Source organism: Pongo pygmaeus, chromosome 20 (assembly GCF_028885625.2).
Source record: "Pongo pygmaeus isolate AG05252 chromosome 20, NHGRI_mPonPyg2-v2.0_pri, whole genome shotgun sequence".
NCBI classification, from domain to species: domain Eukaryota; kingdom Metazoa; phylum Chordata; class Mammalia; order Primates; family Hominidae; genus Pongo; species Pongo pygmaeus.
In genome coordinates this window covers 62,257,730-62,329,818 of record NC_072393.2, presented here as the reverse complement: position 1 = coordinate 62,329,818, position 72,089 = coordinate 62,257,730, and the positions used below count along the sequence as shown (strand labels likewise).

Here is a 72,089-nt window from a genome sequence, read left to right as displayed (position 1 = left end):
ACACCAACATCTATCTTTTTAATTTTTTTTTTATCATGGCCATTCTTGCAGGAGTAAGGTGGGATTGCATTGTGGTTTTGATTTGCATTTCCCTGATCATTAGCAATGTTGAGCATTTTCTTCATATTCATTTTTTCAAGGACTATCAGATATTGGCCATTTGTGTATCTTCTTTTGAGAAGCATCTATTTGTGTCCTTAGTCCACTTGTTGATGGAATTGTTTAGCTTGGTGGTTTTGACACATGACTTTTCCATCCCCAAAGAACCAGTCTTCAGACCTGGAAATCACATGAGGACCAGGGATAGATTGGATATGGGTCATGTTCTGTTTTGTGGCTTTCTGATCCTACCTTTATTTTCTGTTATTATGCTAACCAGCTTATATGAAAGTAGCCAGCCAAAGGATTAGACTCAAAGAAAGTACTTAAGCTAGAGCAGATTTCCCAGCATAGAGCTCTGTCCTAGAACCATAAGACCCAGCTACAGAAAAGTAGGGTGCTCTGTGTAAAGATCATGGAGGGTTAACACCCGGGTACACTCCTATCATAAGACCCAGCTACAGAAATGTAGGGGGCTCTGTGTAAACATCATGGAGGGTTAACACCCGGGTACACTCCTACCATAAGACCCAGCTACAGAAATGTAGGGGGCTCTGTGTAAACATCATGGAGGGTTAACACCTGGGTACCCTCCTACCATAAGACCCAGCTACAGAAATGTAGGGGGCTCTGTGTAAAGATCATGGAGAGTTAACATTCTGGGTACACTCCTATGCAGGTCGTCATCATTGGCTCATTTAGTCCCTTCTGAACATCTCTAAAATAGATATAATCATGTATTCCAATTGAAAACCTGAATACCTGAGGGGTTAAGAGAACTTACCAAGATCATGAATACCACACTAAAATGGGATGTTGAAGTCTACAGCTATAATTGTATTAGAGTCTCTCTTACATAAAGCAATTATTAGAGCTAAACTGAGTACTCCAGTGTTGGGTGCATATATATTTACAATTGTTACATCCTCTTGCTAGATCAACCCTTTATCATTACATAATGACCTTCTTTGTCTCTTATTATAGTTTTTGTCATGGAATCTATTTTGTCTGATACAAGCATAGCTACTCCTCTTTTTTGGCTTCCAATGGCATGGAATATCTCCCTCTTGTTTTCAGTCTATGTGTCTTATAGGTGAACAGTAGATCTTTAGAATGAAGAAGTAGTTTGGTCCTCAAATTCCTCTAATATTGAAGATAACTTCTATAAAATATTAACTTGGTTAAACTCATATCTTCCTAATTAAATAGTATAGCATGTCTTTCACTCATCGTTGTGATTCACAGGCTTCTGGCCTTCCTTTGCTATTCTCCTCCTCCGACCCACGGCTTATATATACTTTATGGAGTCAAGGCTCATAACCTTGGCTTTTGATGGCAATCACAAGTATCTTTTTGTTGAGGCTTCTTTCTATATTTAAAGCTATACCTGGCTTATCGCATACCCCTGTCCCTGATGTGATGAATAATTCATTTCATTGCCTTAATTAACTGGACTTCATTGTTGCTTCCTCCATCTCTGCCTCCGAGAAGGATTCATGAGTGAATTCCTTAGTGAATTCCTTAATTTTATGTCTAAAACTCTTTGCATGTCTTTATACACAAATGAGAACTTTACTGGATGTAATATTCTCCAGCTACTCCTTTTTAATATTGTATAAATTCCTTCTATGTCTTCTGGCACTGAATATGTTTGGAGAAATGTTAACCTGTTAAGATTTGTTTTCCTTTTTCGTGTTTATTTATTGCTAAATTCTTTTTTTTTTTTGAGATGGAGTCTTGTTCCATTGTCCAGGCTGGAATGCAGTGGAACAATCTCGGCTCACTGCAACCTCCACCTCCTAGGTTCGAGTGATTCTCGTGACTTAGCCTCCTGAGTAGCTGGGATTACGGGTGCCCACCACCACGCCCGGCTCATTTTTGTGTTTTTAGTAGAGATGGGGTTTCACTATGTTGGCCAGGCTGGTCTTGAACTCCTGACCTCAGGTGATCCACCTGCCTCGGCCTCCCAAAGTGCTGGGATTACAGGCATGAGCCACCGTGCCCAGCCTCTTGCTAAATTCTTGAATAATTTCTTTATCCTTAAAGTTCAAAAGCTTAATAGGGGTGCATATGAATGTTCTTTTTTTTCCTCTTTTAAAACATTTGTCACCCATATTTACATACTCCATAATTACAAGGATTTTTTTTCTGTAACCTGAATTTGATCTTTCTGTCTATATTCTCTATTTTGAGGCCATACATTTTTCTTAGACCTTTTCCTTCCATACCTACATGCTTCTGGCTTTATTGTGATGTAATTGACAAATAAAAATTATATATACTTAAGGTGTACAACTTGATGTTTTGATATACACTGTAAAATAACGATCCATGGGAACTCTTGCTCACTCACCATCTCCCTGTGGTCAGGAGCCTTCCTGGGCTGTGCGCCAGTCCTGGGCTGGTGGCTGTCCTGTCTCACTCTTCTGTTCTCCGTGGGTTGTGTGGCTTCCTTGACGAATCCCATGTGTCCTAGATAATCCAGTTGAAGAACTGGTGTTGCCACTCTGTTCTCTCTCCATGACAGCGGTGCACACTACCAGCTTCTGGTCTACCATCTTCTCTAACCATGCCTCACTTTATATTTTAGATATTTTAAAAATTACACTCTAAGTACCTCGACATGGTGGTAAACTTGTTTTCCTTCCTTGAGTGTTTTCTTCCAGAATTAGTAATTTTTTTTTTTTTAGTTGCGTGGTTATCCTGTCATTCACTTCTTTTCTTATCTAGCTCAAGCTTATGGACAACTGTGTCCAAAATGTATAGCTTGTCCTGGTATAGTGTAAAGCAGTGGTCCCCCACATTTTTGGCACCAGTTTCACAGAAGACAATTTTTCCATGGACTAGAAGGGGGGTGGAGATGGATGGTTTGGGGATAATTCAAATGTATTACATTTATTGTGTACTTTATTTCTATTACATTGTAATATAATGAAATAATTCTACAACTCACCATGATGTAGAATCACTGGGAGCCCTGAGCTCATTTTCCTGCAACTAGACAGTCCCATTTGGGGGTGATGGGAGGCAGTGACAGATCATCAGGCATTAGATTCTCATAAGGAGGGTACAACCTAGATCCCTCCTATGTGCAGTTCACCATAGGGTTCACGCTCCTGTGAGAATCCAGTGCTCCCACTGATCTGACAGGAGGTAGAGCCCAGGCGATAATGTGAGCGATGGAGAGCAGCTGTAAATAGAGGAGTGCTCAGTCACCCACCACTCACCGTCGGCTGTGGGGCCCAGTCCCTAACAGGCCACAGACTGATCAGTCTGGCGTAAAGTCTACTGAACATGCCTCCTAGGCCATGTTGTAATCTCTTATTACCCTTTACATTTTTACCACTATCTACTGAGGGTGTCAATGAGGGGGAAGTGAACCCAAGTTTGAGAGAAGTCTTTCCTGGAGACCATGGCTGTGTCCTCCATGGTGACCCTTTAAATGTCGGTAGCAGGGCTGAGTCCACTCAGTGAGTTTCTCACTTCCATGGACATTGCAATGTCTTTCCCCTCCCTCTCTGCCCAGGGCCCTGAGAAAATAGAAATCCTTCCTGCTTCTCTTGATCATCTTATTCTGAAGACTGTTGTGCTGTCCCTTCCTCATGTGAGAGGTACATGCTCACCTGCTCTGTTTACTTCTCTCCAAATTGCAGATATTTAAGAGAATATCAGACATGGTTTCTTTTCTTCACTTTCTTCACCCAGTACCTCTTCTGGGATGGCTTGACATATCGCAGTAGTAATTGCAAAAGGTCTTAGTACTTACATAGACTGCTCCCAGTGGGAAAAAAAACTCAAATGGAGCTTTGGAATTTGGGACAGGAAATTGATAGATGCCTGATGGGCCTTGAAATTTTCAATGGGGAAAGAAACTACAAGTCAAGTAATTAAAGGGTAGAGGAAACTACAGGTCAAGAAACTACTTGACCTGTAGCTTTTCTCTGCTTTTTAAAATTTTTTCTCCCAGGCTGGAGTGCAGCGGTACAATCTTGGCTCACTGCAACCTCTGCCTCCTGGGTTCAAGTGATTCTCCTGTCTCAGCCTCCCGAGTAGCTGGGATTACAGGCACACGCCACCACGCCGGGCTAATTTTTGTATTTTTAGTAGAGATGGGGTTTTTCCACGTTGGCCAGGCTGGTCTCAAACTGACCTCAGGTGATCCGCCGGCCTTCGCCTCCCAAAGTGCTGGGATTACAGGTGCGAGCCACTGCGCCAGGCCATCCTCTACCATTTTAATAAGTTTTTGACATGCCTTTGACCTTCAGTGGACTTTATCAGGTGGGAACCTTAACTGGTGGAAAGTTTAGCAAGGTTGTTCCCTGAAATAACACTGGAAAGTTTAGTAAGGTTGTTCCCTGAAATAACAGTGGAAAGTTTAGCAAGGTTGTTCCCTGAAATAACAGTGGAAAATGCATATTATTAACTTGAAGATAAGGAGATTTAGGGGGACAATAAAGATGCAGCCTGGTGGTGGCGGTTTTGCTCATGATAAAAGGTGACAAGGGAGAAATGGACTGAAGAATAAACTTAAGGTTTTGAACTAAGTTTATAGAAAATAAAAAGGTCTTGACAGACTTTTCTGACCACAAAGGATTCTCAAGAAAGAGATTCAGGGTCATAGGGTAGTTCTATTTTTCATTTTTTGAGGAACCTCCACATCATTTTTTGTAATGACTCCTCTAATTGACAGCCCCACACACCGTGCACAAGGCTTCCCTTTTCTCCACATCTTCACCCACACTTATCTTTTGTCTTCTTGATAATATCCATTCTAACAGGTGTGAAGGGAATATCTCATCGTGATTTTTATTTGCATTTCTGATTCGTGATGTTGAATACCTTTTCATCCCCTCTCCTTTTGGGACTGTAATTACACGTATTTTATACTGGTCCTTTGATATTGTATCACAGTTCCCTGATGGTCTGATTGTTTTTCCTCTGTGCTTGTTAGGCCAGTTCTATTGATCTGTGCTGGTGCCCCCCGTCCTTTCTTCTGTGTGTGCCATCTGCCATTCAGCCATTCCAATGAATTCTTTGTTTTGCACAGTGTATATTTTAAGTTACAGAGCATCCACCTGATTCTTATACTCTATATACCTAATATATGGGGATATATACATAATATGAAACTTATTATAAAATCACCTCCTAATTCCAAAAGCTGGGTTATATGTACAAATGCTTCTATTCAGTTTTAATTTTACTTTTGACAAATAGTTATGCATACTTATATGGGACAATGTGATCTTTTGATATGCTTCCATTGTGGAATGTTGACATGAAGCTAACAAATCTATTGTCTCACGTACTTATTCACTTATGTGCGTGTGTGTGCATGTGTGTATGTGTGAAACTGGAAAGCTTCTGAATGGCAAAGGAAATGAGTGAAGAGACTCCTGGATTGGGAGAATATATTTGTAAAATATGTATGATACGCAACTAATATCCAAAATATATAAGGAACTGCATAACAAAACAGATAACCCAATCAATAAATTGGCAAAAAGAAAAACACCTAAATAGACATCTTCCAAAGATTTTTTTTTCTTGATTAGGAATCATGGTTTATAATCACGAACCATACTCATAATCATCATCATGGCTCTCTGCTTCTTTGAATCTCAATTTTTTTATTGTATGCTAAACATCATATATAAAAACAGTAAGGAGAAAGTCCTGTCTCTGCCAGGCTGTTGAGATGTGCTAAGTCGGAACGAGGCAGCCCTGGTAGTCTTGAGGGTGGGATCAGGCCCGTTTATCCATCAGGCTCATCTCCACTCGGGGGAGCCAGTGTGCCACATTCCTGTACATTCAAGTCCACCACACCAGCCCTGCTGCAGCTGTTAATCATTGGCTTTTATTTATCCCATCAAAGTTCTTCCACGCTGCCAGGCTCCCTGTTTTGCCTGCCCTTACCCAGGGATAAAAACATTTTCAAATATCTGCTCACTAAGGAAGGAGTCATCCCCCTCGAGGAATTCACTTATTTCGATCATTTCTGTATCATACCTCTATGACAGCTTTATACTTATGTCTTAACATTTTTGTTTTTTGCAGTGGGAGTGCAATCTTGTGTATTCTCAAGAAATAAGACTCCCTTCACGATAAATTTTACCTTTATTCCATACAATTTCATTTATCTTAAGTAGTTCATTAAATGATCAGGATTTCAGTAATGATATTCATAAACAAAAAAACAGAAGGAAAGATGAACGTGTAACTCATGACTGATGGGCCAAGATGTAATAGATACTTTGAGCTGAATACATACCAGGAAACAGTCCCTGAACTCGAGTTATTGCCTCAAAGGAAAAACTGGGTGTGAAATGAAACATAATTGAAGGCTACCTAAAATGCTAAGGAACCCCCAAAAATGAAAGAAATGTGTTCTTGATGCCAAGATATGAGAGGGAAGCCCTTGAAGGATAAAGAACAAAGCTAAAACAGATCTGTCGACTCCATTGTATGAGTGAATAGGTTTTATTCAACCTTTTTCCTTTAAAGCAATATGGGCCAGGCGCAGTGGCTCACGCCTGTAATCCCAGCACATTGGGAAGCCAAGGCAGGTGGATCACCTGAGGCCAGGAGTTTGAAACCAGCCTGGCTAACATGGCGAAACCCTGTCTCTACTAAAAATACAAAAAATTAGCCAGGCGTGGTGGTGCACGCCTGTAATCCTAGCTACTTGGGAGGCTGAGGCAGGAGAATCACTTGAACCTGGGAGGTGGAGGCTGTAGTGAGCCCAGTTCGTGCCACTGCATTCCAGCCTGTGCAATAAGAGCAAAACTCCATCTCAAAAACAAAGCAACATGATGGTAAATATCTTTGTACCTATATCTTTGTGATAAGCAGTAGTAAGTAAAAATTTCTACTGTATTTTTACTGTAAACATAAAAAGAAGCTAAAACTGTTTTTACATCTTGAACTTTCATCTTTGTTCTGTATTTTCTGCCCTGTACTCGCTGGATTAGGCAATCAGGAGGCATGCAAAGCTGTCTTGAGGAGAAAATTCATACTGCAATGGGAACGTCACACTTTTGGAAAATTTCATTATAAATTTTTTTGTGACATTACGTCAGATGTGTTCTACATACTTCAATTAGCCTATGATTCTACCAGCTGTTATTCAGCAAACGATCTCAATGTGTTCCTGATGGGAGATAGAGCATCTGGAAAAACTATGGTTGTAAATCTGGCTGTGTTGAGGTGGATCAATGGTGAGATATGGCAGAACATGATCTCGTACGTCGTTCACCTCACTTCTCAAGAAATAAACCAAATGACCGACAGCAGCTTGGCTGAGCTAATCGCCAAGGACTGGCCTGACCGCCAGGCTCCCATTGCAGACATCCTGTCTGATCCCAAGAAACTCCTTTTCATCCTCGAGGACTTGGACAACATAAGATTCGAGTTAAATGTCAATGACAGTGCTTTGTGTAGTAACAGCACCCAGAAAGTTCCCATTCCAATTCTCCTGGTCAGTTTGCTGAAGAGAAAAATGGCTCCGGGCTGCTGGTTCCTCATCTCCTCAAGGCCCACACGTGGGAATAATATAAAAATGTTCTTGAAAGAGGCAGATTGCTACACGACCTTGCAGCTGTCGAATGAGAAGAGGGAGATATATTTTAACTCTTTCTTTAAAGACCGCCAGAGAGCATCGGCAGCCCTCAGGCATGTACATGAGGATGAAATACTCGTGGGTCTGTGCCGAGTCACCATCTTATGCTGGATCACGTGTACTGTCCTGAATCGGCAGATGGACAAGGGGCGTGACTTCCAACTCTGCTGCCAAACACCCACTGATCTACACGCCCACTTTCTTGCTGATGCATTGACATCAGAGGCTGGACTTACTGCCAATCAGTATCACCTAGGTCTCCTAAAACGTCTGTGTTTGCTGGCTGCAGGAGGACTGTTTCTGAGCACCCTGAATTTCAGTGGTGAAGACCTCAGATGTGTTGGGTTTACTGAGGCTGATGTCTCTGTGTTGCAGGCCGCGAATATTCTTTTGCCGAGCAGCACTCATAAAGACCGTTACAAGTTCATACACTTGAACGTCCAGGAGTTTTGTGCAGCCATTGCATTTCTGATGGCAGTACCCAACTGTCTGATCCCCTCAGGCAGCAGAGCGTATAAAGAGAAGAGAGAACAATACTCTGACTTTAATCAAGTGTTTACTTTCATTTTTGGTCTTCTAAATGCAAACAGGAGAAAGATTCTTGAGACATCCTTTGGCTGCCAGCTACCGATGGTAGACAGCTTCAAGTGGTACTCGGTGGGATACATGAAACTTTCGGGCCCAGACCGGGAAAAGTTGAGGCACCATATGCCTTTGTTTTACTGTCTCTATGAGAATCGGGAAGAAGAATTTGTGAAGAAGATTGTGGACGCTCTCGAGGAGGTTACAGTTTACCTTCAATCAGACAAGGATATGATGGTCTCATTATACTGTCTGGAGTACTGCTGTCACCTGAGGACACTTAAGTTGAGTGTTCAGCGCATCTTTCAAAACAAAGAGCCACTTGTAAGGCCAACTGCTAGGTGAGTCTTTAAAAAATAAATCCTCTTTCCTGTCTTCCTAAGACCTGCCCGTAATTCTAGAGCTTGTTGACCAGAACAAGACAAACTCGGGGCCATGAAGAACTTGACTTCCAATCTAGCTTCTTATTAGACCAGTGACTTAAAACTCTCTGCTTCTGTTTAAAATCAAAGTTTGAGTTAAACCTCAGCACTGTTGACATTGTGGGCCAGCTATTCTTTGTGGTGGGGGTCTATCTTGCACATTGTAAGAGGTTTAGCAGTATCTCTGGTCTCTCCTGTGGCCAGTAGGGTCCCGTTTTCCCTAGTTGTGACAGCAACAAAAATCTTATACATCACCAGATGTCTGCTTAGCGGCAGAATTGCCTCATTGCAAACCAATGGTTTAACCTAATTTCTTCAGATCTGTTGTATAGATTAAAAAGAAATAAACCTTGTATTGTTACATTATAGGAGTATTCATGATAGCACAAAACATGCAACACTGATTTTTAATATTGAAGTTTAAAAATATTTAATAATCTTGCATTTAAAGGCCCTGCACTCAGATGTATCTTATCAGAATATGGAATCACCAGCTACTTTAGTGGATCGGAATGTTGTTCATTCATGCTTGACCCTACTTTATTTCTTGCTGCATGGTATTAAATCTGAGTCAGACAACAGGCACTTTCAAAACATACTTTAATTTACATGTTTTACAAATTGCTGGAGTTGAATCGGTTCCATTGGAAAACTCAATTTTTCTTCTGTGTAGTCAAATGAAGAGCCTTGTCTACTGGAGAGAGATCTGCTCTCTTTTTTATACAATGGAGACCCTCCGGGAACTGCATATCTTTGACAATGACCTTAATGATATTTCAGAAAGGATTCTGTCTAAAGCCCTGAAGCATTCTAGCTGTAAACTTCGCACACTCAAGTAAGTACTGTATCAACCTCTGCCTTAGAGGTTCCCCTAGGAATAATGGTGATCTTTTTCTTTCTCTGGGAGAAGACAATATACAAAACATACTTTCAGGTCAGGCTTATCAGGGCCTAGGCTCCTTCTGTACTTCTCAACCATCTTTAGTGTGTCTATGATAAAGATGACCTTAGGCCACAATGGCGTCTGAGGTCCTAGCCATCATGGCTGCCTTCAAGGCAGGAAGCAACAGAAGGGAGAAGGAAAGGTTTATCTAGAAGCTTCAGGAGCTTCCTTGATGGAGCCTTTTCAAAACTTTCTTGTATCACTTCTGCTTGCATCTCATTGGCCTGTTTACCTTGTCTTCATATGGCTTCATATAACTACAAAGGGGGACTGGGAAAGTAGTCTCTTGGAATCAGGAAGAAATAGTAACAAGTGGATTTATCCTGAGGAAGAAAGCAAAAATGGGTCAGGGTAGGAGTCTAACAGTTTCTTTCCTACGGGATGCGTTAGAATCAGGTGAAAAGCAGCTGTACTTGCCTAAATAGTCATTGGGAAAATTAGTATTTATCTGAGTTTATAATAGCTCTATAGGAAATGTCACTAAAATATTCAGTACACATCAACATATATGATCTTAGGATTCTGGAAGCCCAGGAGTTAGCTTTATTTTCATTCAAGAAGAATGCCTACTTTGTTTGAGGTGCTAGTCTAAGCACTAGGATATATCGATGGGGGAAAAAAGACAAATTTCCTTGCTTGCTATCTGATGAGACAGAATATAGGCAGACATAATAAGTACATGCATTTTAAAGTATTTTAGGATAATGGTGTTATGGGGGGAAAAGAATGGCAAGGTCAGGGTGCATAAGTGGGTATTTGGGGGTGTGGGAGGGTACAGGCTGTAGTAATAAGTTCCACAGAGAAAGTGAGATTTGAGCAAAGACTTGAATGAGGTGAAAGAATGAGCCAGATAAACTGTTGGTCATCCCTTGGGATGGGAGGGATCCATGAAACAAAGGCTTTGTGTTCAGAGATCTACGTGGTTAGACCAGTATGAGGCAGGAAGGGTATTACGGAGATGGCTCACAAGTATGTATGGCATGATCATGGTGTTGTAAACCAGTCTCAGGACTGGGTTTTCTGGAGTGAGGTGAGGCGTTTTGAGGGGTTTTGAGCAGAGATGCTATAATTTAGCTTGCATTTTAAGAAGCTCATTCTGGATACCGCATTTAAAAATGGTGAGTCGGGGAGCGTAGGGCAGAATCTGAAAGCTCAGAGGAGGCTTTTTCTTGGTGTTTGCCAGGTGAGAATCAATGGTGCCTCTGAGGGTATGAATAGTAGAGGTTGGTGAGGTGCAAACTCCGGGGCATATGTTGACAAAGGATGATTCCTTGATTAAATCTAGACTAGGAGAGAGAATTGCCCCAAGATCTTTGTTTTGAAAACTGCCATGTGAGAGTTGCCACTGAGATGGGAAATGATGGCGAGAGCCAGAATTTGAGGAAGGTCAGTCTAAAGTTGTTTGAGCTAAAGTTGTAATGTCTATTAGGTGTCCAGAGAGCAGTGTGGAATGTTTCTGAACTGAAGGTAAAATGTGGGTGTCATTCGTATATACATATGTATAACACAAATGTATATTTAAAGCCAAGGACTGAGTTCACCAAGGATAGGAAAGTTGCTCAGGAAGCAAAACAATCCAAAGACTGATGCCCAGAGTTCTCCAACATAAAGTGGTTGGGGAGAAAAGCAGAAACTACCGAAGGCCTTTGAGGGAGTAGTCATTAGGCTAGAAGGTAAAGTAAAGGGTGAGGTATCCTCGGATCCCAGTGAGGCAAGTTTACCAACGAATGAAAGGTCAACTGTGTCAGATGGCAGTCTTTATTCAAGGAGACTGAAGACTGAGAATTGGCCAATGACATTAGCAAGGTAGAAGTCATTGTTGGCCAAGAAGAGTTCTGGAAGGGTAGTGAGAGCAGAAATGCCTAAATGAAAATGATGAAAGGAAAACTGAAGACTTTTAGGGTGGGTGCAGTGGCTCATGCCTGTAATCCCAGCACTTTGAGAGGCTGAGGTGGGTGGATCACTTGAGGTTGGGAGTTCAAGACCAGCCTGGCTAACATGGTAAAACCCCATCTCTACTAAAAACACAAAAATTAGCCGGGTGTGGCGGCACGCAACTATAATCCCAGCTACTTGGGAGGCTGAGGCAGGAGAATCGCTTAAACCCGGAGGCGCAGGCTGCAGTGAGCTGAGATTGTGCCACTGTACTCCAGCCTGGGTGACAGAGTGAGACTCCATTATGTGTATTTGAAGAAAAAGAAAAAAAAAAAAAAACCTTAAACAGTTTTGTTGCAGCACGGGGCAAAGACATGGGAGAGAAGTTGTTTGTGTAAAATGGGGATCAGGAGAATCGCTAGGTAAAGGAGTCTGGAAATACAGCAACACGGAAAACATCCAGTCTCCCACCGAGTCACCACGTAGGCTGGGAAGTAAATTAAAAGGGCTTCCCGTGTGTTCTATGTCTGGATTTGCCATAGGATCCTCAATCCTCCAAGGGTTGGCCAGCTTCCACATTTCCCTTCCTGTCTCTTTCCTTTAATGTTGAGTTGGAGATTCCTAACTCTTCTCTAGGTGGCCCTTAGAGACAATGACCAAAGCTGTTGCCCCGATGTCCTGCTGCAACTCCAAGGGAGTAATGAGAAACGTTCTTCCGGGGTTGGGGGTGAGGGCCAGTGGTGGTGGTGGGATTCTAGGACAACTTTTCTTTCCTCAATGAAATTGTGAATTATTTGTTATTTTTTGAGTCAGAGTCTTGCTGTGTCACCCAGGCTAGAGTGCAGTGGCGTGATCTCGGCTCACTGCAACCTCCACCTGCTGGGTTCAAGCGATTCTTCTGTCTCAGCCTCCTGAGTAGCTGGGACTAGAGGTGCACGCTACCATGCCTGGCTAATTTTTGTATTTTTAATAGAAACAGGGTTTCACTAAGTTAGCCAGGATGGTCTCGATTTCTTGACCTCGTGATCCACCTGTCTCGGCCTCCCAAAGTGCTGAGATTACAGGGATGAGCCACTGCATCCAGCCGTGGATTGTTATTTTTTTAACTTCAGGTTCAGTGGTACATGTGCAAGTTTGTTTATGTAGGTAAACTTGTGTCACAGGTTTGACATACATATTTTGTATATGGACTATAAGACTGTATGCCCAGGTACTAAGCCTAGTACTCATTTATTTTTTCCTGATCCTCTCCCTCCTCCCCTCAAGTAGACCCCAGTGTCGGTTGTTCCCCTCTTCAGGTCCATGAGCTCATCATTTAGCTCCTTCTTACAAGTGAGAACATGCGGTATTTGGTTCTGTTCCTGTGATAGTTTGCTAAGGATAATGGCCTCCAACTCCATATTCCTGTGCACCCCCTCCCCCCAAAAAAAGATCTCTTTTTTATGGCTGCATAGTATTCCATGGTATATATGTATCACATTTATCCAATCTTGTTGACAGGCATTAGGTTGATTGCATGTCTTTGCTATTGTGAATAGTGCTGCATTGAACATTCGTGTGCATGTATCTTTTTGGTAGAATAACTTGTATTCCTTTGGGTATATACCCAGTAATGGGATTGCTGGGTCAAATGGTAGTTCTGCTTTTAGCTTTTTGAGGAATCAATACACTGCTTTCCACAATGGTTGAATTTACACTCCCACCAACAGTGGGAACGTCCTTGCCAGCATCTGTTTTATTTATACACACACACACACACACACTCTCACATATATATATATATATTTATATTTATATATATTTATATATATTTATATATATTTATATATATTTATATTTATATATATATTTATATATATACACACACACACACACACATACATAATTTGTTTTTTGAGGTGGAATCTTGCTCTGTCACCCAGGCTAGGGTGCCAGTGGCACGATCTCGGCTCACTGCAACCTCCACCTCCCAGGTTCAAGTGATTTTTCTGCCTCAGCCTCCTGAGTAGCTGGGATTACAGATGTGCACCACCGCGCTGGCTAATTTTTTGTATTTTTGGTAGAGATGGGGTTTCACCATGTTGGCCAGGCTGGTTTCAAACTCCTGACCTCAAGTGATCCGCCCACCTTGGCCTCCCAAAGTGCTAGGATTACAGGCATGAGCCTCCACGCCCAGCCTGTTATTTTTTGATTCTTAAATAGTAGCCATTCTGACTGGTGTAAGATGGTATCTTGTGGTTTTGATTTGCTTTTCTCTAATGATCAGTGATACTGAGCTTTTTTTCATATGCCTGTTGTCTGCATGTATGTCACCTTCTGAAAACTGTTATACTCTTTGCCCACTTTTTAATGAGGTTATCTTTTTCTTGTAAATTTAAGTTCCTTATAGATGTGGGTATTAGACGTTTGTCAGATGCATTGTTTGCAAAGGTTTTCTCCCATTTGCAGGTTGACTGTTTACTCTGATAGTTTCTTTTGCTGTACAGAAGCACTTCTGTTTAATTACATCCCATTTGTCATTTTTTGCTTTTGTTGCAATTGTTCTTGGTATCTTCATGATGAAATCTTTGCCCATTCCTATGTCCGGAATGGTATTGCCTAGTTTTTGTTTTGTTTTGTTTGTTTTTGTTTTTATAATGGAATCTTGCTCTGTTCCCCAGTACAGTGGCATGATCTCGGCTCACTGCAACCTCTGCCTCCCAGGTTCAAGTGATTTTCCTGCCTCAGCCTCCCAAGTGGTTGGGACTACAGGCACCCACCACCACGCCCAGCTAATTTTTGTATTTTTAGTAGAGACACGGTTTCACTATGTTGGCCAGGCTGGCCTTGAACTCCTGACCTTGTGATCTGCCCATCTGAGTCTCCCAAAGTGCTGAGATTACAAGCATGAGTCACCGTGCCTAGCACCTCCAAGGTTTTAATAGTTTTACATTTCATTTTGTCTGTAATCTGTCTTGAGTTGGTTTTTCTATGTGGTGTGAAGAAGGCATTCAGTTTCAGTCTTCTGCATATGACTAGCCAGTTATCCCAGCACCATTTATTGAAAAGGGAGTCTTTTCTCCATTGCTTGTCTTTGTCAGCTTTGTTGAAGATCAGACGGTTGTAGTTGTGTGGCCTCATTTCTGGGCTCTCTATTCTGTTCTGTTGGTCTATGTGTCTGTTTTTGTACCAGTACCATGCTGTTTTGGTTATCATAGCCCTATAGTATAGTTGGAAATCAGGTAGCATGATGCCTCCAGCTTTGTTCTTTTTGCTTAGAATTGATTGTCTTGGGTATTGGGGCTCTGTTTTTGTTCTATATGAACTTTAAATCTTCTAGTTTCTGTGAAGAATGCCATTGGTAATTTGATAGGAATAGCATTGAATCTGTAAATTGCTTTGGGCAGTATGGCCATTTTAACAATATTGATTCTTCTCTCCATGAGCATGGAATGTTTTTTCTGTTTGTTTGTCATCTGATCTCTTTGAGCAGTGTTTTGTAATTCTCCTTTTGATCTTTCACCTCTCTGGTTAGCTGTATTTCTAGGTATTCTTTGTGAGCAATTGTGGATAGAATTACATTTCCGATTTGGCTCTCAGCTTGGCTGTCATTGGTGTATAGGAGTGCTAGTGATTTTTGTACATTGATTTTATTTTTCTCTTTTTGTATCCTGAAACTTTTGCAGTTTATCAGCTGAAGATTTGGGGCCGAGACTATGGGGTTTTCTGGATATTGAATCATGTCATCTGCAAACAGGGATAGTTTGACTTCTTCTCTTCCTATTTGGATGCCATTTATTTCTTCCTCTTGCCTGATTGCTCTGGCTAGGACTGCTGAAACGGAATAATTTACATGTGGTTGATCCTGTGGCTATTATCAGCCATCAGCATATTTTGTCTTTTGCTCTCAGTGTAGAAAAACATGGTTAAACTTGTGCATGTGGATGTATCTTAATATCTTTGTGCATGTAGATGTATTCTTAGTATCCCACTTGTGCGTCCCGCTTAAGAAAGGTCATGAGGTGAACACACCATAAAGACCCAAGGGATTACTTCAAAGTCAACAGGTTGACCTTGGAATTAGCAATAGTCTTCTGACCTGACTAGAAATTTAAGATTGAGAGCCATGTGTGAGGACATAATCCACTGAGAATCTTTGTTACAGGATGAAGTGAGGCAGGCAGGAGAAATTGTGGAGAAGATGTTCGGACCTTCACTAGCGCTTTCCTGCTACTATGTCTTCCACAGGTTGTCCTATGTCTCGACTGCTTCTGGTTTTGAAGACTTACTCAAGGCTTTGGCTCGTAACCGGAGCCTGACATACCTGAGTCTCAACTGTACGTCCATTTCCCTAAATATGTTTTCACTTCTGCATGACATCCTGGACGAGCCCACATGCCAAATAAGTCATCTGGGGTGAGTTGTTGCTCGGCTGAAAGCTCAGTGCATGTGAGGGGAATGCCTGGGTGTTGGTGGATAGAGGTGCCCCTTCAATAACACTACCTGCTCCTACCTTTTGATGTCACTCATTCCTTAATTTTTTTAGCATGTGGTTTCTCTTTCACCAACATTATTCCTGCCTTTTGATTTCAATTTCTACATTGATATTTCATATAACATGGCTTCTCCCTCCCTTGACTGATATTTCTCTAATGATCTAATTCCTCTGGTCATTCTGAAGTAGACTACTGGTCAAACCCTAAAACACTGTCCAATGGAAATTATTCAAGCCACAAACTGAAATTTTCCAGTAGCCACATTAAAAAGTAAAAGGAAGCTAGTGAAACTAATTTTTTTTTTTTTTTTTTTTGAGATGGAGTTTCATCCTTGTTGCCCAGGCTAGAGTGCAATGACATGGTCTCAGCTCACTGCAACCTCTGACTTCCAGGTTCAAGTGATTCTTCTGCCTCAGCCTCCCAAGTAGCTGGGATTACAGGTATGCGCCACCACGCCCAGCTAATTTTGTATATTTTTAGTAGAGACAGGGTTTCTCCATGTTGGTCAGGCTGGTCTCGAACTTCCAACCTCAGGTGATCCACAGGCCTCAGCCTCCCAAAGTGCTGAGATTACAGGCGTGAGCCACCGTGCCCAGCCTTGAAACTAATTTTAACAGTATTTAACCCAGCATATCAAATTATATCCATATGTCATTAATGCAAAAAGCTATTGATGTGATTTTATATTCCCTTTTTTGTATAAAGGCTGCAGAACGCAGTATTTCACAGAGAACATCACCGCTCGGGCACATTTTCATCAGAAATGTTTGACCTCCATATTGATTTCATAAAACTTACAATTGAGAGAACTAATTCACATGCCCGTGTCCTAAACATACTTAAATCTTCCAATAATTTGGAATCAACCTTTAAATTTAAACTAGCCAAGCCTGGTAGCTCATGCCTGTAATCCCAGCACTTTGGGAGGCAGAGGATGTGGATCACTTGAGGTCAGGAATTCGAGAGTTCGAGACCAGCCTGGCCAACATAGTGAAACTCCACCTCTACTAAAAATACAAAAATTAGCCAGGCATGGTGGCAGGTGCCTGTAATCCCAGCTACGTGAGAGGGTGAGGCAAGAGAATCGCTTGAACCCAGGAGGCAGAGGTTGCAGTGAGCTGAGATGGCGCCACTGCATTCCAGCCTGGGCAACATAGAGCAAAACTCCATCTCAATAAAGAAATAAATAAATAAATAAATAAATAAATAAATAAATAATTCCAATGTAAATGTAGTAAAACTAACAATCCATTGCCTCAGTCATGCTAGCCATGCTTTGAGTGGTCAGTAGCTCTATTTGCTAGTGACTCAATATTGGATAATGCCACTTGCTAGACTTCATCTCCAATAAGTGCATTTTGCTTGTACTCTCAATTTCAAGTACCTCACGCTCTAACAGCACCTCCTGTATTCTCAAGCTACTTTGTCTTGTAAGCAAATCTTCCTACCCGTTAATCCTACTGCGTCCTTCAGCCATTTGAGCAGCAGCTTCCCACCCTTTTACCCCCTTCATCCCTTTCTTTTTGTTTTTTGTTTTGTTTTGTTTTTGTTTTCATTTTTGTTTTGAGATAGAGTTTAACTCTTTTTGCCCTGGCTAGAGTGCAGTGGTGTGATCTCAGCTCACTGCAACCTCCGCCTCCCGGGTTTAAGAGATTCTCCTGCCTCAGCCGCCCGAGTAGCTGGCATTACAAGAGCTTGCCACCACATATGGCTAATTTTTGTGTTTTTAGTAGAGATGGGGTTTCACCATGTTGGCCAGGCTGGTCTCCCACCCACCTCAGCCTCCCAAAGTACTGGAAGCCACTGCACTCAGCCCCTCACTTTCTTTCTGACATAGTTCAAATTCCGTGGTTCTTGAGTCATTGCCTTCCACCTTACTCAGCATCCTTTCTCCCTATCACTTTCTCCCAGCTAAATCCCAACTCTGTTGCCACTTTGTAGTTAGCCTCTCCCCTACGTCAATGCCGCCCCTCCCCAAACTCCTTTCATCTTGGAACACATTTTCCTCTTGGCCTTTGGTTTTTCCCAAACCTTGGTTGTTCCTCCTCAGTTGTCTTTACTTGTTTTTCATCTTCCTGGACTCTTATCTTTGGGATATTTCCAAGTGGTTCTAAATGTCTTCTCTATACCCCTTCTATGAGTTCTTATTCATGGCATTAAGTAGCCTCTATGTGATGAAGACTCTTAGGTACTTATTTATAAACATTTCTCCTGGTTTCAGACTCAGTGAAGTATTTGTAGAGATATCAACTTTGATATTTATTTATGAGACGAAGTCTTGCTGTCACCTAGGCTGGAGTGCAGTGGGGTGATCTTGGCTCACTTCAACCTCCGCCTCCCGGGTTGAAGCAATTTTCATGCCTCACCCTCCCAAGTAGCTGGGACCACAGGGGTGTACCACCACACCCAGCTAACTTTTATATTTTTGGTAGAGACAGGGTTTTGCCACATCAGCCAGGCTGGTCTCAAACTCCTGACCTCACGTGATCTGCCCACCTCAGCCTCTTACTTTGATATTTAAATAGGCATTTCACATACAGATTTTCTTGTGGCTTGGCTTAGACAAATTTTCTAGGTCTGTTGTTAGAGTGGATCCATCTGACTCCTTCCTGCCTCCTTGACTGCTAAGCATGATAGACCAACCCATCTACCACCTATCTGCAGTAGTTCAGCATCTTCCTACCTGTCCACACCTTTGCTTGCTACATGGGAAAGAGTGTAGAAGGGCAACTTTCATCTAGTTTGGATTGTTTTGTTTTCCGGGGTGTGTGTGTGTGTGTGAAGCAAAACATAGCTTTATTTTTTGATATATCAGTTTTACTACAAGGGTAGACTTAACTCTTTTTAGTTTATTTTACTTTTAGCTTCAGGGATACATGTTCAGGTTTGTTACATAGGTAAATTTGTGTCATGGGAGTTTGTGCAGATTATTTCATCACCCACGTACTAAGCCTAGGACCTCATAGATATTTTTATTTTTTCTGATCCTCTCCTCTGAATCTCAGCCCTCAAGTCGGCCCCAGTGTGTATTGTTCCCCTCTATGTGTCCATGTGTTCTCATCATTTAGCTCCCATCTATAAGTGAGAACATGTGGTATCTGGTTTTCTGTCTTTATGTTAGTTTGCTAAGGATAATGGCAATCTAAGTCAGATCTTGTGACTCTGTCCTCTAATCTTCAGACCCTCAATGGCTTTCACTTTCATTCCAAATAGAATACACAGGCCAACGCGATGGCTTATGCCTGGACTCCCAAAACTTTGGGAGGCCAAGGCGGGCAGATCACCTGAGGTCAGGAGTTCGAGACCAGCCTTACCAACATGGCGAAACCTCGTCTCTACTAAAAATGCAAAATTATCCAAGCATGGTGGTGCATGCCTATAATCCCAGCTACTTGGGAGGCTCAGGCAGGAGAATCACTTGAACCTGGGAGGCGGAGGTTGCCGTGAGCCGAGATCACACCATTGCACTCCAGCCTGGGAGACAAGGGCAAAACTCCATCTCAAAAAAAAAATAATAATAATAATAGTAATATAGTATACACCATTTCACGCTGTATGAGTGGCCCTGGCGAACCCTCTCCCCATTTCCTGTTTATGTACCATGCCATGGCTGCACTGTTTGTTGTGGATGTTTAAAACACCAAACCTACTCCTGCTTCAGACTCTTTCCACTCATTTCCTCTGACAGAAATTCCCTTGTCCTAGAGATTCAGAGCTTGCCCTCTTCTCTCAAGTTTCTGCTAAAATTCTGCCTTATTTAAGTCAGATCTTCTGACTCTTCTGTCCTCTAATCTTCAAACCCTCAAGGGCTTCCATTTCATTCAAAATAGAATACACAGGCCAAGTACGACGGCTCAGTGAGAGAGACTTCTCTCAGTGGCTGCCCCGTAAGGAAGTAGAATACATCCTTTTCTTTCTCTATGACCTACTCTGATTTACTTTCTGTAAAGAACTGATCATCTACTAGGCACATGATACATTCAGCCCTGTCTTTACAATGCTAGAATTCCATTGTATTTCTTCCAGTTCTCTGCTGTATCCCAGGAACTTCATACAATGCCTGAAAATAACAATATTTGTTAGTTGAAAGATGGTTAGCAAAATCCTCATTGAAGAAGAGAATATTGAGTGACAAGTTGAAGGGAGTGAGATAGCAAACCATGCAGCTATCTGGGGAAAGATCACTTATTTTTATTTTACTTATTATTATTTTTTTAGAGATGGGTTTTGCTCTGTTGTCCAGGCTGAAGTACATTGGTATGATCATAGCTTACTGCAGCCTCGAACTCCCAAGTTCAAGTGATCCTCCCACCTCAGTCTCCCAAGTAGCTGGGACTACAGTCATGCACCACCACTCCTGGATAATTTAAGGAAAAAAAAAAATTTTCTTTTTTTAAATAGGGTCCCACGGGGAAAATCACTAGGTAGAGATAAGGGTACTAGACACTAAAGCAAAAATGTGCTTGTGGACTTGAGGGAGAGTGAGGAGATCAGGGAGGATGGTACAGAATGAGTAATGAATAGAAAGTTAGACCAGACGCAATGGCTCACGCCTGTAATCGCAGCACTTTGGGAGGCCGAGGCGGGTGGATCCCCTGAGGCCGGGAGTTCAAGACCAGCCTGGCCAACATGGTGAAACCTGGTCTCTACTAAAAATACAAAAATTAGCCGGGCGTGGTAACACATGCCTGTAATCCTGGCTACTCAGGAGGCTGAGGCACGAGAATCACTTAAACCTGGGAGGCAGAGGTTGCAGTGTGCCAAGATCACGCCATTGCACTCCAGCCTGGGCGACAGAGCAAGACTCCATCTCAAAAAAAAAAAAAAAAAAAAAAAAAGAGATAGTTGAGAGCCAGAGCATGTGGGGCACCCAAGGCTATGCAGAAAAAACAGCAGAAGTCCTTGTAAATGTGATGGTAAGTTGAGGGTCTTGATCAGATTTATAAATGTGATCGTACCCACATCCCGTGGTCAGGTGGGCTGCTTGATACCTGACTTACTGTTCTGAACCATCACCCTGGAAGCCACATGGAGATGAATGCAGAAGAGGAAGGAACTGCCTGCTCACAGTCCTTCTTGAATCTGTAACCTTGCCCAAATTTGAACTCTGAGAAGTGGCGCAGGGAGAGAAAGGTTAGAAGTAGAGGGATCTATTTTTCCAAGTAGATATCATCTCACTTGGTTGGGTCTGATTTTTTTTTTTTAATTTAAAAGAGGGGATAGCTTAAATGGGGGAGCCTCTTTTCATTTCTGAATTCCTCTTACAGCTTGATGAAATGTGATTTGCAAGCCAGCGAATGTGAAGAAATCGCCTCTCTCCTCATCAACGGTGGGAGTCTGAGAAAACTGACCTTATCCAACAATCCGCTGAGGAGCGACGGGGTGAACATACTGTGCGATGCCTTGCTTCATCCCAACTGCACTCTTATATCACTGGTGTAAGTTGGCTTAGACGAGCTCACCACGTAGAAGCTCAGACTGACTTGAATATCTAAGCACATGATCAAAGAGCAGTGGTGGGGAAAGGGACAGCAAAGCAAAGCAGCCAAAAGCAGTTTTTGGAGTTCAGTAGGTCTGGGTTAATACTCTGGGTTGATAGCTGATTTGCGAAACGTTGGCAAAAATGTTTCTGGATTTTTTTTCAACTTGTATTTCTCAATCTGGACAGTGGAGTCATAACATGACCAAACATACATCTTTGGAGATAAGAGTTAAAAATGGTGGTCACGGCCGGGTGCAGTGGCTCACGCCTGTAATTCCAGTACTTTGGGAGGCCGAGGCGGGCAAATCACAAGGTCAGGAGTTCAAGACCAGCCGGGCCAACACAGTGAAACCCCGTCTCTACTAAAAATACAAAAATTAGCCGGGCGTGGTGGCGGGTGCCTGTAGTCCCAGCTACTTGAGAGGCTGAGTCAAGAGACGTGCTTGAACCTGGGAGGTGGAGGTTGCAGTGAACCGAGATTGTGCCGCTGCACTCCAGCCTGGGTGACAGAGCGAGACTCTGTCTCCAAAAAAAAAAAAAAAAAAAAAAAATGGTGGTCACAACATTCTAAACACAGCACCTAGGCCACAGCAACTGACTTTCTAAGAGCAGGGAACCTATATTGTTCTTACAGTGAACACGTGAACTGGGTGTCGTGTAGGATGAGATGTAACTGAGAACACCAAGATGAAAGCAAAGGAAAGGTTTGGTGCTAGATTGCCTTGAAATAGGATTTTTTCCCCTGAGTCTCCTTTCAAGAAGGTGGAAAATGGGCTCTCCCTGTATGTAACCTACTGTGGGTTACTCACAGGTAAGCTCTGTGTGCTCTGGGAAAGTGGCTAGAAAGGCAGACTTCCAGAAGGTTGGGGCGTGGCAAACACGATGAAAGACGACAAAAAAGTGGCAAAAGTGAGGCATAAAGGTACAAAAATGAAGGGCAGAGATCTATAAAACATGGTCAGAAAACAAAACAGTAAGTAGTTTGGTGTATTTAATGACACGATTCCCCGTTCACAATTCCAAATTCCAAAAAGACAAAAGAATGCCGTAGGTCATCTTGTTTTTTTGTTTCGCCCTTTTTTGGCCCCCTTTTTTTGGCCCCTTTTAGCCCCTTTTACCCCCTTTTTAGGACTTGCTAGATTCCAAAACATAATACAAACTGATATTCTTTATATTCTTTATATTTTCTGTAAAAAATACTTGTTTGATTACAGGGTAATACCACAAACTCCTGTTCACATTATATAATATCGCATTATGTATGTTTTTATTTATTTTTTTGAGACTGAGTCTCGCTCTGTCGCCCAGCCTGGAGTGCAGTGGCGTGGTCTCAGCTCACTGCAACCTCCACCTCCCGGGTTCACGCCATTCTCCTGCCTCAGCCTCCCAAGTAGCTGGGAACACAGGCACCCGCCACCACGCCTGGCTAATTTTTTGTATTTTTAGTAGAGACGGGGTTTCACCGCGTCAGCCAGGATGGTCTCGATCTCCTGACCTCATGATCCACCCGCTTCGGCCTCCCAAGGTGCTGGGATTACAGGCGTGAGCCACTGTGTCCAGCCATGTTTTTAAAATCTCAAATTGTTCTAGGATCTATCTGGCCCCAGATAAATCCAGTAAGTAATTGTCAATATGAGCTAATTTTGTTGTAAAAGAAGGTCTCATGAAAAAAGGGACAGACCATTGGCTCAATAATCAGACTCCAAATAGGTATTTTTTTCATCTCATACCTACAAGTTTTTTGATTCCTGCTAGATTTTTGCTTTTCTTTTCCCCCACTGGTTCCAGGTATAACTTACATATCAGAAAATTCATCCACTTAAGGTGCACATTTGATGTTTTTTATGCATATTTAGAGTTGTACAACACTACAATATAATTTTAGAACATTTTTATCACCTTAGATTGTTGGCATAGTTTTTCATAGTTCATACCTATATTTAAAATAATCCAGATATACTAAGCAAAAAATGTTTGTTTTGGTAACTTAAGTAGGCAAGGAATTTCTAAGCCTAAGAACATGAAAGAAATCACAGTAGTCTGAGGAAAACACCTGTAAAAGGCCAAATTTATGGTCGTGACCAAATCTGACAGCTGGAAAATAGTATGCAAATGAGTTGATAGTGCTGGTTTCTACGAGGACAACAGAGAACCTCTCTAGCTCATTCTTAGTCTTAACTTTTACTTGTACATATCATCTAAAATAAGCACGCATTAGTATACAAAGGAAAACATAGCCCATTTCACTTGTCAAACCCAAATTAAAATAACTACATATACGTTTTCTGATCATTTTAAAGCACAAAAACCATTCTAAGCTTGCAGCTGTGCAAAAGCAGGAAGGGGCCAGGTTTGGTCTGCTGCCAACCTCTGGTCTAGTCTACCCTTTTCCCATACCAGAGCCAAGATTCAGTATTTCCAACCAATAAATTGGTTATTTGCAACTTTTTTTTTCTTTTTGGAGACAGTCACCCAGGCTGGAGTGCAGTAGTGCAATCTCGGCTCACTTCAACCTCTGCCTCTCCAGTTCAGGCAGTTCTCCTGACTCAGCCTCCCAAGTAGTTGGGACTACAGGTGCACGCCACCATGCTGGCTCACTTTTATATTTTTAGCAGAGACAGGGTTTCACCATGTTGACCAGGCTAGTCTCAAAGTCCTGAACTCAGGTGATCTCCCGTCTCCCCCTCCCAAGGTACCAGGATTACAGGCGTGAACCACCGTGCCCAGCCTATTTCCAACTTTTTAACCCATTCCCTGTTTAGGAAAAAAGTGCAGCTCACTGCCAGTGCAGTATTCTCAGGGAAAACAGAAAACGGGTTAAAAAAAAATAGAGGTTTGGCCGGATGTGGTGGCTCACGCCTATAATTCCAGCACTTTGGGAGGCCAAGGCAGGTGGATCACTTGAGCCCAGGAGTTCAAGACCAGCCTGGGCAACACAGTGAGACCCCCATCTGTATTTTAAAAATTATTTAAAAATAAATAATGGAAAAAAAATAGAGGCTGGAAATCCAGATTAGGAATGAGTAAACTTCCACATATTGGCAACGAGCTAAACCTGGACAGACAAAACGGGATACCACAAAATGGGCTGACAGGGCTTCTGGTGTGCCGTCTGTCTTCACTTTTTCCCAGTTTAAAAAATCTTCAACAGTTCCTATATTCACTTATAAATAACAAAGTAACTCTTTCAAAGTGAGTTTTTAAACTGAAAATCTTAGGATTCAATTTAGCCAAATATACTTTATCAAACGATGGGAGAAACCAAGTTCCAGAAGTAACGTCTATAAGATTATTCCGTTAGTGGAAGTTGGAGTTAGATTTTTCTCATGCCCTGTTCTGCATCATCCATTCTATATTTCACCCTCTGCACTATTTGGGGTACTTCTAATCTCCTTTTCCAAATAAGAAAGTTATTGGTAGAGATTTGGGGCAATAGCAGTAGAAGGCATCAAGGCGCCCGTGGGTGGTCTCAGGTGCTCCCCTCTCTGGTGCTCACACTGTTACTGACTCACTCTTCTCTGTGTGCAGGTTAGTCTTGTGCTGTCTCACTGAAAATTGCTGCAGCGCCCTTGGAAGAGTGCTTCTGTTCAGCCCAAATCTAAAACAACTAGACCTGTGTGTGAATCACTTAAAAAATTACGGAGTGTTGCATGTGACATTTCCCTTGATATTTCCAACCTGTCAGTTGGAGGAGCTGCAGTAAGTCTCCCACAGTTGTCCTGGATGACTGTGTTTCTACTGCATAAGGGCTCGGGTGGTGGGGTTGGTGGGAGGGATAAGATTCCAGTAATGGCATCATGGGTGATAGGGGTACGGGAGCATGGGCTCCCCAGAATAGGCGACATGAAAGCACGGTAAGATTTGTTGGCAAAACCTTTTAGCTCAGAAGGAGCAGAGTTCACAAAATCCCTCAGATCCTTATCACGTGGAGAAGGGTGCCTGGGCCGGACCCCTCCCCCTGCCCCCGGGTGGACATAGCATGGGAAAATGCCTCAGGAGAAGGGACCCAAAGATCCTGCCCTGGCCTAGCTTACAATTTCTGAGGCAGTGAATATCTTTTGGGGTTGGCGATCATAGGGGCATCTTTTTGTTGGGAAATAGCTTTATTGGAAAAAGGGATGCATTGGGGGAGGTGGCCATATCCAAGTCACTGGTACTGGCCAAAGACATCTAATTTAGGCATGATGCAATGGCCTCTGATTAAACTTCCAGGAAAAAATATGTAACAAGCCACTACAGCTTTCTGAGTGTGCCTCATCAATGATGCTAAATAATCAAACTTCTAGTATTTTCTCAGAAGTAATGAGTCTCCCACTTGCCTGAAAAAAAAATTGTTTAAAAAATTCCTTGGAGTTGTTTAATTTGAACTCTCTTGAAAATGTTCTATTTCAAATGCCTTTTTTTGGGATCAGAAATACGAGAAACTGATAACCTAAAAGTATCTCCTGTTGATAAAATAGCAACACTATGGCTTGTGAGCTCCTGAACTGAAGTGCTTACTAGACTGTATAAGAATATGCTCAGCAGTATGGTATCTTATCTTTATTTCTGTCTTGTAGTCATAAGTTAAATCCATGTTACCATTATAATTTGGTACAAATGGGCAGGTAAAATAGGAAATTGTAGGGAAATCTTTTCTTTCCAGAATCTTGCTTCCTTTGACAAGGCAGTTTAGGGAAAACTGCCTTGGGGAAAATAATATAACCCACCCTCCCTTTTTTTTCATGGCCCTTAGTTTGTACTTAGTAGGTTGAGACAAATTCACTCATACTGTAGAATAGGGGTTAGAAACCTTTTTCTATAACAGGCTAGACAGTAAATACTCTGGGCTTTGTGGGCCATAATGTCCCTGTCATAACTATTTTTAACTCTCCCATAGCTCAAGAGAAGCCATGAAAAATGTCAAATGGGTGTGGCTATGTTCCATTAAAACTTTATAAATAAAAAACAAAGTTGTCTAGATTTGGCTCTCAGACCATAGTTTGAACCTTGCTGTAGACTCCAAACACATTCTTTTGTCATCCTTCAAGAATTGTCTTAAGTATAACTGTCCATTTTGTCTATCACCTACCCAAAGCTGGATAGGGACCTCCTCTATGAGCTCCCATAGGGCATGTGAAACCCCGCATTATTTGTCACCCTTTATTTTCCTCTAAGTTTGAAAGCATGGATGTGGTTGGCACATTAATGCTCTATATATTTTACAGACAGGGTTTTGCTATATTGCCCAGGCCAGTCTCAGACTGCTGGGCTCAAGTGATCCTTCTGTCTCAGCCTCCTGAGTAGCTAGGACTACAGGCATGCACCACCCAGCTTTTATAACTACTAAATGAAAAATAGGATTTTCTGGAATCTGCTTTAATATCTGATTATTCAGTACTTAATATACATTCTATAACAAAGATAGAATATATGTTAAGTGTCAGGCACTCCTCTAGGTGGCTGGGATACATCAGTGAACAGAATAAATATCCATGTATTAATGGATCTTGTATTGGCACTGGGGGAGATAGGAAATAAAACATAAGAAACTTATGTATTGTTAGACCAGAGGTCAGCAAACTATATTACCCAGGGGCCAAATCTGGCCCTCTGCCTGTTTTTATAAAGATCTTACTGGAGCATAGCCATTCATCTACATGTGTTTCATGCATGCGTTTGTGCTGCAGTGGCAAAATCGAGTAGTTGTGACAGAGGCACCATGGCCGGTGAAGCCTAAATTATTGTCTGGCCCCTTATAGAAAAAGGCTGTCAACTCTTATATCAGGCAGTAAAAAGTGCTATGGAAACTTTTTTAATTCAATACTAAGGGCACGTAATCAGGAGTGCTGAGGGTAGGGTATGGCCATCTCTAAGCAAGGTCAATGTCACCTCATTGACAAGGGGACATTTGAGCAAAGACTTGGAGAAGGTTGTGGATGGAGTCATACAGATCACTAGAGTGGGGCTTGCAAGCAGAATGAATAGTCGGTGCAGAGCTGTTAACATAGAAACAGCCAACTATGCTCGAGAATCAGCATGAAGGCCAACGTGGTGAGGCAATGAAGTAGGATTGTAGGAGTAGATAATGGGGGAGACGTGAATGGAAAAACAAGATGGCAGGTCACATGGGAGAACATGGACAATCGTGAGTACTTTGCTTGCTTTGAGAAGGACTATTTGGTAAAACTTTCTTTATAGAAAGAATGTATTTAGCCCTTCTCAATGTTGGATTTTGACATGAGTACTGAAAGGCAGAAACGTGAATATCAGAGGAGGTTGCCTAACATAATTCTTCAGAATCCAAGCTCAGTATTGCAATGGTGTAGGTTGAATGTATGTGGCTTCCTGGGACAAAAATGTTTAAAACATTCTGGCCTCAGTTTCCTTGTTTGTAAAACCAGGATAAGAGCCCTGTGATCATTGTGAGTTTAATGTGCATTAGGAGTTTTGAACAATGCCTGGTATGTTGTAAGTGACCTGTAGATGTTAACACTGCTCTTGTTTCTGTAACCAGTCCCTTATTCATGAATGTCACAAGACTGGTCCAAGAATGCTTAACACTGTGAAATAAAGCTTTGGAGACAGGTGGTCATAACTCTAGCTCATGTTTCTGTTTTGCAGTCTGTCTGGCTGTTTCTTTAGCAGCGATATCTGTCAATATATTGCAATAGTTATTGCTACTAATGAAAAACTGAGGAGCCTGGAGATTGGGAGCAACAGCATAGAAGATGCAGGAATGCAGCTGCTATGTGGTGGTTTGAGACATCCCAACTGCATGTTGGTGAATATTGGGTAGGTGCCTGGTGGAGAAAGATCCCTGCCTTTAGCTAGCAACAGCTGAAGAAAAGCACAAGAGGAAGTGGATTGGGAAATACAATACCTCAGACATAATGCTCTAGTGTTTGAAATGGGGCTTTTATTGCACAGTTAGTTCTTTTGCCCAAAACTTGGAGGGATCTAGTAGATGTCCAGTTCTCACCCATCTCATCTGCCATTTTTCCTTAAGGATTTGGCCCCATCTTACCTGTGCATCTTCGTTGCAGGCTAGAAGAATGCAGGTTAACCAGTGCCTGCTGTCGATCTCTTGCCTCTGTTCTTACCACCAACAAAACACTAGAAAGACTCAACTTGCTTCAAAATCACTTGGGCAATGAAGGAGTTGCAAAACTTCTTGAGAGCTTGATCCGCCCAGATTGTGCACTTAAGGTAGTTGGGTAAGTTGCTTATTTTCCTTGGTGATGGGGAAAATTCCTTTTTTTTTTTTTTGAGAGACAGAGTCTCACTCTGTCGCCCAGGCTGGAGTGCAGTGGCGTGATCTTGGCTCACTGCAACATCCGCCTCCCAGCTTCAAGCGATTCTCCTGCCTCAGCCTCCTGAGTAGCTGGGACTACAGGTGTCTGCCACCACACCCGGCTAATTTTTTGTATTTTTAGTAGAGACGGGGTTTCACCATGTTGACCAGGATGGTCTCAATCTCCTGACCTCATGATCCATCCACCTTGGCCTCCCGAAGTGCTGGGATTACAGGCGTGAGCCACCACGCCTGGCTGTGATGGGGAAAATTCTGTGTTGAGATGGTCTAGGACCTAGGAGATGATGATGAGAAACCCTCTTGCCAGTTTCAAATACAAAAAAAAAAAAGTCTTTCCTCTTGGGAGACTGAAAATGTATGCCTAGTTCTTAAAGCAGAGGATGTACTCAATGGTGAGTAAAAGATGACAGTTGATATTATACTTGACATAGACCAAAAACGGTTCTATGAATACTTTCTATTTTGTTTCCTCCATTTGGATGTGCCCCTCATTACCAGAGAATAAAAATAGGCAATTTTCAGTCTATTTCATGTTTCCAAATCCATTAGATTCCTCTCATAAAGCAAAAGTTCTCTTCCTTTCTGTGTTAGCTAACTGTTGCCAAGTATGTTACCACCAACTTGGATTAAATGACACATTATTTCACAGTCTATGTGAGTGTCAGGACTCCAATCCCAGCTTAGTTGGTCATCCTTGAGATCTCTCATGAGGCTGCAGCAAGATGTCATCCAAGGCTAGGGTCAAATCTGAAGGTATGTCTGGGAAAGGAAAAATCAGCCTGCTTCTAAGATCGTGTGGTGGTTGGCAGAATTCAGTTCCTGTAGTGCTGTTGGGCTAAGGGTCTTAGTACCTTGACAGCTGTTGGCTGGAAGAGGCCCTCAGTTATCGGTAAGAAACACTGAAAAGACTCGCTCTCCAACTCTCGAACAGCAACTCTTTGTCAGGTTTTTCAAGGCGATAGAGTTTGTTAGCAAGGCAGAAGTAGCAATTCTATGTAGGCTCACCAAAAAAGTGATATCTCATCATATTTGCCTATTGGATAGAAGCAAATTTGGCCAGGTGCTGTGGTTCATGCCTGTAATTCCAGCACTTTGGAAGGCTAAGGCGGGTGGATCACTTGAGGTCGGAAGTTTGAGACCAGCCTGGCCGACAATGGTGAAAACCCATCTCTACTAAAAATACAAAAGTTAGCCCAGCGTGGTGGTGCATACCTGTAATCCCAGCTACTCGGGGGGCTGAGGCACGAGAATCACTTGAACCCGGGAAATGGAGTTTGCAGCGAGCCGAGATCACACTATTGCACTCCAGCCTGGGCGACAGAGCAAGACTCCGTTTCAAAGGAAGCAAATCACAGGCCTTGCCTACGCTACAGGTGAAGATGATACAAGGGTGTGATTGATATAAGGTAAGGATTGTTAGAAGCCATTTAGAAGCTGCCTATCAGCTTCCATTCACACTGTCACGTATGTAGAAAGGTCTGGCAATATCTAGCATTCCGTTTCTACCTGCCTTATTTAAAGGAAAATCATATTCAGGTTACTGAGCATTCAATTTGAGACTAAGTATAAGCATCCCGATGACCCATTGATAAAATACAGGTGGGACAACTCATTTCCCACTCATGTCCAATTTTTCTCAAATGGAAAATGGGGATAATTATCTCAGAACTCTTAAAGATTAAATGAGATCACAGACTCAATATGCTGGAGACCCTACTATGAGTTATTTTCCCTTGTCATCTCTAAATGATAATTTTTTCATAAATATGGATATTGAGTCAAACTTTCAGATGCATAGAAAAACTCATAAACATTACAAATTTTCCAAATTACTTATTCTCTCTATTTTACCCCCCTAGGGCTCTTCTCACCTTCAAATGTATAATGTATTTATTCTATTATCTAATTCCTTCCACTAGAACATGAGCTCCATGATGCCAGGGATATTTTTTCCTTCAGCATTATAGGTGCTCAAAAAAAAGTAAACTGCAGAAATGACCATATTTCAGGTTATAAAGGTATTTGTGCCTACATGCTAATTGGGACACCCACATGCAAAGAGGGCACAAAATAAGTGGCTGAATCCCCCTCTTTGATTTGGAGAAAGAAATGTGAGCATGGGCTGCGGAGTAAGTGTGCCTCTGTTCTCTAGCTATGTAAATTTTTTTTTTTTTTTTTTTGAGTTAGGGTCTTGCTCTGTCACTCAGGCTGGAGAGCAGTAGTGTGATCATGGCTCACTGCAGCCTTGACCTCCCAGGTGCAAGTAATCCACCTCAGCCTCCCAAATAGCTGGGACCACAGGCACGCACCACCACATCTGGCTAAGTTTTTGTATCTTTGGTAGAGATGGGGTTTTGGCATGTTGCCCACACTGGCCTCAAACTCCTGAGCTCAAGTAATCTGCCTGCCTCAGCCTCCCAAAGTGCTGGGATTAGACGTGGGTCACTGCATCCAGCCTGTAAACATATTTTAGTTGGAAACTTTGACCCTCAGCATTGGAACCTATAAAGTCTTGAATGGCATTACCCATTGTGAGGATGTAATGTGAGATGCATGTAAAGCATTGAGCACATAGTGGTGTTGGTTACTACTAATATTACTTCAAACAGTACTCTCAGTGGAAATCTTGTCTTACATTCTAATGCTTAATGGAGAAATTGCTATCTCAGGGTTTTCAGTCTGGAACAGATTTTTGTTTCCTCAGAGATGGCTTGAGATACTCCCAAGAATGCCCAAAGAATGCCATACGGGGAATTAGTCATTGATGCAACAAAGCTGAGACCTCACACGTAGCATTAACGGAGTTCTCTCTCTGTTTTCCTTCAGGCTTCCATTAACTGGCCTGAGCACAGAAACCCAGCGGTTGCTGATGACTGTAAAGGAAAGAAAACCCAGTTTGATCTTTCTGTCTGAAACTTGGTCTTTAAAGGAAGGCAGAGAAATTGGTGTGACACCTGCTTCTCAGCCAGGTTCAATAATACCTAATTCTAATTTGGATTACATGTTTTTCAAATTTCCCAGAATGTCTGCAGCCATGAGAACGTCAAATACAGCATCTAGGCAACCCCTTTGATCATGTTCTACATAAACAATATTTGTTATAAATTACTACTATGACTGGAATGCAAGAGAATTAGGACTATAATTTTCTTATTTGATATGTGTGTGTGTGTGTGTGTGCACGCGTGTGACCTTGATCCAGTCAACAACTTCTTAGAATTGCTATACTGTCTCAAGAGTATTAAAAGGATTATATGAAGTAATAAAAGATAAAATGCATTAGAAAAAGCTGTGAAGCATGATTCTTTCATCAGTGGGCATTGTGGAGTAACACTAAAGAAACTATGATCCTTTCATGGTTTCTTGTTTTTGTTTCTCTGGCTTTTGTTTTTGTTTTTGTTTTGGTATAGGGAGAGTTGTCAGAAAGTATCCCTAGGAATCCTTTGAAATGAAATCCTCATCTCGCCTTCCCTCCTGACTTTGTATTCCTGCTGCACCATGTTCATCCCAGATCTACCTAACACCATAACTGGCATTCATTTCCGTATCTCCCCTGCTCTTAGCCAGCTCTGCTCACAAACTTGTGTGTGTTCCATGGGATGAAGGGTGACTTCTCTAAGCTGTGGAGAAATGTCAGATATGTGTGGCCTCAGAAAAAGCCTCTCCTTTTCAACTTCTTTCAGAAGAGGGAGTTGAACTGGGCATCCTCTGATAATGTTTCCAACCCTGACACTGTATTTACAATGCCCCATTGCTAAGCATCTGGTTGCTGTACCTAGTGGGCCTCCATAGGTGAGGGGATACCTACTCAAGTAGGGTATGTCTTAGGGTCTTTACCTGCTGAAAATTTTTTTTTCTTTAGAATTTTTCTATAGATTGGGATCTATAATATAATCTGCTACACGTATGTCCATGTATACACACATACCGTATCTACACATATGCATGCAGAGAGAAAATGCTTATCTCTTCTTGCATAATTCTAATTGGTTTATTTCCTTATATAAATCCTTTTAAAATAGACTCACATTTATGGGAGTAGTTATTCTCCAGCCTGTAATTTTGTGGACCCATGTTCATGGGGCACTGATCCCTAACATCTTTTACATTTTATCTGCTTTGAGTAAATCCTGAACAAAATTTATGTTCTCTTTGGGAATACCAGGTGGCCTCAGTTGTGGAAACCACCAAGCCCAGTGGGTTGACTTGCCTCTGGAATATTCTCCCAAAATATCTTTCGGCCTGGAATTGCATTCATGCTCATGTCTTGGGGGAGAGTTCTTCCATTCAGAATTAGAGAAGAGCGTATTAGGATTGCCGGCACACTCGTGGGGTTGGTTTGGGTGTTAGATACTTTCCACATCTTTTCCAATTGCATCTTTTCAGAGAAAGTAGCTCCGCTGGCTTCTATTAAGACAGTGGTACAGTTTTCCTTACCCGCTCTCATGTACAGTTCGGTACTTTAAGGGTCTTCTGTATTTGAATAAACCTGTCCTTCAACATCCCAGTCAGGGAGGGCTGTATTCTCCATGCCCTGTCCCTGCAGGCGTGTCACAGAACCTGACGTAAATGGTTGGCGTCGGCGGCTTGTGATCCCCAGGGCCTGTTCACGGTACAAGCAGACTTTTATTTATTTATTTATTTTTAATTATACTTTAAGTTCTGGGGTACATCTGCAGAACATGCAGGTTTGTTACATAAGTATACATGTGCCATGTTGGCTTGCTGCACCCATCAACCCCTCACCTACATTAGGTATTTCTCCCTAATGCTATCCCTCCCTTAAACCCCCACCCCCCGACAGGTCTCAGTGTGTGATGTTCCTCTCCCTGTGCCCATGTGTTCTCATTGTTCAACTCCCACTTATGAGTGAGAACATGTGGTGTTTGGTTTTCCAATCTTGTGATAGTTTGCTGGGAATGATGGTTTCCAGCTTCATCCATGTTCCTGCAAAGGACATGAAGTCATCCTTTTTTATGGCTGCATAGTATTCCATGGTGTATATGTGCCACATTTTCTTCTTTAACAATGAAGAGAAGCTCAGAATTTCTGACAACCCAGGGCTTGGCTCAGTTTCTAAAGGAAACTGTCCTCCTTTCTCTCATTGTCACTGTTGGTACGGCAAACGGATTTGAGGTGAACCCGGACATTGTGGTCTCACCCTGAGCCACTGCCCAGCACGTGGCCCCACTGTCAGTCCAGCCGGGGCATGGATGAGGTGGCTCAGAACCAGGCAGGACATGTTATTGCTCAACCGTGGCTCTGAATTCTTTTGTTCACGATTCCTTAGGTTCTGTGTTTTGCCAAGAAGATGAGGAAGCACTCCCGTGGGTCGTCTAGTCACCAAGTTCTGTGAGGAGAAGTTTCATTCAGGATGAGCTGAGACCACAGAGGAGAAAAAACAGAATTTTTACAAAATAGTTTCATTAAGTCCAAACGAAACAAAACAAAAACAGAAAACTACAGCCCACAAGTATAACAAAAAAAAAACCTGTGAAGTTTGAGAATCTGATCTGCGTCTGCCACATAAAACTTCCAATTTTCAACAAAAAAAATATGAGGCACACAGAGCAGAATGTCTACAAGTCACAAGATGAAAGAAATGTCTATGAGAACTCAAGACATTGGGCTTCCTCTCCACAGACTAAATTACTTCTCTAAGGAGGACCAAAAGAACTACAGGAAACAACAGGCAAAGAACTGAAGTCAATTAGAAGAATAACACCTCACAGAATAGAAAATATCAATAACCAAATAGAAATTTTAGAAATGAACTAATTAGAAGTTGAGGGGCATAAAGTAAAATAACTGAAATGAAAACTCACTACAGAGGTTCGACAGAAGTTTTTCCATTTTTGTTTTGTTTTTACAAATGTCATTAAAATCTAACTGAAGGCTAGGCATGGCGGGTCTTGCCTGTAATCCCAGCACTTTGGGGAGATGAGGCGAGTGAATCATTTGAGATCAGGAGTTCGCCACCAACCTGGCCAACATGGAGAAAGCTCGTCTCTACTAAACATACAAAAATTAGCCCGGCATGGTCGCACACACCTGTACTTCCAGCTACTTGGGAGTCTGAGGCAGGAAAATCATGTGAATCCAGGAAGCAGAGGTTGCGGTGAGCCGAGATTGTGCCACTGTACTCCAGCCTGGACGACAGAGTGAGTGACTCTCCAACTTGAAAAAAAAAAAACTAATTACAGTAAAACAATCTGCACCAATGTAATGTATAAGTTTTGATGATTGTTATTTTTCTATCATAAAGACACATGCATGTAAATCTTCGTCACAACACCATCCACACTAGCAAAGACATGGAATCAACCTGGATGGCCATGAGTGGTGGACTGGATAAAGAAAATGTGGCCCGTATACACCATGCAATACTACACAGTCAAAGAATGAAATCACGTCTTCTCCAGTAACATGGATCCAGGTGGAGGCCACTGTCCTAAGTGAAATGACACGGGAACAGGAAAGCAAATATCACGTGTTCTCGCTTAGAAGTGAGAGCTGAGCACTGAGGTCACATAGACATAAAGAAGAGAACAAGAGACACTGGGGGCAACTCGAGGGTAGAGGGTGGGAGGAGGGCGAGAATCAAAAAACTACCTCTCAGGTACTGTGCTCATTCCCTGGGTGATGAAACTTTCTGTACACGAAACCCCTGAGGCATGCAGTTTATCATGTCACAAAAAGCTGCACATGTACCACCATGAACCTGAAATACAAGTTGGAAGGGAAAAAAAAAAAAAGAACTTAGTAAAGGAGGGAAAAAAATACCCAAAATGACATATGATTCAGGAACCAGCAGCATCAGCTGCTCTTGTCATAAATTTCTGGACTCTTGTCAGAAATCCTGAGTCTCAGGAGATCCCAGAGGTGTAGTACCGGAATGCATATTTTAATAAAATCCTCAGACAATTTAACAAATATTCAAGTTGTAGGCCAGTGCTGCCTGAAGAAATATAACATGACCCGCATGTCTCATTGTAAATGTACTAGTAGCTGCATTCAAAAACATATAAAAGACCTTGTGAGATTAACTTCAGTAATATATTTCATTGAACCCAATACGTACAGAATAGCATCATTTCCACTAGGTACCAGCTGCATTTCTCGCGGTCCAGAGCCACTAGTGCCTACCCTGTTGGACAGCACAGGGCCAGGGCATGATCTGAATATGACATTTTCTTAAAAATCTCCAGGTGGTTCTGTACTCAGAGGCAAGAACCACTGATGCTCAAAGGTGCATACAATGTTAGGAGCCAGAATCCTGCTAATATTAAGTGAAGAGGCTTTTGCCCAGTTGCTTTTCCCTAGGCCCTTTGTGGGGAGGGTCTAGGTGGGGCAGATACTTTACCTTGGAACTTCAGCATCCTTGGTTCAGCTGTAGAACAGATCTCAGGTGTGGCTCTAGTTCCTTGATCGTGGAAGTTGTCTTCCCTGGTTGATAATTGATCTTTATCTCATTCTCCGAGTGACCATGGTACAGAAAGGGCACCATACACCCTCCGCTTGGGGCTCCATCTTCAGTGAATTGACGCAGCTGATGTATGTACATCTCAAGAATACAGGTTTCTCGAGACAGGCCAGGCAGTTAAGACATCTATCTTCTCACGAATGTTCAGCCGTGGCTGCTGCCTGGGGGGAAAATGTGCCTCTTCGTGGAGATTCCACGAGACGAATGAACTGAGGTTCTTTAACTTTCGGGATTGTGTACCTACTATGTGATATCCCTTGTACCAGGCAATACGGGTACAGACATGAAGAGTCATGGCTGCTGACTTCTGAATTTCAAATGCTAGCTGGAATGAAGAATATCGTTCATTATTCCACATAGAGTTGAAGTGGTAAAAGGGTCTAGACCCGGGCTGTCCAATACGGTGGCCGCCAACAGCATGTGGCTAGCAACCCCCTCAAATGGAGTTTATCTGAATTGAGACATACCGTGACTATAAAATGCACACTAGATTGTCATGATGTTAGATGAAAAAAGTCGTCATTCATAGCTGTTTAATATTGGTTCCATGTTAAAATGACAAATCTTTTGGATATTAAAATTAATTCAACATATTTCTTTTCATTTTCTTTAGTGTATCTAGAAAATTTATCATGACATATACGGGTCACAGTATATTTCTTATGAACAGCGCTGGTCTAGACTCAAAGACCCTGCGACTCCCCCAGCTGGTCTCATATGGCTGTGGGCAAAACTAACAGGACCTCAGAAATTGAGTAAGTTAATGGCTAAAACTCAACTCACCAGCGTCCTGCAGAGTCTTTGAAGCTATGATTTGATTAAGGAAAATGAAGGCCCTTGTCAGTTCACCAGCCTGGGTTTTGAAATTGAAGGCCTGCCAATACCTGCCAGGGCAGAGGGCTCAGTGCACACACTGTACCTGGCATGGAGTCGGCTTCATGGCTTCACACAACACTTGCTGAATTAATAAATTACCCAATTCCCTGCATTTTGCTCTCTCTGCCCTTTGTAGAAATGTAAATTATATAGAATTGGATTTACCTTTCTTCTATTGTGGCTTTTTTTTTTTGGCTTCAAACCTTCTGAAATAATTTGGTTTTGGAGTGACATCCATGGGCAAGAGGCTTTTATTGAAGAGGGTACCTCTTCCCACCTTAATCACATCAGGCCACAACTTCTTCATCCAATCATATTTTAATTTAGGCAGAAATAAGAGTTTTACTAATGATATAGAGAGAGGTTACCACAAATGTTTTGGCTTAAAATGGAAACCCACGTTCATTATGAATTCCTTCCTTCCGTCAATTTTTTTTTTTTTTTGAGATAGGGTCTCACTCTGTTGCCCAGGCTGGAGTGCAGTGGTGCTATCTCAGCTTAATGCAACTTCCACCTCCCAGGTTTAAGGGATTCTCCTGCCTCAGCCTCTCGAGTAGCTGGGATTACAGGTGCCCACCACCACGTCTGGCTAATTTTTGTCTTTTTAGTAGAGAAGGGGTTTCACCATGTTGGCCAGGATGGTCTCGAACTCTTGACCTCAACTGATTAACTCACCTCTTCTTCTTTCCTTACTTCCTCCTACCTTCCTCAGCCTCTAATAACCACTGCTCTGCTCTCTGCTTGTGAGATCAAATTTCTTTTAGATTTCACATATAAGTGAGACCATGGGATATTTTGGCAGTGATGGTGGCAAAATAATATGGACATAATAAATACCATTGAATTTTACACTTAAAAATGGTGAAGATGGTAAATTATATATACTTTACCACCATTTGTTAAGAAATAAAAGACTGAATGAAAATTAATAGTATTCTGTGGGATCATATCAAGTGATACGGTTTGGCTCTGTGTCCCCAGCCAAATTTCACGTTGAATTGTAATCCTCAGTGTTGGGGGAGGGAGCAGGTGGTTGATGATTTGATCATGGGGACAGATTTCCTCCATGCTGTTCCCATGATGCTGAGTGAGTTCTCACAAGATCTGACGATTTAAAAGTGTATAGCACTTTCCTTTTTCTCTCTTTCCTATCACTATGTGAAAAAGCCACTTGCTTCCCCTTTGCCTTCCTCCATGATTGTTCAGTTTCCCGAGGCCACCCAGAGATATTCCCTGTGTGACTTGCAGAACCATAAATTAATGAAACCTCTTTTCTTCATCAATTACCCAGTATCAGGTAGTTCTTTATAGCAGTGTGAGAATGAACTAATACAGAATATTGATACCAGGAGTGGGGCACTGCTATTAAGATACCTGAAAATGTGGAAGCGGCTTTGGAACTGGGTAACAGGCAGAGGTTGCAACCGTTTGGAGGGCTCAGAAGAAGACAGGAAGATGTGAGAAAGTCTGGTACTTCCTAGATACTTGTTAGATGGTTTTGATCAAAATGCTGACAATTGAATTGCTCTTAGCAAAGTACCTTAAAGTAGAAATTAAGGTGACTGATTATGGTATTTTCTTCCTATTACGAGTTTCTCACCAAGCTTCAACTGCGTCTAGAAATTTTGTAAATGTGTGCTTTTCACTCAACTCAGTATAGCTGTGATTTCCATTGTAATTTCATATTTGATCATTTTATTTACAAGTGGTTATTTCATTTCCATGTATGTGGACAATTTATGAATGTCTTCCTGTGATTGATTTCTAATTTGACTCTGTTGCCAGCATAGAAGCGGTGTATAGTATTTCCATTTGAAAGCTAATGAGCTCTCTCTAAGACCACACATATTTGTGGCAAACACTCAGTGTTTACTTCAAATGAATGTCAGTGTTCAGTTGTTGGGTTAAACTGAATACATAAACATGTATAATTTTGCCGTATTCCTAGGTCCTTATCATTTGAAATTCACTTACCGTGTTGGGTCACATTCAAATTATTATTTAGTTCATAACTTCCATAACACATAGTATACAAATCTTGCAGAAAACAGAAAACATAGGCAAATGAATCTGAATTTTCAAAATATTTATTGAACAGAAATATAAACATAAACCCCAAAGAAAATAACTTGACAAACTTTAAGTACAATGTCATTTTCCCCTATTTAATATAATTGCTTTCTGTTCATCGTTTACAGAATGACGGCTCTTTCCCTTCTATCCCTTTGTAGCTATGTGTATCTAGCAGCAAAGTTCTTAGCTATGGCTATGGGTGCACAGAAACTTCCTAAAGATGTTTATGTTCAAATGTTGATTGACTTTCCCCAGAATAAACTGCGGCACTGGCACTGGCTTGATTGATCACAGAACAGATACTCAGGATGCTCTGATTATCTTGAGTTCCATATTTATGAGCAAAAAATGGACGCCATGGCTTGCAAACAGGAATTTTGCTGAATGTGTAGATATGGCACCCATCACTGACATTGTAAAAGGAAACGGACCTCATACCTACATCCAGGAAAATCCCCACTCTGTGCAACTGGGGACTCACCCAGAGAGGAGTCATAGGCATAGTGCTGGCAGCAAAGACCTTTCCTTTTCTTCAACCCACAGTCAAGAAGCCGTGTTCTGAAGAAAGCACAATCTTCCCCTGTCAGTTCACAGATTCCTTGCACACGCCCACATCCCATACTTGGCTGGTGCCCACGTCCACCTCCCAGTAATGGCGGCCGGAAGTGAAGCGAGGGGCGCCCAGGACGCACACTACAGCGTCGAACCACTCAGCTTCCTCCTTCCTATTCTGGCTGACATCCCCACTTCGGAAACTCCTCAGGTCTTCAGAAATGATGAGATAGTTGCTGGCTGTGTCCACATCCAAGGTCATATCCACTGTGGAAATAAGAAGAAGTAGTTCAGCAAAGACACACACTACAGGCTACCTCTGCCCTTTTACTGCAAACACTCAATTATGTTATTCACTTTTACTTTTATTCTCCTTTCTTTCCCAAATCAAAATTTCCTGGGGAAACTTGTTTGGCCACCTGATGAGGTTAAATTTTATCTATAGGTTGCATGAATACAATAATTGTAACAAGTCCACCTGATTCATATTAGAAATTCCTTTCGAAATAAGTTAGTGGATAATTGGATTAAAATTATTTTTCCATTTAGCACATATGATACATGAAAGAAGACAGGAGCTTCCTCTCCAAAATATTGTACAAACTTGCACAGATTCAATGAAAATCTATACGCAAAGGTGAGAACTGCTGTCAAGTGTGAAGCATGCAAGTTTTAGCTGCTAGATATCTGCTAATGCCTATATTTAATGAAGAAATGTTTGAAAGTCGTTTGCCCAGTGCCTTTTATGGGTAGTCGCAGGTCATGTAGATTCCTTACCTTGAAACTTCCTCATCCTTGGGTTCATTGTTAGACTAGATTTCAGCTTGGGCTCTAGTTCCTTGATGATGGGAACCAGCGCCCTCAGCTTGTAGTGGGGCTTGATGTCATCCTTCTGAGAGACCACAGAGCAGAAGCCGCACAGTAAACCTTCCCCATCGGGCTCCTTCTGGAGTGAACTGAGGCACTGGGGGCAGCAGACATATCCACATTTCAGTTGCACGGGTTCTTCAAGATCTTTTAGACAGACAGGACATCTAATGATTTGTTTGAAGTGTTCAGCCATGGCAAATGTCTATAGAAAAAAAAAGTGAACATGGTATTAGAATTTCTATGAGCTGAATGAACAGCTGATAGTGCTTGGGACTTTTATCTTTACAAGCGTAGAGCTATCATGGCACGATACTTAAAATCACTACTGCTAGTGATGAAGACACAACATGAATACAAATGTCAATGACTCAAGGCCCCGGACTTCTAATATCTGTAATACCTATTGGAATAAAGGGCATGATTCACCGAAAGACTTTGAGTTGCAATAGTAAAGGAGTCTACATCTGATCTGTTTGATATGGTAGCCACCAGTCACAAATGGCTATTGAGACCTGAAATGGGGCGTATCTGAATGGAGATGTGCTGTGAGCCAAATACACTCTTATTTTGGAAGACATAATGGGGAAAAGAGAATGTAAACTATCTGCTTGAGAATGTTTGAAGTTGCTCACATGTTAAATGATTCTATTTTGAGTTAAAATTCATTAGGCTTGTTTTGTTATGTTTTATGTGACTACCAGAAAATAAATTTACAATTACATATATGGGTTATCTTATGTTTCCATTGGACAGTTCTGGAGTCCATTTGAAGACCTTCTACTTCCCCAACTGTGCAAACTGGATGTGGTGAAAAACCTGATAGCGCACCAAAAGGACAAGACACAAAATACAAATAAGTTGTACCAGGTAAAACTGAATCTTCTGCATAGCGGGGAAAAAAAACAAGCAAAAAACAGAACTAAAAAAAAAAAAACAAACAAGCAGCCATATATATGACAATGGATTAAAATCCAAAATATATATGGAATATTTTCAAGGCAATAGCAAAATGAAAAGAAGCCAAAATCATCCAATTTCCAATGGGCAGAAACCTGAGTAGACATTTCTCTGGAAAACACACACCAATGACCAGCAAGTGCTGAAGAACAAGCTCAACTTCACTCACCGTCAGAGAAATGCAATTTAAACTGAGACAGGAATCCTGTGTGTTCACAAGAGAATCGAGAACGTATCCAGTGACAATTTCACAAAAGACCAAAACAGTGTCTGTTAAAATTAGCCACTTGTCATTACAATTACAAGGACAAGGAGGACCCTGGGCTGATGAGGTGCTAAAAAAACAGGAGGGAGTTAAGCTGGTTGAAACAATTACCACAGTAATTACCATGGTCATTACCACACTGAATCACACACTCTGCAGTGTCAAGGCTGACCCCAGCATGCCCATATGTAGTATCAAAATTGGTGCCTCCCCAATTCTAAAAAATCTCTGCTTTTTTCCTAGAAAACCTAATGATTAGTTCACCTCTTAATTAGAAGGGCTAATAAAAATAGAAAACTTGAACTACTTTGCATGCCACCAGCTCTCAGAATCATGCCCACACTTCTCTCCTAACTGTGTACTTTTGCTTTGGAATAGAAGCTTCTTGCCTTTCACTTCATTCTGGCTGGCTCATCCCTGAATTCCTTCTCCTGACAGCATCAAGAACCTGGAAACTGGCTGGGACTGGGGTCTCTCTGGCATCCAGAGACCCTCCTGAGCCCTCCAGCAACAAAACCGCCTTGAGATATTATCCCCCCTCTCCTAGGATGGCTATGATCAAAAAGACAAAAGATAAGTGTTGGTAACGATGTGGAGAAAGGGGAACCCTTGTACACGGTTGGTGGGAAAGAAAATTGGTACAACCACTACAGAAAATACTAGGGAGGTTTCTGAAAACATGAAGAATAGAACTGCCTGTGTTCCAGCAACCCTACTTCTCCGTTTATACATGAAAGAAAGAGGTCAGCATGTTAAAGAGATATCTGCACTCTTAGGTTCTCTGCAGCGTTATTCACAATAGTCACGGTAACAACCCTGGAGTCTGTGGGAGAAAAATGGATGAGGAAATGGTGATATATACAATCGATTATTCTACCATAAAAAAGAAGGAAATCCTGGCATTTGCACCAATGTGGTTGAAGGCCGAGGGCGTTATGGGAAGTGAAATAAGTGAGACTGAGGGAAGTAAACACTGTGTGATCTCAGTTAGGTGGAATCTGAGTTGACTGATCTCATAGAATCAGAAAATAGCCACTGCACTCCAGCCTTGGCAACAGAGCGAGACCCTGTCTCAAAAAAATTAAATAAATAATGAATCCCCATCCTGGAAGAGGTAGGTCCCAGCATCCGGCCAGATCTTTTCTGCAATAGTAATTTAAACACACTTTGCTTTTATTTCCTTCCCTTTCTCTTTCTGAATTAAAAGGAACAAAAAACTGAAAAAATAAATTCAGAAAATAAGAGAAGAATGATGGTTGCCAGGAGTTGTGGGAAGGGGAGATTAGGAAAACAATACCAAACCCATAGGAAAACCTGACATTGAATAACACAGCCACTGAACCTCTGTCCATCATTTCAGAAAGTCTACCAAATTCTGATGAAATTCAAGCAAATGGAGATTGTCATTTCTCTAGTCTTGGTATTGAAAATCTAAGACTTACCTAAGCATTACCAGGGCAGAGGTCCCATTCTCCTCCAGAAATACAGTGTGTCTGTCATGGAGTTGGCCTCAGACAACACTTGTGGAATCAAGAAATTATTGCATTCCCCTAGACTCTCATACGCCTTTTGTAAAAATGAATTCCATAAGATTGAACTCACCTCTCCTTCTGGAGTTTCTCCCCTGGCCTCCAGCTGCTTCTGCGGACAGCTCAGATCTGGAGTGAGAGCTGGCTGCCAGGGGCTTTTATAGGAGAGGGTCTCTCCACCCACCTTAGCCACACCCTTTCCCTTCCAATTTAATCCAATCAGATTCTGATTTAATTCCGCCATCATTGAGATTGTTACTATTGGACAGGTTTTTATCATAAAGGAAGACGATTGTGTTTTCCGTGTTCTTTTTTAATTAACAAGGACAAAATATTGCCATGTAATAATTTTTAGATAAGATCTTGAATATTATGCCTATTGATTAAAATTTGGAAATTAATTAAAATTAATTAAAATCGTAAAAATTGGGGTGACATTTAAAATTCCTCTAAAAGGAATGGTGCGACTTTCAAAGACTTTTTTATTATAAATGTAACACCTTTTCACATGTCAATAAAAGAGGTGAGTTCAACCTACTCAGAAGTTGTTACTAATAGGACACTCCACAGACCACACTCAACTCTGAAAAACATTTTCTCTATAATGTAAAGATTCTAATTAAGAAGCTTAGAAAAGAAATCCCAAAACTGTTTCCAGACAATCAGTCAGCCAGTGAAAGTCCTGTTTTTCTTTTTAGTTATAGCATCTAAAATTAAAGGCAAAGGGTATTGTTACAATCTTACTATTTCCCTTACATCACAACATAAATAAAATGAGATTAATTTCTTTTTTAAAAGTGTTCAAAAATGGGTTCCTCATGTATTAAATATATGATAGGTGATCAGAGTTCATGGATAAGAATGTAAAAGTGGGAGACTGGAGGTAGGGTGGAAAAGGACATAATCACATTAATGTGATGAAATTAATAGTCTTTAATTTAATCATCTCCATAGCAATCATTCTCTAGTGATGGCTGGATTCTCTTCTTTCATATTCAAAGCCAAGGCAGTTCTCAATTCCTTTTGTCTCATGAAGGCAAATTGAGAAACACAAAACTCTACGTTGTGATGCATATATTCTTTCAAATCCTTGCACATTGCATTTCTTCATTGATTGGGATCTATAATATAATCTGCCACACGTATGTCCATGTATACACACATACCGTATCTACACATATGCATGCAGAGAGAAAATGCTTATCTCTTCTTGCATAATTCTAATTGGTTTATTTTCTTATATAAATCCTTTTAAAATAGACTCACATTTATGGGAGTAGTTATTCTCCAGCTTGTAATTTTATGGACCCATGTTCATGGAGCACATTGATCCCTAACATCTTTTACATTTTATCTGCTTTGAGTAAATCATGAACAAAATTTATGTTCTCTTTCAGAATACCAGGTGGCTTCAGTTGTGGAAACCACCAAGCCCAGTGGATTGATTTGCCTCTGGAATATTCTCCCAAAATATCTTTCAGCCTGGAATTGCATTCATGCTTATGTCTTGGGAGAGGAGTTCTTCCATTCAGAATTAGAGAAGAGCGTATTAGGATTGCCAGCACACTCATGTGGTTGGTTTGGGTGTTAGATACTTTCCACATCTTTTCCAATTGCATCTTTTCACAGAAAGTAGCTCCGCTGGCTTCTATTAAGACAGTGGTAAAGTTTTCCTTGCCCGCTCTCATGTACAGTTCGGTACTTTAAGGGTCTTCTGTGTTTGAATAAACCTGTCCTTCAACATCCCAGTCAGCGAGGGCTGTATTCTCCATGCCCTGTCCCTGCAGGTGTGTCACAGAACCTGACGTAAATGGTTGGCGTCGGCGGCTTCTGATCCCCAGGCCCTGTTCACTGTAGAGGCAGACTTTTCTTTTTTTTTTTTTTTAATTATATTTTAAGTTCTGGGGTACATGTGTAGAATGTGCAGGTTTGTTACATAAGTATACATGTGCTATGTTGGCTTGCTGCACCCATCAATAGACTTTGCTCTCTCTGCCCTTTTTTGAAATGTAAATTATATTTACTTTTCTTCCATTGTGGCTTTTTTTTTTTTTTTTTTTGGCTTCAAACCTTCTGAAATAATTTGGTTTTGGAGTGACATCCATGGGCAAGAGGCTTTTATTGAAGAGGGTACCTCTTCCCACCTTAATCACATCAGGCCACACATTCTTAATCCAATCATATTTTAATTTAGGCAGAAATAAGTGTTTTACTAGTGATATATAGACAGGTTACCACAAATGTTTTTGCTTAACATGGAAGCCCACATTTATTATGAATTCCTTCCTTCCACCAATTTTTTTTTCTTTTTTGAGATAGGGTCTCACTCTGTTGCCCAGGCTGGAGTGCAGTGGTGCTATCTTGGCTCACTACAACCTCCACCCCCCAGGTTTAAGTGATTCTCCTGCCTCAGCCTCCCGAGTTGCTGGGATTACAGGTGCCCACCACCACATCTGGCTAATTTTTGTATTTTTAGTAGCGAAGGGGTTTCACAATATTGGCCAGGATGGTCTCGAACTCTTGACCTCAACTGATTAACTCATCTCTTCTCATTTCCTTACTTCCACCTACCTTCCTCAGCCTCTAATAACCACTACTCTACTCTCTAATTCTGAGATCAAATTTCTTTTAGATTTCACATATAAGTGAGACCATGGGATATTTGCCTTTTCTTGCCTGACTTATTCCATCTAACATAATGTCCTCCAGTCGTTAAGCGAAATAAGCCTGGCACAGAAAGACAAACTTCCCACTTACTTGTGGGAGCTAAAAATTAAAGCAGTTGAACTTATGGAGACAGAGTAGAAGGGTGATTACCAGAGGCTGGGAGGTGTAGTGGAGGGGTCTTGGGGCGAAAGTGGGGATGGTTAATTGGTATTAAAAAATAGAAAGAATAGGACTTAGGATTTGCTAGCACAACCTGTTGACTATAGTAAAAAATAATTTAACGTACATTTACAAAATAACTAAAAGAGGCTGGGCGCAGTGGCTCACACCTGCAATCCCAGCATTTTGGAAGGCTGAGGCAGGCGGATCTCCTGAGGTCAGGAGTTCAAGACCAGCCTGGCCAACATGGTGAAACCCCGTCTCTACTAAAAATACAAAAATTAGCCAGGCGCAGTGGTGTGCACCTGTAATCCCAGCTACTCAGGAGGCTGAGGCAGAAGAGTTGCTTGAATTCAGGAGGCAGAGGTTGCGGTGAGCTGAGATGGTGCCACTGCACTCCAGCCTGGGCAACAGAGTGAGACTCTGTCTTAAAATACAAAGAAAAATAAACTAAACGAGTATAATTGGATTGTTTGTAACACAAGGGATAAATCCTTGAGGTGATGGATACTCTATACATTTTGATGTGATTATTACGCATGGCAAGCCTGAACCAAAATATCTCATGTACCCCATAAATATATACCCCTACTCTGTACCCACAAAAATAAAAAAAAAATGGAAAGACTAGTGAAAAACCCCAGAATACCCTCCAGGTTCATCCGTGTTCTTACAAATAACAGGATTTCCTTCTTTTTAAATGCTGAATAGTATTTCATTCTGTATATGTGCCACATTTTCTTTATCCATTCATCCACAGTCACATTTGAATTTTATGTCTATCGTTCCAGTCCTTAACAAACACACTATGTAGATTTCAGAATTTTGTAAAGTTAAAAATAGAACAAAATGGCACGTACAGTGTTAGGATCATAAGTGACAATGCATTTCTGTAATGTATTTCTTATTAACCTGCAGTAGAAATAGCTTTTAAAATAAACTGATGAATCACAGTTTTATGGACTATTAGTTTTAAGCTTTAGCACCAAACACGTTTTCATAGATTAGAAAGGGACATTGACTGTTGAAGAATGCACACTTTCTAGGAATGTGGACACATCCCATACCTTGACTGGGTTGGTAGTGTGTGGGCATATACATTTATCAAAAGTCAGTGAACTGGTACCTAGATCTTGAATTTTAAATATTATTCTACACTAAGAGGAATCAAGACCCCTTGAAGAAATAGCTAAATCAGGGCTGGGGCAAGGGAAATACTAGAGGAGCCTGGAGTATCTTGTAGTCCCAGAAAATAAGAAAAGGATCAGTGATGGCTCACGCCTGTAATCCCAGCACTTTGGTAGGCCGAGGCGGGCAGATCACGAGGTCAGGAAATCGAGACCATCCTGGCTAACACAGTGAAACCCCGTCTCTACTAAAAATACAAAAAAAATTAGCGGGGCGTGGTGATGGGCACCTGTAGTCCCAGCTACTTGGGAGGCTGAGGCAGGAGAATGGCGTGAACCCGGGGGGCGGAGCTTGCAGTGAGCCGAGATCGCGCCACCGCACTCCAGCCTGAGCGACAGAGCAAGATTCCGTCTCGAAAAAAAAAAAAACCTAAAGTATAATAATAATAATAATAATAATAATAAAAGAAAAAAAGAAAAAAAAACAACCTATGTGGTAGACTATTATTATCCATGCTTTTTAAATTGTGGTAAAATATACATCACATAAAATTTACCATTGTAACCATTTTTAGGTTTATTATTCAGTGGCATTAAACATATTCAGTGTTGTGTGACCGTCAAAAAAAAAAAAAAAAAAGAAAGAAAAAAGAAAAGGATCATTGATGGGGACGTGTCACCAGATGTTGAAACGAAAATGAAATTGAAGTGGGTCCCACTTGCCGAATGTGGATCAATTTGAATACCAGACTAAATAATTACAATAACATAACCCTGAGAATGAAATGAGAATCAATGAATCAATACTGGCAAAATGAACAAGTGAAATATACCACAGTTTCTTCATCCACTGGTTGATTGCTGGGCATCTGGGTTGGTTCCACGATTTTGCAATGGCGAATGGTGCAGCTATAAACAGGCGTGTGCAAGTGTCTTTTTCATATAATGACTTCTTTTCCTCTGGGTAGATACCCAGGAGTGGGGTTGCTGGATCAAATGGTAGTTCTACTTTTATTTATATGGTGGAATACTACTCAGCCACAAAAAGGAATGAAGTAACAGCATTTGCAGCAACCTGGATGAGATTGGAGACTATTATTCTAAGTGAAGTAACTCAGGAATGGAAAACCAAACATTATATGTTCTCACTGATATGTGGGAGCTAAGCTGTGAGGATGCAAAGGCATAAGAATGATACAATGGACTTTAGGGACTTGGGGGGAAGGGTGGGAGGGGGCGAGGGACAAAAGACTACAAATATGGTGCAGTGTACACTGCTCAGGTGATGGGTGCACCACAATCTCACAAATCACCACCAAAGAACTTACTCATGTAACCAAATACCACCTGTACCCCAATAACTTAAAGGAAAAATTTTAAAAATCAGACAGAAAAAAATAAACGAACAAGTGAATAAAATTCTTCTTCCCTCATTAAAATGTCAGCTAATAAACATAGAAGAAATGATGAAGTTATAAAACTGTCATTTGAATATTACTCAACCATAAGAAACAAGAAAATTCTGCTATTTGTGACAACATGGATGAGTCTGGAGGACGTGGTGCTCAGTGAAATAAGCCAGATACGAAAAGGCAGATACTGTATGATCTCACTTGTATGTGGAATTTTTTTTTAAAAAGCCAAACTCATAGAATCAGAGAGTAGAGATGTGGCTGCCTGGGGCTGGGAGAAGAGGAAATGAAAAGATGCTGGTCAATGGGTACAAACTCTTAATAATAAGATGAATAAATTCTGAAGCCCTGATGTACAATGAGATGACCATATTTAATATTACTGTACAGTTTACTTATAATTTGTGAAGAAAGTAGATTTTAAGTGTTCTTATCCCACGCAAGCACAAAAAGTTAAGTAATTGTGATGATGTGTTAATGTGGTTGTGGTAATCATTTCACAATGCTTATGTGTAATCAAATTATCATTTCAAACACATTGAATATGTACAATTTTTACCTGTCAATTATATTTCAATAAAGCTAGGGGAAAATCTTTTAATAAAAAAGAAATTAAAATACCATTTATTTTGGTTACTATTTTTTGCTAATAAAATGTTCAGAAAGGTTGTTTAGTTGACAAGTCATTTCAAGACAATTTCCAGTTTGTTTAAAAAACTTCTGAAAATAGGCCAGGTGTGGCGACTCACGCCTGTAATCCCAGCATTTTGGGAGGTCGAGATGGGCAGATCACGAGGTCAGGAGATCAAGACCATCCTGGCTGACACAGTGAAACCCCGTCTCTACTAAAAATACAAAAAATTAGCCAGGCATGGTGGCGGGCGCCTGTAGTCCCAGCTACTTGGGAGGCTGAGGCAGGAGAACGGTGTGAACCCGGGAGGCGGAGCTTGCAGTAAGCCGAGATCGCGCCACTGCGCTCCAGCCTGGGCGACAGAGCAAGACTCCGTTTAAAAAAAAAAAAAAGCCTTCTGAAAATAAATTCCTGCAATTAAAAAATATATCTGAAGAAACAATTTTATCTTCTGAGTAAGCTTTTAGGGAATACTTGTGAATAGGCTTTATCAAAAGGGTCTCTAACTACATATTTGTTACATGTGGATAAGATGCAACTTCTAACTTTTTGCCAACAGACTTTTTTTTTTTTTTTTAAGACAGAGTCTCACTCTGTCACCCAGGCTGGAGTGCAGTGGCACAATCTCGGCTCACTAGATCCTCCGCCTCCTGGGTTCAAGCAATTCTCGTGCCTCAGCTGGGATTACAGGCACCCACCAACACGCCCAGCTAATTTTTGTATTTTTAGTAGAGATAGGGTTTCACCATGCTGGTCAGGATGGTCTCGAACTCCCGATCTCAGGTGATCCACCTATCTCGGCCTCTCAAACTGCTGGGATTACAAGTGTGAGCCACGGTGCCTGGACACCAGTGGACTTCTTAATAGGCATGATCTAACTAATATAATATTCAGCCAGGATGAGAAATTCAGTTTCGGCCAGAATGAAATAAGGCATGATGCAATTCATTAAAGAACTAATATATATCCAAAAGAGAAAGAGATAACTGCCTGCAGAATTTCCTGAAATTAAAAGAAAAATTTCACCATCATTATAATTGGCATAATTATGTCTAACACGATTAACTCTAATTTCATCAATATAATAATGAAAAGTGAACTTTCAACAAAACTAAAGAAATCTCCAGGGCATGTATACGAAAGTGAAATGGAATTCTGAGTGTTCCCTCTCAAGTCCATGCTACTATGAGCTTTGGGCACGGTCGGAGGGTCAGAGTTAGAAATGAGTTGGATTCCTTTGAGGCCCAGAGACTCAACACTCAGGCAGGGACGGGTGTAAGCATTGACACTGGCGAAGTGAGATGCAGAAACAGAGCTCTTCACTCACAGGAGATTCTTGAGGTGCTGAAATACTAGCGATTCAGCAACAGAATCCTTACCTCTATGCCAGGAGAAAAAGTAAGCCAATCACTTCCCCCAAAGGACAATTGTTTCTCAGCAATTTTAAAATATTAGGAATTGAAAGCCAAAGGCAGTCCCAGAAATTTCCTGAAAGGATAGTAAAACAAAAAATACGAAACCAACACACTAACCCTCGCACTTATCCGAGACAAGGGCTACTTGGATGAACCTACCGGAAGCAGAATTGAACACTTTTGGTTACCTTTTGCAAGTGAAGCCATATGGTCATACCAAAGTGAAAATGTTCCTTATTCATTGCTTCAAAATAACTACAAGACACACTTGGAAACAATTTCCCATGAGCAAGAATCAGTGACACAACGTGAGAATGTGTGTCCTGATACTCAACACTCTAAAAGGCACTGTGCAATAACTTTAATATTATTAAAATAGTATGCATGATAAAACTATAAAAATGCATATGGAAATATATTACTATAAACCCACGTAATACAGAAATATTCAATCTTTTTTTTGAGACAGAGTTTCGCTCTTGTTGCCCAGGCTGGAGTGCAATAGCGCGATCTCAGCTCACCACAACCTCCACCTCCCAGGTTCAAGGGATTCTCCCGCCTCAGCCTCCTGAGTAGTTGGGATTACAGGCATGTGCCACCACACCTGGCTAATTTTTGTATTTTTAGTAGAGACGGGGTATCTCCATGTTGGCCAGGCTCATCTCGAACTCCTGACCTCAAGTGATCTGCCCACCTCAGCCTACCAAAGTGCTGGTATTACAGGCAGGAGCTACTGCGCCCAGCCAATATTCAATATTTGTAAAGTGGTATGATATTGTAGCAGTAACAGGAAATCGACAAATAAAGTACAACAAAAGTTACAGAAAGAGACCAAGGCAACAGGTGGGTGTTTCACATCCAGTGGATGGTGCCAGAAAATTGGTATGGGAAGATAGGCTATGCAATATATGTGTTGAAGTAATTGGTATCAATAGATAAAACTGAACCACTACATCACGTTATGAAGATTTATTATGTATAAGCAAGTTGAAAATGTAAAAAGAGACATTAACGTGTGAAAGAAAATATAGGGAAATAGTTGGCTTTCAGGATAGGAAGTATTTATATCACCCACAAATGATAAGATTAATAAAAAGACATTAATACATTTTAAAACAACTCTACCCCTAAAATACCATAAACAATAAATAGAAAATCCCAAATTTTAGAAAGATTTATGATTTTGTATTAACTGGCAAATTGTATTTTGTATTAATATACACAAAAAAATACATAAAGTCAGGTAAATCTTTAAGGAAAAGAACAGGCAATTCACAAAAGAGAAACCAAGTGACAGCCCAGCCACCCTTTCTGCCCCCCATCATCACCATCATCTAATCTTCATCTTCACCATCACCGTCATCATCATCACCATCATCATTATCTTCATCTTCACCATCACCATCATCATAATCTTCATCTTCACCATCACCACCATCATCATCACCACCATCACCATCATCATCATCTTCATCTTCACCATCATCATCATCATCACTATCATCACCATCATCATCATAATCTTCATCTTCACCATCACCGTCATCATCATCACCATCACCATCATCACCATCATCATAATCTTCATCTTCACCATCACCGTCATCATCATCACCATCACCATCATCATAATCTTCATCTTCACCATCACCGTCATCATCATCATCATCACCATCATCATCAATATCATCACGATCATCATCCTCTTCATTTCACAAAGGAGGAAAAAAAAGTGAAGTTAATAAATACTTGCCCATAGCCACACCAACAGTCTAGAATAGAGGTTGCTATTCCAGCTCAAGTGCTTAACCACTTCTAACCTTCTATGCCAGATCCTGTGGCGGCTATCAGAAAAACTGAACAAAGGGAGATCAAGACACAGCACTCTAATGGATGCACCCCGGCCCAGCTAAGGATGGTTTAATCAGTCAGGGTAAAGAGGTCAGGTCAGAATTTTGATGGTGAGTAGCTGGTTAAAGAAAGGCCAAGATCCTGGAGAGGAAAGATTCTTTGAGTCTCTTAGCTCAGTCTCGTTAGTCAGAACCGAGCCACATCTTCCCATAGATCCAACACAGACCTTCCTAAGCCTCACTGGGATCAATGATGCCTGGGAGGCAGCACAATGCTGTGGTTAAAATTTTGCAAATCAAAACCACAATGAGATACCATCTCACACCAGTTAGAATGGCAATCATTAAAAAGTCAGGAAACAACAGGTGCTGGAGAGGATGTGGAGAAATAGGAACACTTTTACACTGTTGGTAGGACTGTAAACTAGTTCAACCCTTGTGGAAGTCAGTGTGGCGATTCCTCAGGGATCTAGAACTAGAAATTCCATTCGACCCAGCCATCCCATTACTGGGTATATACCCAAAGGACTATAAATCATGCTGCTATAAAGACACATGCACACGTATGTTTATTGCAGCATTATCCACAATAGCAAAGACTTGGAACCAACCCAAATGTCCAACAATGATAGACTGGATTAAGAAAATGTGGCACATATACACCATGGAATACTATGCAGCCATAAAAAATGATGAGTTCATGTCCTTTGTAGGGACATGGATGAAATTGGAAATCATCATTCTCAGTAAACTATCGCAAGAACAAAAAACCAAACACCGCATATTCTCACTCATAGGTGGGAATTGAACAAGGAGAACACATGGACACAGGAAGGGGAACATCACACTTCGGGGACTGTTGTGGAGTTGGGGGATGGGGGAGGGATAGCATTGCGAGATATACCTAATGCTAGATGACGAGTTAGTGGGTGCAGCGCACCAGCATGGCACATGTATACATATGTAACTTACCTGCACATTGCGCACATGTACCATAAAACCTAAAGTATAATAATAATAATAATAATAATCATAATAATAAAGAAAAAAAAAGTCAAAAAAAAAAAAATTTGGGCTGACCAAGTAGGAATGTTCTCAACTCTAGCCTCCACCCTGATGCCCTCAAGTATCTTTGACAATGGGAATAATAATGCTATCTACTTCAGAGGGCTGTGAAGAGAAGGATCTTGCATAAAATGCACTTAGTGGTAGGGCTTTTACACTATTAGCATTCAATTAACGTTAAAGACGGTGGAGACAAGAATGGCAGCTGCGGGGGGATAATGGGGATGAGCGTGAAGAGGGGGCAGCATTTGCACAGGAGTCAATGATGAGGGTAACAGGGCGTTTGGAGACACCTGCAGATTCTGACTTCTGCTCTTTATATCCAAAGCCAGTTATTCAAGCATATTCACTGATTTCCTTATATACAAATGCTCCTTTTTAAGTGCTCAACTTTTAAAGCGGAAGTTGAGACATGCACAAAATAGGTTCCCGTAGGAAGTTCATAGGAGGAGTCAGATACTCAGATTATAAGCAGAGTGGTTCCCATTACTAGTCTGCCAAACCAGCTATTATTGGTCAGGAGAAGATAGTTCGCAGAAGCCCTGTGATCATATTATATTATGTAGGGAGATGATATTAACAGCAGCATGGAACTATCCAGCTGGGGGAAAAGCATTCACACCTGAGGAGTTAAAAAAGAACTTAAACAATTGCCCTCTGCGTCTAGTCATCAATATCCATGACAGCCAATGAAAAGGAGAGATTCTGTGGCCAGTCACAGAGCAGCCAGGGCCTTTTATTCTAAGTTTCCACAGCTGTTCTTTGTTGAGTTCCAGCCAGGGGGACCAGGGGCTGGGTTGGGTAAGTCTTCCCCCGACCTTTCTTTCTTCTTCATTTCCCTAAAGTCTCAGTGCTTCCTGAAGGTCTGGAGGGCATAAGGAACAGGTAAGAGGGCACCAGAAATGATCAAGTCTTGACCTTTTGTTTTGGCAAGGATGCATTGTAGTGAAAACCATTTATTTATTTATTCATTTATTTATTTATTTATTTATTTATTGTTTTAAAATGGAGTTTTGCATTGTCACCCAGGCTGGAGTGCAATGGCGTGACCTCGGCTCACCACAATCTCTGCCTCCCGGGTTCAAGTGATTCTCCTGCCTCAGCCTCCTGAGTAGCTGGGACTCCAGGTGCACGCCACCACTCCCAGCTAATTTTTGTATTTTTAGTAGAGACGGGGTTTTGCCATGTTGGCCAGGCTGGTCTCAAACTCCTGACCTCAAGTGATCCGCCCACCTCGACCTCCCAGTGTGCTGAGATTACAGGTGAGAGTCACTATTTCCGGCCTGTAATGAAAACCAGATAAATTTGCAGAGAAGTTGTGCAGCCGGCACTTTCACTTGTTAACTTTTGTGTTTCCCAACTCTAAATTGGGTGAGAGAACGGGACTCTTCCAGAAGGCATTGTCTCCTCATTTTTTTTTTTCTCAAATTGAATTAAAGATACAGAAAATTGGAGGTCTTGGAGAGCTGAGGAGAAATGAAGAAAATATAGAAAACTGAAGGTCCATTTTCCAGACTTGATATGTTGGTTGTGATTCGGGAATTCATGTAACCTGGGGAGACAAATAATAAAACACCAAATCTCTGGCAGTGAGAAAGAGTGAAGTGGAGAGAAGGAAGTTTGAGACCTGTTGATCTGGTGACTTGGCTGGTTGGTTTTGAAGTAATCTTTTATCAGCCAGTTCTAAAATGTCCTAATCTTATGCTAAATGACATATTCATCACGTTGTCAGTAATGTTTGCTTTGCATGCCCCAAGAATAGCGTGAGAGTAGGGGTGAGCCAGGGGGTAGAATCTGGGAGGAATGAGGAGACTGTGCTAGGGACCTTGGATGGCAACAACACAAAGTGGTAATGGGTGGTGGAGCCTAGTGTCGGCCTAAAGTCTGTGAAGTGTTAGGGAGCACCAGAGAGGGTATCCGTCCCTTATCTGGACTCTGCAGCATGAAGAATGGGGCTGATGAAACTGTCGGCATGGGAGAGCCGCGGGAGACTCAGTATCTGCAAGGGAAGGCTTCCCCTAGAGCAGGAAGGAGAAAGGAATGTTCGGAGAAGAGATTAAAGGGATGTGAGGGTTTAAAAAAAAAAAAAAAAACTTCGGTGAAATATACATAAAACTTACCATCTTAACTATTTTTAAGAGTACAATTCAGTGGCATTAAGTGCATTTACATTGCTGTGCAATCATCACCACCATCCCTAGAACCTGTTCATACCAAACTGAAACTCTATGCAATGTCCATCAAACCACTCCCCATATCTTCTCCTCCAGCCCCTCTAGTCTCCCTCTGACTCCATATAATGGTCCAGTTGTACCATAATACCGTGCCATGACTTAACTGTTTTCTTACTTATGAATATTTAGGTTTTTGCTTTCAACAATTATTTAAAACCCTGCAGTGACCATTTGTGCACACAAAACTCTGGGCACATTTGAAAATGCTACTTTGGAATGGATACCAGCGAGTAAAATTGTGGGGTTGAAGAAAATCTTCATTTTCCATTTTAATACAGGTTGCCACATTTTCGTCCAAAATTACATGCATTTATATTCCACCAGTGTTTAACATCCATTTCCCCATATATTATGATGAAAATTACATATATTATTTTTTTTTTTTTGAAACTGAGTTTTGCTCTTGTCTCCCAGGCTGAAGTGCAACGGTGTGACCTCGGCTCACTACAGCCTCTGCCTCCCGGGTTCAAGCGATTCTCCTGCCTCAGCCTCCCAAGTAGCTGGGATTACAGGTGCCTGCCACCATGCCCCGCTAATTTTTTGTATTTTTAGTAGAGTTGGACTTTCACCACATTGGGCAGGCTGGTCTCGAACTCCCGACCTCAGGTGATCCACCCACCTCAGCCTCCCAAAGTGCTTGGGATTACAGGCATGAGCCACCCTACCCAGCCTATATATTTCAAATCTGGATGGAAAATGAGCTTCTAGAAAACTTTTCCTATTTTTAACAGCCATTGAAGTTTATTTCATGAAGTTTGTCCATTCCTTTCTCAATAAGTTAAATTAGCTTCTTACTTGCCTGTTATATTAAAATGTACACTTAAAATTTAACAATGGAGGCCGGGCACGGTGGCTCATGCCTATAATCCCAGCACTTTGGGAGGCCAAGGCGGGTGGATCACAAGGTCAGGAGTTCGAGACCATGCTGGCCAAGATGGTGAAACCCCGTCTCTACCAAAAATACAAAAAAATTAGCCAGGCGTGGTGGTGGGCACCTCTAATCCCAGCTAGTCAGGAGGCTGAGGCAAAGAATTGCTTGAACCTGGGAGGCGGAGGTTGCAGTGAACTGAGGTGGTGCCACTGCACTCCAGCCTGGGCAACAGAGCGAGACTCAGTCTCAAAAAAAAAAAAAAAAATTTAACAATGGATTTCCATGCTTTTGCCTTTATTTTCTAATTTTATTGTGATTGTTGAATGAGACCAGTGATCTCTGATTTAGAATACCTGTTTCTCTTTTAGCTTTTATTTATGCCCAAGATAAGGTCAAGTTTAGTAAATGTCCCATGTGTGTTTGAATGGAATGTACATATTTGATTTGGAATCAAAGCACTTCCCCTTTAAAAAATGTAGACATATATTTCACATATATATGCCACAAACTCTTTCTTGTGCATTACCTAAATGGTATATTATTAACTTTTTTTTTTGCTGGGTGTGGTAGCTCTTGCCTATAATCTCAGCACTTTGGAAGGCCGAGGTGGGAGGATTACTTGAGGCCAGGAGTTTGAGACCAGCCTGGGCAACATAGTGAGACATCATCTCTACAAAAATCTAAAAAAATTACCTGGGCCTGGTGGTGTGTGCCTGTAGTCCCAGCTACTTGGGAGGCGGAGGTGGGGAGGTTGAGGAGGTCCTTGAGCCCCAGTGGGTGTGGGTGGGAGGCCGGTTGAGGCTGCAGGGAGCTGTGATTGAGCCACTGCACTCAGCCTGGGCACAGAGCAAGACCTTGTCTCAAAAAATTTATTGTGGTAAAATATACATAATACCAAACTTACCATCTTAACCGTTTTAAGTGTATAGTTCAATGGTACTAAATACACTTATAATGTTGTACAAGCATCGTCACATCCATCTCCCTGTTTATCTTGTAAAACTGAAACTGTCCTGATTAAACAATAACTTCCCATTTTCTTCTTCAGCCCCTGGCAACCATAATTTCTACTTTGTCTCTATGATTCTGACCACTTTAAGTACCTCATATACGTTTAATTGAACAATTTTTGTCGTTTTGTGACTGGTTTCTATCACTTGGCATAATGTCCTCAAGGTTTATTCGTGTCACAGCATATGTCAGAATCTCCTTCCTAGGCCGGGCGCGGTGGCTCACGCCTGTAATCCCAGCACTTTGGGAGGCTGAGACGGGCGGATCACAAGGTCAGGAGATGGAGACCATCCTGGCTAACACAGTGAAACCCCATCTCTACTAAAAATACAAAAAATTAGTCGGGCCTGGTGGCGGGTGCCTGTAGTTCCAGCTACTCAGGAGGCTGAGGCAGGAGAATGGTGTGAACCCAGGAAGTGGAGCTTGCAGTGAGCTGAGATCGGTTTTTTTTTTTTTAGACAGAGTCTTGCTCTGTCGCCCAGAGTGGAGTTCAGTGACGCAATGTCCACTCACTACAACCTCCGACTCCCAGGTTCAAGCGATTTACTTCCCTCAACCTCACTTATTTCACTTCCCATAATGCCCTCAGCCTTCCTTCACATTGGTGCAATGCCAGGATTTCCTTCTTTTTTATGGTAGAATAATTCATTGTATATACCACCATTAACTCATCCATTTTTCTCCCACAGACTCTGGGGTTGTTTCCATGGCTGTTGTGAATAACGCTGTAGAGAACCTAAGAGTGCAGATAGCTCTTTGACATGCTGACCTCTTTTTTTCACATATAAACACAGAAGTAGGGTTGCTGGAACACAGGCAGTTCTATTCTTCATGTTTTCAGAAATCTCACTACTATTTTCTGTAGTGGTTGTACCAACTTTCTTTCCCACCAACCGTGTACAAGGGTTCCCCTTTCTCCACATCCGTACCAACACTTATCTTTTGTCTTTTTGATCACAGCCATCCTAGCAGAGGGGAGGTAATATCTCATGGTGGTTTTCTTGCTGGAGGGCTCAGGAGGGTCTCTGGATGCCAGAAAGACCCCAGTCCCAGCCAGTTTCCAGGTTCCTGATGCTGTCAGGAGAACAAATTCAGGAACTACTCAGGATGAAGTGAAAGGCAAGCAGCTTCTATTCCAGAGCAAAAGGACACAGTTAGGAGAGAAGTGTGGGAGGGCGTGCTCCTGAGAATGAGTCGAGCCCAACAGGGTTTGGGTTTTCTATTTTTATGAGGTCTTCTAATTAGGGGATGGAATAATCAGGAGATTTTCTGGGGAAAAGGCAGAGATTTCTCAGAATGGGGGTGCCACCCAATTTCGTACTAAATGAGGGCATGCTCAGATCTATCCTGGAGCTGCTGGGTGAGTGATTTAGTGTGCTAATGAGCAGATAATTAGGTCTGGGGTAGGGCTTGGGTCAAATCAAATACTATGTTGCACCCAGCCTGTCTCAGCCTGCTTAGCTCCATCCTGTTTGTTAAAGCTGAAGCTCCTCCTTGTCCTTATAGCTAATTTAACAGCTCCTTTCTTGCTGTTATGTGAATGATAGACTGGATTAAGAAAATGTGGCACATATACACCATGGAATACTATGCAGCCATAAAAAATGATGAGTTCATGTCGTTTGTAGGGACATGGATGAAGCTGGAAACTATCATTCTCAGCAAACTATTGCAAGGACAAAAAACCAAACACCGCATGTTCTCATTCATGTGTGGGAATTAAACAAAGAGAACACTTGGACACGGAGGAGGGGAACATCACACACCGGGCGAGGACTGTTGTGGGAGGGGGGAGGGATAGCATTAGGAGATATACCTAATGCTAAATGAGGAGTTAATGGGTGTAGCACACCAACATGGCACATGTATACATATGTAACCTGCACGTTGTACAAATGTACCCTAAAACTTAAAGTATAATAATAATAAAATAAAAATAAAAATAAAAAAAGAAATTAGTAATTGATACCTTTTTCTACTGTGACTACCCAGAATTCCTGTCTCAGTTTTAGTTTTCATGTAGCTGATGATTACTGAAGTTGAGCATGCTTTAAGGACCTGTTAGCAATCTGTACCTGTTCTTCAGAGAAATGTCAATTCAGGTCTTTGGCCCATTTAAATATTGGAATTTTTTGGCTATTGCCTTAAATAAGTTCCTTATGTATTTTGAATATTAATTTATTTTTATCCATATGGTAGTAGATAATTTCTCCCATTCTGCAGCTGGTCTTCACATTTTGCTGCTTTCTTTGTTTTGTGCTATGCAGAATATTTTCACTCTTACCTATTAAAACTTATTTATTAATGTTTGTGTCTTGTGCTTTGGATGTGATATTATGCTATAGAGTTTTTTTAAAGTACATCCAGGTTGGACAGCTGGGGAGGTAGAGAATTTTCAAATGTAGTCCAGAACTGTCCAACAGAAAGATAACCCACATAGGTAATTATAAGTTTATTTTCAAGTAGTCAAATAAAGCATAATGAAACAAGCCTAACAAATTTTAACTCATAAATATAATCCTTTCAACATGTAATCAATTTTCAATGTTCTCAGGGAGATAGTTAACATTTTCTTTTTTTGGGGACGGAGTCTCGCTCTGTCGCCCAGGCTGGAGTGCAGTGGTGCGATCTCAGTTCACTGCAAGCTCCGCCTCCCAGGTTCGCGCCACTCTCCCGCCTCAGCCTCCCGAGTAGCTGGGACTACAGGCGCCCGCCACTGCACCGGGATAATTTTTTGTATTTTTAGTAGAGACGGGGTTTCACCGTGTTAGCCACGATTGTCTCGATCTCCTGACCTCGTGATCCACCTGCCTCAGCCTCCCAAGGTGCTGGGATTACAGGCGTGAGCCACCGTGCCCAGCCTTCACTACATCGACTCAAAGTCTTTTGGTGAATCATGCCCTTTATTCCAATGAGTATTACAAATATTAGAAGTTCAGCACCTGGAGTCAATTATATTTGTATCTATGTTGTCTCTTCCTCACTAGTAGTAGTGGTTGTAAATATCATGCAAAGATATCTCTATGCATGTAAAGATAAAAGGTCCCAAGCACTATTGGCTATTCACTATTGGCTCACAGAAATTCTAATACCATGCTCATTTTTTTTCTACAGACATTTGCCATGGCTGAACACTTCAAACAAGCCATTAGATGTCCTGTCTGTCTAAAAGATCTTGAAGAACCCGTGCAACTGCAATGTGGATGTGTCTACTGCCTCCCATGCCTCGATTCACTCCAGAAGGAGCCCGATGGGGAAGGTTTACTGTGCGGCTTCTGCTCTGTGGTCTCTCAGAAGGATGACATCAAGCCCCACTACAAGCTGAGGGCTCTGGTTCCCATCATCAAGGAACTAGAGCCCAAGCTGAAATCTATTCTAACAATGAACCCAAGGATGAGGAAGTTTCAAGGTAAGGAATCTATACGACCTGCTACAACCCTTAAAAGGAACCGAAAAAACAGCTTTCAAACATTTTTTAAAATATGGGCATTATCAGAAGGCTGGCATCTAAAACTTCTATGCTGCACAAACAGCAGTTCTCACGTTTGCGTATAGGTATTCGTGGAATCTGTGCAAATTTGTACAATCCTTTGGAGAGCAAGCTACTGTCTTCCTTCATGTATCCTATGTGCTAAATGGAAAAAATACTTATCAAATTATCCAATGACGTAATTCAAAAGGAATTTCTACTATGAATCAGGTGGACTTGTTACAATTATTATATTCAAACATTCTGTACATAAAATTTGACCCCATCAGGTGGCTAAACAGGAAAATTTTGATTTGGGAAAGTAGAATAAAAGAAGTAAAAGTTAATAATATATTTAGGTGTTTGCAGCAAAGGGATGGAGGGAGTCTTTAGTGCTTGTCTTTGCTGAACTACTGGTTCTTCTTTGTACAGTGGATATGACCTTGGATGTGGACACAGCCAACAACTATCTCATCATTTCTGAAGACCTGAGGAGTGTCCGATGTGGGGATTTCAGCCAGACTAGGAAGGAGCAAGCTGAGAGGTTCGACTCCTCACGGTGCGTCCTGGGCGCCCCTCGCTTCAATTCCGGCCGCCATTACTGGGAGGTGGACGTGGGCACCAGCAAAGTATGGGATGTGGGCATTTGTAAGGAATCTGTGAACCGACAGGGGAAGATCGCACTTTCTTCAGAAGACGGCTTCTTGACTGTGGGTTGCAGAAAAGGAACGGTCTTTGCTGCCAGCACTATGCCTATAACTGCTCTCCTGGTGAGTCCCCAGTTTCACAGAGTGGGGATTTTCCTGGATATAGGTATGAGCTCCATTTCCTTTTACAATGTTAGTGATGGGTGCCATATCTACACATTCAGCAAAATTCCTGTTTGCGAGCCATGGCGTCCATTTTTTTCTCTTCAACGTGGAACTCAAGATGATGAGAGCTTCCTGAGTATCTGTGCTGTGATAAATCCAGCCAGTGCCAGTGCCCCAATTTATTCTGGGGAAAGTAAATAAACATTTGAACATAATCATCTTTAGGAAGTTTCTGTGCGCCCATAGCCAGAACTAAGAACCTTTCTGCCAGATACACATAGCTACAAATGGATAGAAGGGAAAGAGCCATCATTCTGTAAACCTTGAAGAGAAAGCAGTTATATTAATTAGGGGAAAATTACATTTTACTTAAAGTTTGTCATGTTGTTTTCTTTGGGGCTTATGTTTATATTTCTGTACAATAAATATTTTGAAATTTCAGATTCACTTGCCAATGTTCTCTATTTTCTGCAAGATCAATGCACTATGTGTTATGGAAGTTATGAACTAAATAATAATTTGAATGTGAAACAACAGAGTAACTGATTTTCAAAATATAAGGCCTTATTTGACTACAGTAAAGTTATCTACATGTCTATGTATTCAGTTTAACGCGACAACTGAATATTCACATTCAAGTGTACACAGTATTTGCCAGAGTTAGATATGTGGGATCACAGACAAAACTCATTAAGATTAAAATTGAAATAATATATACTCCCTTCTCTAATGGCAACAGAGTTAAGTTAGAAATCAGTAATGGGAAGAAATCCATAAATCCTCCAAATCCATGGAATTTAACCCTTTTAAATGAAATTGTGATCAAATATTAAATTTCAATGGAAATCAAAACTATCCTGACCTGACAAAAACACAAATAAAAAGATATCTCATGTTCATGGATTAGAATTAATATTGTTAAAATGTCTATACACTCAAAAGGATCCACAGATTCAATGCAATCCAAATCACAATTGTCATTTTTCACAGAAAAAGAGAAAAAAGTCCTAAAATTTGTGTGAAGCCACAAAAGACCCCAAATAGCTACAACAATCATATGCAAAAAAAACTCACAGCTGTAGACATCCCACTACTTGATTTCAAAATATAAAACTATTATAATCAAAACGACATGGTACTAGAATGAAAACAGCCATGTCTACCAATGAAACAGGATAGAAACCTCCCATATAAACCCATGCACATGTGGTAAAATTGATTTTTGACAAAGGATCCATAACACAAAATGGGGAAAGTACAGCCCCTTCAATAAATTGCACTCGAAGAACTCATCCACATATAGAAGAATAAAATTGTATCTTTACATCAAACTGCATGCATGAATCAACTCAAAATGGAGTAAAGAGTTAAATGAAAGACCTGAAATGGTAAAACTATCAGATCAAAACACAGGGGGAAACATCTAAGAAACTTTTTTTGATATAACCCCTAAATCACAGGCAACAAAAGCAAACATAGACAAATGGGATTGCATCACATTTAAAAGCTTCTGCACAACAAAGGAAACAAGAAAGTGAAGAGACAATCTACACAGCGGGAGAAAATATTTGCAAACCATACATCTGATAAGGGGTTAATATCCAGAATACATAAGGCACTCAAGCAAGAAAACAAATAGATGAATTGAAAAATGGGCTAGGATGGGTATACAGTTTCCATTTTGTAAGATGAAAAGATTTCTGGAGATGAATGGCAGTGATGGTGGCAAAATAAGATGGACATAAAAAATACCATTGAATTTTACACTTAAAAATGGCAAAGATGGTAAATTATATATACTTTACCACCATTTGTTAAGAAATAAAAGACTGAATGAAAATTAATAGTATTCTGTGGGATCATATCAAGTGATACGGTTTGGCTCTGTGTCCCCAGCCAAATCTCATGTTGAATTGTAATCCTCAGTGTTGGGGAGGGACCAGGTGGGAGATGATTGGATCATAGGGACGGATTTCCTCCACACCGTTCCCATGACTGTGAGTGATTTCTCACAAGATCTGACGATTTAAAAGTGTATGGCACTTTCCCTTTTCTCTCTTTCCTGTCACTATGTGAAAAAGCCACTTGCTTCCCCTTTGCCTTCCTCCATGATTGTTCAGTTTCCCGAGGCCAACCAGTGATGTTCCCTATGCGACCCGCAGAACCATAAATTGATGAAACCTCTTTTCTTCATCAATTACCCAGTCTCAGGTAGTTCTTTATAGCGGTGTGAGAACGAACTAGTACAAAATATTGGTACCAGGAGTGGGGCACTGCTATTAAGATACCTGAAAACATGGAATCGACTTTGGAACTGGGTAACGGGCAGAGGTTGCAACCATTTGGAGGGCTCAGAAGAAGACAGGAAGATGTGAAAAAGTCTGGAACTTCCTAGATACTTGTTAGATGGTTTTCATCAAAATGCTGACAATTGAATTGCTCTTAGGGAAGTAACTTAAAGTAGAAATTAAGGTGACTGATTATGGTATTTTCTTCCTATTATGAGTTTCCCACCAAGCTTCAACTGCGTCTAGAAATTTTGTAAAGGTGTGCTTTTCATTCAACTCAGGATAGCTGTAATTTCCATTGTAATTTCATATTTGATCATTTTATTTACAAGTGGTTATTTCATTTCCATGTAATGAAATGAAATTTATGGATTTCTTCCAGTTATTGACTTCTAATTTGACTCTGTGGCCATCATAGAAGAGGGTGTATAGTATTTCAATTTCAAAGCTAATGAGTTCTCTCTAAGACCACACATATTTGTGGCAAACACTCAGTGTGCACTTCAAATGAATGTCAGTGTTCAGTTGTTGCGTTAAACTGAATACATAAACATGTATAATTTTGCTATATTCGTAGGTTCTTATCATTTGAAATTCAGTTACTGTGTTGGGTCCCATTCAAATTATTATTAAGTTCATCATTTCCATAGCACATAGTACACTAATCTTGCAGAAAACAGAAAACATTGGCAAAGGAATCTGAATTTTCAAAATATTTATTGAACAGAAATATAAACAAAAGCCCCAAAGAATATAACATGACAAACTTTAAGTACAATGTCATTTTCCCCTAATTCATATAATTGATTTCTGTTCATGGTTTACAGAATGATGGCTCTTTCCCTTCTATCGCTTTGTAGCTATGTATATCTAGGAGAAAAGTTCTTAGCTATGGCTATGGGCACACAGAAACTTCCTAAAGATGATTCTGTTGAAATGTTGATTGACTTTCCCCAAAAGAAACTGGGGCACTGGCACTGGCTGGATTGATCACAGAACAGATACTCAGGATGCTCTGATCATCTTGAGTTCCACGTTTATGAGCAAAAAATGGACGCCATGGCTCGCAAACAGGAATTTTGCTGAATGTGTAGATATGGCACCCATCACTAACATTGTAAAAGGAAATGGACTTCATACCTACATCCAGGAAAATCCCCACTCTGTGCAACGGGGAACACACCCAGAGACGAGTCATAGGCATAGTGCTGGCAGCAAAGATCTTTCCTTTTCTGCAACCCACAGTCAAGAAGCCGTGTTCTGAAGAAAGCACAATCTCCCCCTGTCGGTTCACAGATTCCTTGCACACGCCCACATCCCATACTTGGCTGGTGCCCACGTCCACCTTCCAGTAATGGCGGCCGGAAGTGAAGCGAGGGGCGCCCAGGACGCACAGTGCAGCGTCGAATCTCTCAGCTTGCTCCTTCCTATTCTGGTTGACATCCCCACTTCGTAAACTCCTCAGGTCTTCAGAAATGATGAGATAGTTGCTGGCTGTGTCCACATCCAAGGTCATATCCACTGTGGAAATAAGAAGCAGTAGTTCAGCAAACACACACACTACAAACTCCCTCTGCCCTTTTACTGCAAACACTTAGTTACGTTATTCACTTTCACTTTTATTCTCCTTTCTCTCCCAAATCAAAATTTCCTGGGGAAACCTGTTTGGCCACCTGATGAGGTTAAAGTTTATCTATAGATTGCATGAATACGATAATTGTAACAAGTCCACCTGATTCATATTAGAAATTCCTTTGGAAATCAGTTAGTGGATAACTGGATTAAAATTATTTTTCCATTTAGCACGTATGATACATGAAAGAAGACAGGAGCTTGCTCTCCAAAGTATTGTACAAACTTGCACAGATTCCATGAAAATCTATACACAAAGGTGAGAACTGCTGTTGAGTGTGAAGCATGCAAGTTTGACATGCTAGATATCTGCTACTGCCTATGTTTAATGAAGAAATGTTTGAAAGTCGTTTGCCCAGTGCCTTTCATGGGTTGTGGCAGGTCATGTAGATTCCTTACCTTGAAATTTCCTCATCCTTGGGTTCATTGTTAGAATAGATTTCAGCTTGGGCTCTAGTTCCTTGATGATGGGAACCAGCGCCCTCAGCTTGTAGTGGGGCTTGATGTCATCCTTCTGAGAGACCACAGAGCAGAAGCCGCACAGTAAACCTTCCCCATCGGGCTCCTTCTGGAGTGAATTGAGGCACTGGAGGCAGCAGACATATCCACATTTCAGTTGCACGGGTTCTTCAAGGTCTTTTAGACAGACAGGACATCTAATGATTTGTTTGAAGTGTTTAGCCATGGCAAATGTCTATAGAAAACAAAAAGTGAACATAGTATTAGAATTTCCATGAGCTGAATGAACAGCTGATAGTGCTTGGGACTTTTATCTTCACAAGCGTAGAGCTATCATGGCACGATACTTAAAATCACTACTGCTAGTGATGAAGACACAACATGAATACAAATGTCAATGACTCGAGACCCTGAACTTCTAATATCTGTGATACCCAATGGAATAAACGGCATGATTCACCAAAAGACTTTGAGTTGGAATAGTAAAGGAGTCTACACCTGAGCTGTTTGATATGGTAGCCACCAGTCACAAATGGCTGTTGAGACCTGAAATGGGGCGTATCTGAATGGAGATGTGCTGTGAGCCAAATACACTTTCAGTTTTGAAGACATAATGGGGAAAAGAGAATGTAAACTATCTGCTTGAGAACGTTTAAAGTTGCTCACATGTTAAATGATTCTATTTTGAGTTAAAATTCATCAGGCTTGTTTTGTTATGTTTTATGTGACTACCAGAAAACAAATTGACAATTACATATATGGGTTATCTTCTGTTTCTATTGGACAGTGCTGGAGTCCATTTGAAGACCTTCTACTTCCCCAACTGTGCAACCTGGATGTGGTGAAAAACCTGGTAGCACACCAAAAGGACAAGACACAAAATACAAATAAGTTGTACCAGGTAAAACTGAATCTTCTGCACAGCAGAAAAAAAGCAAAAAACAGAAATGAAAAAAAAACAAACAAGCAGCCATATATATGACAATGGTTTAATATCCAAAATATATAAGGAATTTTTTCAAGGCAATAGCAAAAAGAAAAAAACAGCCAAAATAATCCAATTTCCAATGAACAAAAACCGAAGCAGACATTTCTCTGATAAACACACACCAATGACCAGCAAGTACTGAAGAACAAGCTCCACTTCACTCACCATCAGAGAAATGTAACTTAAACTGAGGCAGGAATACTGTGTGTTCACAAGAGAATCGAGAACATATCCAGTGACAATTTCACATAAGACCAAAATGGTGCCTGTTAAAATTAGCCACTTGTCATTAAAATTACAAGGACAAGGAGGACCCTGAGCTGATGAGGTGCTACAAAAACAGGAGGGAGTTAACCTGGTTGAAACCATTACCACGGTAATTACCATGGTCATCACCACACTAAATCACACACTCTGCATTGTCACGGCTGACCCCAGCTTGCCCATATGTAGTATCAAAATGGGTACCACACCAATTCCAAAAACTCTGCTTTTTTCTTAGAAAACCTAATGATTAGTTCACCTCCTAATTTGAAGGGCTCATAAAAATAAAAAACCCGAACTCCTATGCACGCCACCAGCTCTCAGAATCACACCCACACTTCTCTCCTAAGTGTGTGCTTTTGCTCTGGAATAGAAACTTCTTGCCTTTCACTTCATTCTGGCTCATCCCTGAATTCATTCTCCTGACAGCATCAAGAACCTGGAAACTGGCTGGGACTGGGGTGTCTCTGGCATCCGGAGACCCTCCTGAGCCCTCCAGCAACAAAACCGCCATGAGATATTACCCCACCTCTACTAGGATGGCTATGATCAAAAAGACAAAAGATAAGTGTTGGTAAGGATGTGGAGAAAGGGAAACCCTTGTACACGGTTGGTGGGAAAGAGAATTGGTACAACCACTAGAGAAAATACTAGGGAGGTTTCTGAAAACATGAAGAATAGAACTGCCTGTGTTCCAGCAACCCTACTTCTGGTTTATACATGAAAGAAAGAGGTCAGCATGTCAAAGAGATATCTGCACTCTTAGGTTCTCTGCAGCGTTATTCACAATAGCCATGGAAACAACCCCAGAGTCTGTGGGATAAAAATGGATGAGGAAATGGTGATACATACAATGCATTATTGTACCATAAAAAAGAAGGAAATCCTGGCATTTGCACCAATGTGGATGAAGGCCGAGGGCGTTATGGGAAGTGGAATAAGTGAGACTGAGGGAAGTGTACAATGTATGATCTCATTTATGTGGAATCTGAGTTGACTGATCTCACAGAATCAGAAAATAGCCACTGCACTCCAGACTGCGTGACAGAGCGAGACCCTGTCTCAAAAAAATTAAATAAATAATGAATCCCCATCCTGGAAGAGGTGGGTCCCAGCATCCGGCCAGATCTTTTCTGCAATAGCAATTTAAACAAACTTTGCTTTTTATTTCCTTCCCTTTCTCTTTCTGAAATAAAGGAACAAAAACCTGAAGAAAAAAAATCAGAAAACAAGAGAAGAATGATGGTTGCCAGGGGTTGTGGGAAGGGGAGAATAGGAAAACAATACCAAACCCGTAGGAAAACCTGATGTTGAATAACACAGCCACCGAACCTCTCTCCATCATTTCAGAAAGTCTACCAAATTCTGATGAAATGCAAGCAAATGGGGATTGTCATTTCTCTAGTCTTGGTATGGAAAATCTAAGACTTACCTAACCGTTACCAGGGCAGAGGTCCCATTCTCCTCCAGAAATACAGTGTGTCTGTCATGGAGTTGGCCTCAGGCAACACTTGTGGAATCAAGAAATTATTGCATTCCCCTAGACTCTCATACGCCTTTTGTAAAAATGAATTCCATAAGATTGAACTCACCTCTCCTTCTGGAGTTTCTCCCCTGGCCTCCTGTTGCTTCTGCGGACAGCTCAGATCTGGAGTGAGAGCTGGCTGCCAGGGGCTTTTATAGGAGAGGGTCTCTCCACCCACCTTAGCCACACCCACCCCCTCCTTTTTAATCCAATCAGATTCTGATTTAATTCTGGCATCACTGAGATTGTTACTTTTGGGCAGGTTTTTACCATAAAGGAAGGCGATTTTCTTTTCAGTGCCATTTTTTTTTATCTTTTTATTATTATTATTATTATTATACTTTAGGTTTTATGGTACATGTGCGCAATGTGCAGGTAAGTTACATATGTATACATGTGCCATGCTAGTGCGCTGCACCCACCAACTCGTCATCTAGCATTAGGTATATCTCTCAATGCTATCCCTCCCCCCTCCCCCCACCCCACAACAGTCCCCGAAGTGTGATGTTCCCCTTCCTGTGTCCATGTGTTCTCATTGTTCAATTCCCACCTATGAGTGAGAATATGCAGTGTTTGGTTTTTTGTTCTTGCGATAGTTTACTGAGAATGATGATTTCCAATTTCATCCATGTCCCTACAAAGGACATGAACTCATCCTTTTTTATGGCTGCATAGTATTCCATGGTGTATATGTGCCACATTTTCTTAATCCAGTCTATCATTGTTGGACATTTGGGTTGGTTCCAAGTCTTTGCTATTGTGAATAATGCGGCAATAAACATACGTGTGCATGTGTCTTTATAGCAGCATGATTTATAGTCCTTTGGGTATATACCCAGTAATGGGATGGCTGGGTCGAATGGAATTTCTAGTTCTAGATCCCTGAGGAATCGCCACACTGACTTCCACAAGGGTTGAACTAGTTTACAATCCCACCAACAGTGTAAAAGTGTTCCTATTTCTCCAAATCCTCTCCAGCACCTGTTGTTTCCTGACTTTTTAATCATTGCCATTCTAACTGGTGTGAGATGGTATCTCATTGTGGTTTTGATTTGCATTTCTCTGATGGCCAGTGATGGTGAGCATTTTTTCATGTGTTTTTTGGCTGCATAAATGTCTTCTTTTGAGAAGTGTCTGTTCATGTCCTTCGCCCACTTTTTGATGGGGTTGTTTGTTTTTTTCTTGTAAATTTGTTTGAGTTCATTGTAGATTCTGGATATTAGCCCTCTGTCAGATGAGTAGGTTGCGAAAATTTTCTCCCATTTTGTAGGTTGCCTGTTCACTCTGATGGTAGTTTCTTTTGCTGTGCAGAAGCTCTTGAGTTTAATTAGATCCCATTTGTCAATTTTGGCTTTTGTTGCCATTGCTTTTGGTGTTTTAGACATGAAGTCCTTGCCCATGCCTATGTCCTGAATGGTAATGCCTAGGTTTTCTTCTAGGGTTTTTATGGTTTCAGGTCTAACATTTAAGTCTTTAATCCATCTTGAATTGATTTTTGTATAAGGTGTAAGGAAGGGATCCAGTTTCAGCTTTCTACATATGGCTAGCCAGTTTTCCCAGCACCATTTATTAAATAGGGAATCCTTTCCCCATTTCTTGTTTTTGTCAGGTTTGTCAAAGATCAGATAGTTGTAGATATGTGGCGTTATTTCTGACGGCTCTGTTCTGTTCCATTGATCTATATCTCTGTTTTGGTACCAGTACCATGCTGTTTTGGTTACTGTAGCCTTGTAGTATAGTTTGAAGTCAGGTAGTGTGATGCCTCCAGCTTTGTTCTTTTGGCTTAGGATTGACTTGGCGATGCGGGGTCTTTTTTGGTTCCATATGAACTTTAAAGTAGTTTTTTCCAGTTCTGTGAAGAAAGTCATTGGTAGCTTGATGGGGATGGCATTGAATCTGTAAATTACCTTGGGAAGGATGGCCATTTTCATGATATTGATTCTTCCTACCCATGAGCATGGAATGTTCTTCCATTTGTTTGTATCCTCTTTTATTTCCTTGAGCAGTGGTTTGTAGTTCTCCTTGAAGAGGTCTTTCACATCCCTTGTAAGTTGGATTCCTAGGTATTTTATTCTCTTTGAAGCAATTGTGAATGGGAGTTCACTCATGATTTGGCTCTCTGTCTGTCTGTTATTGATGTATAAGAATGCTTGTGATTTTTGCACATTGATTTTGTATCCTGAGACTTTGCTGAAGTTGCTTATCAGCTTAAGGAGATTTTGGGCTGAGACAATGGGGTTTTCTAGATATACTATCATGTCATCTGCAAACAGGGACAATTTGACTTCCTCTTTTCCTAATTGAATACCCTTGATTTCCTTCTCCTGCCTAATTGCCCTGGCCAGAACTTCCAACACTATGTTGAATAGAAGTGGTGAGAGAGGGCATCCCTTTCTTGTGCCAGTTTTCAAAGGGAATGCTTGCAGTTTTTGCCCATTCAGTATGATATTGGCTGTGGGTTTGTCACAAATAGCTCTTATTATTTTGAGATACGTCCCATCAATTCCTAATTTATTGAGAGTTTTTAGCATGAAGGGTTGTTGAATTTTGTCAAAGGCCTTTTCTGCATCTATGGAGATAATCAAGTGGTTTTTGTCTTTGGTTCTGTTTATATGCTGGATTACATTTATTGATTTGCGTATATTGAACCAGCCTTGCATCCCAGGGATGAAGCCCACTTGATCATGGTGGATAAGCTTTTTGATGTGCTGCTGGATTCTGTTTGCCAGTATTTTATTGAGGATTTTTGCATCAATGTTCATCAAGGATATTGGTCTAAAATTCTCTTTTTTTGTTGTGTCTCTGCCAGGCTTTG

General features: G+C 41.2%; 3 protein-coding genes and 1 pseudogene across 4 annotated transcripts in view; 2 read left to right on the top strand and 2 right to left on the bottom strand.

Annotated features, from left to right (window-relative positions):
* NLRP11 (NLR family pyrin domain containing 11) overlaps positions 1-32,073 on the top strand; it is a 33,043-nt gene extending 970 nt beyond the window's left edge. Inside the window, exons 2-9 of one of the 2 annotated variants that reach the window (XM_054463744.1) lie at positions 7,071-8,640; positions 9,395-9,556; positions 15,767-15,934; positions 21,282-21,452; positions 25,025-25,195; positions 28,100-28,270; positions 28,522-28,692; positions 31,617-32,073. In XM_054463744.1, the coding sequence (XP_054319719.1) occupies positions 7,071-8,640; positions 9,395-9,556; positions 15,767-15,934; positions 21,282-21,452; positions 25,025-25,195; positions 28,100-28,270; positions 28,522-28,692; positions 31,617-31,863 (2,831 nt within the window). In that variant the 3' untranslated portion in view covers positions 31,864-32,073. The remainder of the gene's footprint in view (positions 1-7,070; positions 8,641-9,394; positions 9,557-15,766; positions 15,935-21,281; positions 21,453-25,024; positions 25,196-28,099; positions 28,271-28,521; positions 28,693-31,616) is intronic. The other variant, XM_054463745.1, reaches the window with a different exon arrangement.
* A 7,363-nt stretch (positions 32,074-39,436) lies between these two features.
* Positions 39,437-40,837, bottom strand: LOC129021120 (ret finger protein-like 4A; annotated as a pseudogene).
* A 20,123-nt stretch (positions 40,838-60,960) lies between these two features.
* LOC129021141 (ret finger protein-like 4A) lies at positions 60,961-62,319 on the top strand. The gene is made up of 2 exons (XM_054466216.1): positions 60,961-61,246; positions 61,739-62,319. Exons 1-2 carry the CDS (start codon positions 60,961-60,963, stop codon positions 62,317-62,319), a joined length of 867 nt encoding a protein of 288 aa, XP_054322191.1.
* Positions 62,320-65,244: 2,925 nt separating this feature from the next.
* Positions 65,245-66,723, bottom strand: LOC129021119 (ret finger protein-like 4A). Its single transcript, XM_054466168.2, has 2 exons — positions 66,438-66,723; positions 65,245-65,927 (listed from the first exon to the last, which is right to left on the bottom strand). The coding sequence occupies exons 1-2, from the start codon at positions 66,721-66,723 to the stop codon at positions 65,323-65,325; spliced, it is 891 nt and encodes a 296-aa protein (XP_054322143.1). The 3' UTR covers positions 65,245-65,322.
* Between the last annotated feature and the right edge of the window lie 5,366 nt (positions 66,724-72,089).

What these genes read in the sequence shown, in the direction of transcription:
- LOC129021119 (XM_054466168.2), bottom strand. Translation starts at nt 66,723, where the DNA reads ATGGCTAAACACTTCAAACAAATCATTAGATGTCCTGTCTGTCTAAAA. An exon ending in AAGGATGAGGAAATTTCAAG is followed by an intron (nt 65,928 to 66,437) that starts GTAAGGAATCTA and finishes TTATTTCCACAG; the next exon opens with TGGATATGACCTTGGATGTG.
- LOC129021141 (XM_054466216.1), top strand. Translation starts at nt 60,961, where the DNA reads ATGGCTGAACACTTCAAACAAGCCATTAGATGTCCTGTCTGTCTAAAA. An exon ending in AAGGATGAGGAAGTTTCAAG is followed by an intron (nt 61,247 to 61,738) that starts GTAAGGAATCTA and finishes TTCTTTGTACAG; the next exon opens with TGGATATGACCTTGGATGTG.